At 46.4% G+C, this 70,385-nt stretch overlaps 2 protein-coding genes across 8 annotated transcripts; one reads left to right on the top strand and one right to left on the bottom strand.

The window, feature by feature from the left end:
• Positions 1-3,055: 3,055 nt before the first annotated feature.
• Positions 3,056-16,709, bottom strand: NFE2L1 (NFE2 like bZIP transcription factor 1). 3 transcript variants are annotated; one of them, XM_060203640.1, is made up of 5 exons: positions 16,586-16,709; positions 14,050-15,040; positions 6,326-6,541; positions 5,231-5,389; positions 3,056-4,746 (listed from the first exon to the last, which is right to left on the bottom strand). In XM_060203640.1, the coding sequence occupies exons 2-5, from the start codon at positions 14,557-14,559 to the stop codon at positions 3,409-3,411; spliced, it is 2,223 nt and encodes a 740-aa protein (XP_060059623.1). In that variant the 5' UTR covers positions 14,560-15,040; positions 16,586-16,709; the 3' UTR covers positions 3,056-3,408. The 3 variants fall into 3 exon arrangements, with proteins under 3 accessions (XP_060059623.1, XP_060059622.1, XP_060059624.1); XM_060203639.1 differs by lacking the exon at positions 16,586-16,709 and adding an exon at positions 16,191-16,323; XM_060203641.1 differs by lacking the exon at positions 16,586-16,709 and adding an exon at positions 16,096-16,245.
• A 23,335-nt stretch (positions 16,710-40,044) lies between these two features.
• COPZ2 (COPI coat complex subunit zeta 2) lies at positions 40,045-58,108 on the top strand. 5 transcript variants are annotated; one of them, XR_009553056.1, is made up of 10 exons: positions 40,049-40,209; positions 40,961-41,035; positions 43,866-43,947; positions 45,921-46,012; positions 46,435-46,490; positions 48,432-48,509; positions 49,527-49,575; positions 55,078-55,129; positions 55,764-55,802; positions 57,768-58,108. XR_009553056.1 is itself a non-coding variant. In XM_060203636.1 (10 exons), exons 1-9 carry the CDS (start codon positions 40,099-40,101, stop codon positions 55,987-55,989), a joined length of 627 nt encoding a protein of 208 aa, XP_060059619.1. In that variant the 5' UTR covers positions 40,049-40,098; the 3' UTR covers positions 55,990-56,037; positions 57,768-58,108. The 5 variants fall into 5 exon arrangements, 4 of the variants coding, with proteins under 4 accessions (XP_060059621.1, XP_060059619.1, XP_016046736.1 ...); XM_060203636.1 differs by lacking the exon at positions 49,527-49,575 and adding an exon at positions 55,948-56,037; XM_060203638.1 differs by lacking the exons at positions 48,432-48,509; positions 49,527-49,575 and adding an exon at positions 55,948-56,037 and having other exon boundaries at positions 40,045-40,209.
• The last annotated feature ends 12,277 nt before the right edge of the window (positions 58,109-70,385 follow it).

The raw sequence follows: 70,385 nt of genomic DNA, 5'->3' as shown, positions 1-70,385 counted from the left end.
CATAACCATTATGCTATCTACCCCCGCCCAAGACACACTTTCAATCCAATCCCCAGCACCACCATAAGCCAAAGCTGAGCAGTGCTCTGGTGTCTCTCTCTCTCTCGTGTGTGTGTGTGTATATCTCTCATTAAATTAAAAATAAAAACTTTAAAAAGCATTATTAAGCTGCAAGATAACTTACAACCTACTTGCACACCAAACAAAAATTATGCAAATAGACTCATGCCAAAGGCTCCCAGGTCCCAAGTAGTCCAGTTCAATCCCCAGCACCACCATATGCCAGAGCTGAGCAGTGTCCTGGTAACAAACATTAACTCTGGATTTTACTTGTCAGCTTACTCTTCTATAGCTCCCCCCCCACCCAACCCCATCCCCATGATTGATTTCTGGGTGAAGGCGAGACAGATAAACAGAGCATCACCCTGGCACAGCATGCTATATATTGGAGATTGAACTCAGGACCTCATGCTTGAGTTCAATCCTTTGTCTACTGCCCCACTTCCCAGGTAGCTATAGTTCACAAATTTATCAACAGAAATTAAACAGGATTTTTTAAGCTTTTTTTTTTTTTTTTTGGCCACCAGTTTTTCACTGCTCACAGCCAACTCTTTCCGACAGAAAGGGAGTGGGACACACACGACAAAGCAGGTGCACCAACCAGGTGCCCATTCTTGCCCCCCCAGCCCCCAGGAATCTTAAATTATCTGGCTTAGAGACATAAGTGTATTCCTAATTACGAAGAGCTCGTTTGAAATGACGCACCCTTTCCAACTTGAGATGGGAGGGAAAAGACCATTGTAAATTGAAAAATGAATTATATTTCACACCACAGGACAATTCTAGTAGCACAGCAAAGGAGAGAATTGTGCTCAGTAGTTCAAAATTTAGGTTCTTTATCACAGCTTCTGGTCCTAAACTTGCCCGATGATCTCAGAACCTGCCAAGTAAACTTTCTCTCGCATTTGCCAAACGCCTACCCTGAATAACTAAGCTGCAGTCCTAGCAACAACCCGGACATACCCTGAAGTGTGCAGCTCTTCATAGGATTAGTATCAGCAGGTGTTTTGTTTTTGTTAAGAGAAATTCTAGTCACTTCAGCTAGAGGTCTTCCAGTGTCTAAAGACCTGGGGGTCTACCTTCCTGAGCTTCCCTCTATGGCCCGGCTGTTAGCACTTCAGTGTTAGTGGGCTGTTAGCACTTCATGCATTACTGGGTCCAGTCACTTTCCGGGTTTTCATCATCAGGGTCACTGATGACCACACCCCAGTACATTACACTCCGTTTTGACAGGTGGGATCAGAGAAATAGTATATTCAAAACTGAAAACGCAGCTTGTCATAAGGCAGCTAGAGTTAAGCTGGGTGACACCACCTCGACCCATTCTGTCCCAGAGACAAGGAAGACAGAAGGATGCGAACTCTTTTCTCTGAGAGGATGCAGCTGGGAAGCCCTGAGGAGGTATGTAATATGTGCTTAGAAGGTTCTGTGTAAGTTTTTTCAAAGTCTTATGTTAAATCTTCCCTCACAGTCAACCCTCCCCTGCTCACGCCCACCTTCCCTGAATCTCTGGCACATCGTGGCCATCATTCCACTCACTGGCATGTGCCCCCTTTACTATAAATTTACACTCAAAGTCAAAATGGGGAAAAATTGCACTTGAGAATGTATCATCCATTTTATTTTATTTTGTCATGTGCTCACAGCGTGCCTCTCTTTCTTTCTCTCTCTCTCTCCCCCCACTCCTCTCTCTTCTCTCCTCTCCCTGGCAGGTCACAGAGATAAATTAAAAATAAAATCTACAAGGAAAATAATTTATAATAGCACTTTCCCAGGCTCATGCCTTCTATCCCTACCACTCAGTTAGAAACTCCTCCCTGTTGGAGAGCTCCCTGTCTCCAACACACAACTGCTAGTCTGGGGTACACTGCTTCAGAGCTGGGCAGGGTGGGGGCGGCAGTGGCAGTTAGAACTAGACACCTGGAACCATCTGGCCACCTAGGTGTGCCCCTAGGAGCCCTCGCTAAGCTGGGGCTGTGAGAATCTGGGGCTGGGGTGCTCTCAGTTCCCATTACATGCACTTCTCATTCTCCTAGAAAGCAATCAGAAAAAGAAAGCAGACGGAGACCTCGGGACAGAGGAGAAAATCCCAAGTGTTCACACAGTTACACGGAGTCTTTATGGCAAAGAGAACATTTAGCAGCTTTGAATATTGGGGTATCTCCTGTTTACTCAACACAAGCATTCTACACCCTATAAGTGAAACAGGGCTCAAGCCCTAAAAATCAAAGCGAAAGAAACTCTAAGAGGACTAGAATTTTGTTGGTGCTGCGTTTTGTAGTTTCTGTTTTCCCTCCCCCAAATGACAAGCCTGGTTGTTGGGAGGGGAGGTCTTTCTGAGGGGTCTTTCCCCAGGTTGTGCTGAATACTGCCTGTCTTCTCCACATCATCCCCCTGCCTCAGAGCAACCCTCAAAATGTAAGGCTGCAGGTCCAGCACTGTGGGCACTATCAGCACCCCAGCTGCAGAAGAGCTCCAGGCAGTGGTGGGGGTGGGAGTGAGGGGAGGGAAGCGAACAGCATTCGCATGCAGGCTCTGATGGAGACACGGGAGCCTCAGCTTTGGGGTGACAGGGCATAAAGGGAGATGAAGTGGCAAGGGCAGTGAATGACATGCTTGGCATTGGGGCGGGGCAACACAGGGCCTCATGACCCTTTCCTGTTCACCCTACCCTTGACTCTAACCCTCCAAGTCAGCCTTGGATCCCACTGGCTCTCCTACAGTGGAAATAGCACAGGAGATCTCCAAGAACTCCTTTAGGGATGCCACAGTGCAGGGAGCAGAAAGAGTTCACAAAGCCCCTCCTGGAAGCCACTCAAGTCTGTGTACCACCCCTCCCCTGGGGTGAAGTGGGGTTTACTCACACTAATAACCAAGTCCCACCTAAAACCTATTGCCTGGAATCCTGGCCAAAGTCAACCTTAACCTGCCCTTTGGTTTTCTTCCCGCTTTGATTTTTTTTTTTCCTTCCTTCCTTCCTTCCTTCCTTCCTTCCTTCCTTCCTTCCAGAAACATGACTTTCTGCTACTTTCCTCTCCTTCAGTAAATCCCTTCCTTGCCCTTTTCCAGCCTCCAACAATGCCTGCACCACCCCTTCTTACAAAGAAAAGGGGTAGGGATAAGGACCCTGTCCACGCAAGGGGTCTGGTCACTTTCACCACCCCCCAGTGGGGGAAGCTGAGCCAGACAGCGTCTATGCCTGCCTCTTCCTCTCCACTGACCAGTCATTCTCTCTGAGAAGATCTATTGGATAAGAAGGCATTAAAGTCCCTGCTGTAGGTCCAGGTCCAGGCCCAGCCCTTCTCCAGTTTCCATCTTGGTGAGCAACAACCCCCTTCCTCCCCAGGCTCACTTTCTCCTGTCCTTTGGCTTCCTCTCTTGTCGCCGGGCCTGCTGGTCTGCCAAAGTGCGGGGAATAAGGAGGACACTGCCATCCCCAGCATACTGGAGCGCATACTGACTAGGTGAGTAGGGTCTCCCATTCTCATCCCGCAATCGCCCAAACACCTCCTGGTACAGGCTCTGGACCTTCTGTTTCATCTGCCGCAGGGAACGGAGGAACTCCACCTTCTCCCGAAGCAGCCGGGCTTTGTCACGCTGCAGGTCTTCCACATCCCGCTCCAGATTTAGAATGGTATCCAGCTTCCGCTTGCGGCAGTTCTGTGCCGCCATCTTGTTTTTGCCCCGACGTCGGATGTCACGGATGAGGCTCAGCTGGGCTTCGCTCAGCTGGTATTTGGACAGCAGCTCATTGAACTCCTCCACAGGCAAGTTGATGATTTTGTCATTGGTAAAGGGAATCTTCATGGCTCGTGCTCGATGCTCATCCCGACTCATCTGCTTGTCCAGGAAATCGGCCTGCTTCTCCTTGCTGCCTTTCTTGACGGTGCTAGGTGGTGGCAGGTCAGCAGAGTCCAGGGCACTGGGAGCCATATTGTACGTATGGTTATGGCCCACGTGCTCCAAGTAGGGCAGGCAGGAAAGCTGGGATGGATCCTGGTAGCTCATGCGGCAGAACTTGGAATACTCGGGTTGGTAGCCCACAGCACCCTCAGCCTCTTCCAGATCCAGGGTCTCAGAGTCAGAGCTGTAGCCAACAGCACCTTCCTCAGAAAAGGAGGAAGAGGCTGAGGAAGAAGCAGAGGAAGAAGAGGAAGAGGAGGAAGAAGAGCTGCCTTCTGAGCTGCTCAGGGAGGAAGGACTATGGCTAGAGTCCAAGGAGAGGCCTGAGTCAGAGTCAAATTCCTCTTCAAGCTGAGAGGCTTGCACAGGATTGAAACCTTCCTCAATGGCCAGGTCCATCAGGCTGATTTCATCCAGCATCGCTTCATCTAACAGACCCCCCAGGGGGTCAGGAAGCTCAGGGCCTGCTGTGTCATTGGTTGAGCCATTGAGCTGGGGTGGAAAGAAGAGTCCTGCTAGGTTGGTGGAGCCAAAAGTGGAATTGAGGCTGGTGGAATTGCTGGGGACCAGCGGGAGCAGCATGGAGCTACTGGCCACAGGCAGGCTCTCCACCTCAGGGCTGAAGAGTGAGAAGTCCTGGCTGCAGCCTCCTAGGGAGGCCTGATGCAGGCTGACATTCTGGTTGATAGGAGTGTTGGGGGCAAGGCTGTAGTTGGTGCTCAAAGGGTCTCCTGGAGGGGCATTGTACAGGATCTCACTTGTGGATGTGTTCACTTCCATGGCCTGAGAGAAGAAAAGAGCACCATGGTTCAGTCAGAGAAGACATCCACCCCTAGCCGAGACGGGGGGATCACAGGAACAAGTGCACAGTGGTTAAGACAGACACAAAACCAGAAGCCACGGCATCAGCATATGGTCCTGCTTGATCTAGCAGGCTTGGCAAAGATTGTGTCCTTCCTGTGGACTCTATCTATCATAGTGCAGGCCTGACCAGCTCCTGGTCATGTTTGGCTAAGATCCCTTTGGAGGGAGAGGTCTTCCTAACACCTAACACTGACTATCTGTCCACTGCAAAATCAGCACAGTGAAAATAACACCCCACCATGGAGTGAGAAAACCTAAGCATGGCAACTGCTGTGAAAGCATATCACTTAATGTCTGATTGCTTTAATTTCCTCACCTTGAAAATAACTGGAGAACAAGGTCAAGCTAAGACACCATATACAAAGAAGTCTAGTGGCTTTGTGCACAGTTCTGATACTCCTACCTGCATTTCCATGATGGACATTAGATCTTGCCACTGTTGCTCCAAATCGAATGGCGACTCTGTCCCAGTCAGGAGAGGAGATAACAGGTTGTTTTGAAGACCTGGAGGCTCACTCTCACTCGGCACTGCTTCTGCTATACTGGAAATGTCTGCTGGAAACTAGGGTAAAACAGAGATTTTAACTGGTGAAGGAAAGACCACTGTTTTCCTCCCAGAGATGAACACCTGAGGTCCTGTTCCTTTGAATTCACCCTCAGTCATGACCTGAGGAATACGCCATCTTATAGACTGCTTCCCTAGCTTGGTGGGCTCTCCCTGGGTGCTGCTCACGTCAGCATTCTCCCCAACAGGGCGGGTAGCCTCCGGCAGCCTGAGGTACTCTTCCAGGAACAGGGCTATGCGGCCCTCCCCACCAGGCTCCTGTGGCAATAGTGACTCTTTAAGTCTGATGGACATAGGCTTTGGCTGCCCAGAGGCTAAAACTTCTTTCCGAGCCTTTCCAAGGGGAAACTGAAGAAGAAACTCACTGCTTGAAGGCCTGCATTCTCTCTCTGTTCCCAAGCTAATGGCTGGTCCTGAGTCCCAAACTTTTTTTTTTTTTAAATATTTATTTATTCCCTTTTGTTGCCCTTGTTGTTTTATTGTTGTAGTTATTATTATTGTTATTGATGTCGTTGTTGGATAGGACAGAGAGAATTGGAGAGAGGAGGGGAAGACAGAGAGGGAGAGAGAAAGATAGATACCTGCAGACTTGCTTCACCGCTTGTGCAGCGACTCCCATGCAGGTCCCCGGGGGCTCGAACCGGGATCCTTATGCTGGTCCTTGTGCTTTGTGCCACCTGCACTTAACCCACTGTGCTACTGCCTGACTCCCAAGTCCCAAACTTCTAACAGAGGAAGAGTGAAAGAGTTCTAGCTTGAGGAAGCTAGCTGCTTTGCCTCTTCTTCTGTTTGGTATCAAGGCATGGCCCCTTATCCAATTCTCCTTTAGCCCACTGACTTAGAGACTTCTACCCAAGATACACATTTAGTCACATCCTACAGATATATCCTGCCTCTTTAAGAATCTTCCAGAAGCAGGCAGAGGTGGGGTACCTGTGCAGGGAAGCTTTCTCCAGTTTCTCCATCCACTAGCAAGTTATGTGCCAGAGCTTCTGCGCCCTCGCCTGGCCAGGTGCTCTCCTGCTCCGCTCCATCTCGCAGTTCTTTATCCACATCTTGCTCCTTCTGGCGATGACTATAATCAAAAATCTCACGCCCAGCCCCCAGGTCAATATCCTGTCGCCAGAGGATGTCAATCAGATCTATGTCCTGAAAGACAGATCACCATGACTTTAGCTTTGGAGTCACGAGGCCCCACCTGTCCTAGCCCCACTATGTAGTCCTAGGTGAGGGCCCTCCTAGCCTCACACCTGCCAATCTCTACCCCTTGGCTTCCTCTCTGTACTGGAAACACTTCCTGCATCCACAAAATCTTACAGACTGCAGCCTGGGAGGTGGCACAGCGGGAAGAGCATCTCACTGGAAGAGTGATTTAGATTTTGAGCCTAAGTTTGATTCTCAGTATTACAGGAGGCAGAATGATGTTCTAGTTTTCTCTTCTATTATCTTTTTAAACCATGAGCTAGGGAAAATATAAACAAGTAAGAAAAGCACTAGCATGTTCCTCACCATACAGGTCTGTGGGTTTAGAACTGGACTGGATACACCCAAACCAAAAGACAGCATCAGCTCACCCTACAGAAGGAAAGGGGAGAGCGGAAGACATTGCTGGTTTCACAGTGGGCTTCCCTTAAAACTCAGTTTGAAGAGAACTGGAGAGCTAGGGAGATCTGTGGTGGAGCATTGCTTTGAGGTGGCCTGGCTTGCATCAGCCTATGGTGTTATTTCATTTGCATAACGGGGTGGGATGGGCTGGAGAGGAAAATCCCTGCATGTAACCACCTGATGCAACCAATGACAATGACAATGACAGGCTGTCTCCAGCAGTCCTCCCCACAGTCCCTGCCCTCCCCACCCCCCTTGCTGGCAGGAGTAAGGCTGAACACCTACAGTTCTTCAAGCCCAGGCTCACCTCCATATCCATCCCTTCCAGCCTCCCAACTCACAGCTGATCCTAGCAAGCCGCCTCAATTCCAGGAGAACTGCAGGCAGTCAGATGATCCTCACCCAAAACCCCACCCCTGCACAGCCAGCCCCACCCAGTGTCCCCTCACTCCAGTGCTTTCACTCTCTTTATCACATGCCAGGGCTCACTGGCTGTCATCAGCCAACCCATTCAAGGGCATAGCTCTCATCATAGCTCAGTCACAACTGTCACCTCTAGCAGCAAAATGCTTTCTTCCCATTCTACCCTGGTGGCTCCTGATCAGTTCCTGTGCCAACTGCCACCCCATCACCAGCACTGGACCCCAGTGAGTAACAGCCCTTCCGGTTCCTGCACACACCACCATCTTCTGTGGCTGAAGAAACCTTAAACTGTTACCCTCAACTCAAGGATTAAAGAGCAGACACTTTCCAAAAAGCATTCTCCTTGGATTTGACCCAGCTCCCTAGTCCTGTCCAGGTACCCCTTCCTTCCCCACCGACTGTTAGAACCTCTCCGGGTCTAACACCTCCCAGGTGTACGTCTCCCTTTAATAGCCCCAGACACCAACCTGAACAGAAGCCCTGGACCCAGGAGCAGAGGGGGGCTGGGCCACCTGGTGACCAGCCAGCAAAGAGTTAAGGGGCCAGCTCCCTTTGGCAGGGCCCCCACCACTGTGAGAGCTGCGGTCCAGGCGGGTCATGGTCTGTGAGAAGAGCTCCAGGGCAGCCGGCTCCGGGTAACCGGACAGGGGGCTGCAAGGTGCTCTTGGCTTGCAGGGTGCACACCAGGCTGGAAAGGTGGCCCCTTGCTAGCTCCAGGGGCCTGAAGAGGGTGCCCCGCCCGTGCTGCTGCCTGGGCGGCCCAGCCCAGCTCCCCTTCTCCATTCTTGAGCAGCCCCCTCCACAACCCCTCAACCCCAGTTCCACTCAGGCACCCAGCAGCCCCCACCCGGAGCTCACCGCAGAGGCTGCAGTGAGATGGGACTCCCACCCCATGCTCCGTGCTCAAGCTGCAGAGGAAAGCAAGCTCACTCCTGGACCTATCCTCCCGCTCTTCCCTATTTCCCCCTCCCCACGCCCCCCAAACTTGTTACCTAGGCTGCAGCAGTGAGCCAATCCCCTCCCCCTGCTACCCCGCAGGTCACTGCTGAGGCTGCAGAGAGCCAATCCCCCTCCCCCAGGTCAGCAGCTGGGCTGCGGAAAGAGCCAATCCCCTCCCACTGTCGTTACCTAGGCTGCGATGAGAGCCAATCTCCTCCCCCAAAGCCTCCGCTGGAGATGCGGAAGGAGCCAATCCCCTCCCACCGGCTGTTACCTAGCTGCAGCCCGGAGCCAATCTCTGCACCAGGGCCGCTGGAGAAGCTGCCGCAAGGAACCGGCCCATCCCAGGGCCGCCTCCGTCTCCTCAAGGAGACGCACCCAGGGGCGGGCAGCCCCACCCAGCCCAGTCAGCAAGCTGGGGTGGCGCAGTGAGAGCCCTGGGGGAAGGGGTGCCACTCTCCCTCCTGTCGCATCCTGCTTACCCAGCCCACTCAGGAATGAGCAGACACTCCTCCCAGAATCTAAGTTTTCCCTGGAAGGGAAAGGAGTTTTCCAGTTCTTCCGCAGGGGATGTGGTCAGTCCTCAAGCCTAAGGATCACAAGCCAAGCTGGACAGAAAGCCAGTCCCTCCAGGTGCAATGTAAGCCAGCTTTGTCACCCTCCCTCAACTCAACAGACCAGACCAGACCAGAGAAGAGGGAAAGCACCTAGCACACATGCAGTGACAGAAAGGCCCAGCTTCAGGCCAAAAAAAAAAAAAAAGACCAAGTTTGAAGGCCAGCACTGACAGGTGTTCTGCAAAGTTCTGGCCAAACATGCCTCCCCACCCTCCCTTTACCCTAGGTTTGTTCAAGGCTCTCTCTCTGCTTGACCCCTCACTCACATCTCAGAGTATAAAAGAAGTTTCTGAGGGAATTAGGATGCAATTCAGATTCCCTCCTCACTGCTGCTCCCCTTGAACCTAAAGTCATGTCAGGGACACTATGTTCTCCTGGACTGGACTAGACTGTGCTTCACCTAGAAAGAGCTGTAACAGAGGCCACCCCCTGGTCTGGGCAGAGTGCCAACCCCAAGGGAATCCTATCCCTGACAAGGGGCTGGGCAATGGGCTGTCCATTGAACAGGCCTGGCCGGGGAGGGGGGGGGGGTAGTGCTGCCACCCCAGGGATAATATCAGCTCCAGCAGTGCCTGTCACATGCTCTGGACCTGGGTATTTTTATCCCGGAGTTGCTGAGGAAATGTTGTTCTAGACACATAATAATCCTCCCTCCCTCTCTTCCCCCCACACTCAGCCAGTGTCCCTAATGCTGACCTGTGCCCCCTACCCACAGGCCCCAAAGAAAGCAGTGAAGGCCTGCTGAGGAAAAGCACAACCCAACGTGACATACTAAGACACGGAGGAGGGGGTCTGGGAGGTGGCGCAGTGGGGGAAGAGTTGGAATTGCAAGTATGAGGTCCCGAGTCTATTCGTTTTTGAATTTTTATTTGTTGAAAGAGGGAAGAATCAGAGCATCACTCTGGTACATATGCTGCCAGGGACTGCGAGGTCCAGAGTTTGACCCCTGATATCTGACACTCCAGAGTGGTGTTTGGTTCTCCCTCTCTGTGGCATGTTAACAGATCTTGAAAGAAAAGAGCAGAGCTGGGCAGCAGCGCACCAGGTTAAGCGCACACTGCACTATGTGCAAGGTCCTGGGTTTGAGCCCCTGCTCCACACCTGCAGTGGATGGTAAAGCAGGTCTGCTGGTGTCTATCTTCCTCTCTCTCTCTCTCCCTCCCTCCCTCTCTCTCTCTCTCTCTCTCTCCCTCTCTCTCTTTATTGCCACCAGGCTTATTGCTGAGGCTTGCTGCTATGAATCTATCACTTCTGGTGGCCATTTTTTCCTTTTCCTCCCTTATTATTAGATAGGACAGAGAAAAACTGAAAGAAGATGGGAAGACAGAGGGAAAAAAAAAAGACATATATGTAGACCTGCTTCATCACTTGCAAAGTGGACCCCCTGCAGGTGGGAGCAAGGGCTTGAACCCGCATCCTTATGCTTGGTAATATGTGCACTGAACTCAGTGTGCCAATGTCCAGCCTGCTATCTCTCCCTCTCTATCTCCCTCTCCCCTCTCAATTTCTCTGTCCTATCAAATAAAATAATGGGGGAAAATGGCCGTCCGGATCTATGGATTCACAGTGCTAGCCCTGAGCCCCAGCAATAACCCTGGATGCAAGAAAAAAAAGAAAAGACAGAAGGGTAAGGTCAAGGTTTTATCCTATACCCCCCCCCCCATTTTATCCCAAACATCCTCAGAAAGCTCCCACAGAAAAAACAGCCAAAACTACCCCAACAGGGTTCCCAGGAGCACTGCCCAATCACACTCACCACTTTGGGAGCTACACTTAGGCAGCAGGATAGAAAAGCAGGCTGGAAGCATACTTCTTCAGACCACAGGCCAAGCCAAGAGGGAAAACCATTTGAAGCCAAAGAACAGGCAAGAGTCAGGTAAAGAGACAGACACCAGGGCCAGGCGGTGGCGCACCTGGTTAAGCGCACACGTTATAGTGCGCAAGGATCTGGGTTCAAGTCCCTGGTCCCCACCTGCAGGGGGAAAGCTTCATGAGTGGTGAAGCAGCGCTGCAGGTGTCTCCCTGTCTCTCTTCTGCACTATTCCCCTTCCCCCTCACAATTTCTCTGTCTCTATTCAAAAATCAATAAATATTTTAAAAAATTAAAAAGAGAGACTGACACTGAAAAGTAAAATACACTCAGGTAATTAATTCCAGTCTCTCTCAAAGCAGACTCAATGTAAGCTAACTGAACAGTCAGCTGGCACTACTGACATCTGGGGGACATCAAGCTATCATTCAGGAGTTATCCTCTAGTTTTGTGGTTGCTTAGCGGCCCTGGCCACTCCCAGAGAGGATGTCAACAGCAACCATTATTCAGTGGTGACAACTGAAACTGTGGCAAAATCATCCCCCACTTAAGAACCACTGGTCCAGAGAAAGCAACACCCATCTTTTGCAAAACCATTATGCTGTCTCCCCATCCCCAGGTGTGTCTGTTTCTCCCTCCCTCTCAATCCCCACTTTCCTCCCTCAACTTCTGTCTTTATCAAGTAAATATTAAAACAGGGGCCGGGAGTTGGGCAGTAGTGCAGTGGGTTAAGCGCACGTGGCGTGAAGCATGAGGATCGGCGCAAGGATCCCAGTTCAATCCCCCAGCTCCTCACCTTCAGGGGAGTTGCTTCACAAGTGGTGAAGCAGGTCTGCAGGTGTCTGTCTTTCTCTCCCCCTCTCTGTCTTCCCCTCCTCTCTCCATTTCTCTTTGTCCTATCTAAGAACAACATCAGTAATAATAATAACTACAATAAAAAAAAAAGGACAACAAAAGAGGGGAAAAAAAAACAGGGGCCGGGCAGTGGGTAGTGCACCGGGTTAATTGCACATAGTATAAAAAAAAAAAAAAAACAGGGGCCAGGTGGTGGTGCAGCTGGTTGAGTGCCCATATTACAATGTGCAAAGACCTGGGTTCAAGCCCTCAGTCACCACCTGCAGGCGGAAAGCTTTGCAAATGGTGAAGCAGGGTTGCAGGTATGTCTCTGTCTCTCTATCACCCCCTTCCCTCTCGATTTCTGGCTGTCTCTATCCAATAAATAAAAATTAAAAAAAAAAAAAGGGGGCGGAGGGTAGATAGCATAATGGTTATGCAAAGAGACTCTCATGTCTGAGGCTCCAAAGTCCCAGGTTCAATCTCCCACACCACCATAAGCCAGAGCTGAGCAGTGCTCTGGTAGAAAAGAAAAGCATATTGCACCAAAATCAAAGACTCTGGGGTGGGTTGGGGAGAGAACACAGGTCCAAGAAGGATGACAGAGGTCCTGGTGGAGGTTGTATTATTATATGGAAAACTGAGAAATGGTATGCATGTACAAACTATTGTATTTACTACTGAATGTAAAACATTAATTCCCCAATAAAGAAATTAAAAGAAAAAAAAACAAAAACCTGGGGAATTGGGCGGTAGCGCAGCAGGTTAAGCACACGTGGCGCAAATATCAAGGACAGGCATAAGGATCTAAGGATACCAGTTCGAGCCCCCAGCTCCCCACCTGCAGAGGAGTCACTTCACAAGCCGTGAAGCAGGTCTGCAGGTGTCTATCTTTCTCTCCCCCTCTCTGCCTTCCCCTCCTCTCTCCATTTCTCTCTGTCCTATCTAACAACAACGACATCAATAACAACAATAAAACAAGGGCAACAAAAGGGAATAAATAAGTATTAAAAAAAAAAAAAAACCCTGCTTTGGCTAGTGGGCTAAGAGCCAAGATCTGGAGCATGTGTGAAACATTTTGCATATCTCAACACCCCCCCACTCCAAATCACTAAATTGTAAAGCCCAGTCCCAGTGCAAGACAGCCTTCTTTCTCCCAAATGGTCTGGAAAGAAAAATGAACTCAAAACAAACCCATCTGAATGAGGCAGGTTCAAGCCTGGACCCCACTGCATCAAAGGAAGCTTTGGTACTGCAGTCTTTTTCACTCTCTTTTTCTTTTTTCCTTTTTTTAATTTTGTTTACCAGAGCACTGCTCAGCTCTGGTTTAGGGTGGTGTGTGAGATTGAACCTGGGTCTCTGGAGCCTTAGACATGAGAGTCTCTTTGGATAACCATTATGCTCTCTACCCACCCCCTTCTTTCACTCAATCTCCATCTAAAAATTTAAAAATAAACACAACACAACCCTCCTTAAGGTTAAGTGGCAGAGCTCAGAGTTGTCTTATCAAGTTGGTGGGCAGCAGATGTCATTTATACCATCAGAGGCAACTATCATACTCTACCCCAAACAGTATGCCAGCCTCATAGCAGAAGCTTAAGATCTCTGACAGCTAAAGTCAAGCTGGCAGGCAGGGGTAGATAGCATAATGGTTATGCAAACAGACTCTCATGCCTGAGGCTCCAAAGTCCCAGGTTCAACCCCCTGCACCACCATAAGCAAGAGCTGAGCAGTGCTCTGGTAAAAAATAAATAAATAAATAAATAAAATTATATTAAATTTTAAAAAGCTGGCTTGGGCAGCAGAATGCCGTTTCTCTTTCAGCTCAGTCCTCTCTTCCCTGTACCGGGCCTTTAAGAAAGAATGGGAGCCATGGCCTTCTTCTGGCCAAGAAAAACTACTTAAATCTACCTACCCCTTTGGCTGAAGCCCAGGAGAACCAACTTATCAGGCTTTTACAAAAACAATAGGCCTAACCACAAGGAGAACTTTCAGGATATGTGTGTGTTTTTGATCTGGGGGAACTTTAAGGCAAGAGTTCACAAAAGTATTTGTGTCTTAGCAACTGATATACACTGCATCAAAGCCCATCACAACATGACTCCCTCCCCCACCACAGGCCTCCAGAAGTCATGTTGAAATCCAAGCAGTAAACACAGTGGCATGTGCTAAGAACCTCCCACTGCACAACAGTACATTTAGAGGTGGGTCAATGGCTCAACACAAGGAAATGCTCCTCGCCTCCAATGCCAGTAAACAATTCAGTCCATTTCTACCTAATGACAATGCCTGAGGCAACCCACTCACACACCCCAATCTATTTGGTTCTTTATAAGGGGTAGTGCTAAAGCCACAATTCGGGATTCATTGCCCTCCATGTCCTCCCCAACCACTGGTCTTGAGACCCACCCCTCCATGTGGTCACTAACCTCTTTCGTTAAGTCTCCACTGACTGGAGGGGCTACGGCTCCCAAATCCTCCAAATCTTCACCGTATCCCTGCTCCGTTTCGCTTTCTCGAACCCCGCTGTCCGGGCCTGTCACATCTTGGAGACCACTGGAACTCTCGAGGGCCAGGCCTGAGCTGGGCTGGCTGCCAGAGACAGACCCTTCTGGATCCCGGTGGACCAGCCAGGCATTCACCTCGGTGGTTGGCACCTGGAATCTGTCCAGGGCCCTCACCTGACTGAGGAGCCGCCGGGCAGTGAAGTAATTGTCCAGGTCTATGCTCTTAGGGTGGATACCATAGCCATCCAAGGTATTCCTCAGGTTGTGGAACTGGGTCTGAGTATAGGCAGAACTGGGCCCCAGGATGATCTCCCGGAGTGGGGGAAGCTGTGAGGTGAGGTAAGTATCCACGTCCACCCGCACCCCAATCAAACTCAGCAGAATGGTGAACTGGAGGAGTCCTTCCGTTAAGTATTTCTTCAGAGAAAGCATTGCTGAAGGACCAGAATGTCTATGCTGTTTGGTTTTTAAATCTTCCAAGAAGTAAATCCAGGCCACTGCTCTGCTGCTCCAGTCAGTAAGTTACCCTTCTCAGTGCCAAACCCTGTACCCCACCCTGGCAGAACACAGAGGCTGAGCGTTTTGATGGCCTTGGAGGAAAGCACACCCAGCTGAGCCAAGGCCACTCTATAGACCACATTCACTCTCCCCTTCTTGACACCTCACCTCTGAAAAAAACAACTGCTCCTAACCAAGTCCAGGCCCTCAGTCCACATACAGTCACTTCCTCACTCACATTAGTTGTCTTTCAGTAGATTCCACAGCAGGCTGTTCTCAGGAACAGCTGGCTTTTTTTTTTTTTTTTCCTTCTCCCTCCTAAGGTTTATTTTCTTTGGCTGGAGCTACAAGCCTTTTGTCTTGGGTCAGAGTGTCCCGCCTCCTCCACACTTACCAGGGGGGTTTCCAGAGAAACCTGAAATAGGAATCACAAAAGCAACAGGATAAGATACCATAATTTTCACAATATAATGAAAGCATAAGGCAGAAAATAGACTCAAAGGCCACTTTTAGTTCCAGGGTGAGAGAATCAGCCTGCATATCTGAGGCCCCAGATGCCACAGGTTTGATTCCTGACACCATCTCACGTGACAACTCTGGTCCTCTCTTCCTCTCTCATAATAAATGATTAAAAAATGTAAAAAGGTCAGTTGCAGGAGGAAAAAAAATTATACGACAAAGCAAAAAGACCTGTTATATAGATAGAACAACAATAAAAACAAGCTCAAAAAAGACCCCACTTACTGGGTAATAAACTGACAATTCCCTAAAGTGTAATTTGTTTTGAATAGGTGGGCAATGCCCAGGACAGTCAAAATATTTTCAAGTTGTCTGATTTACCAACCCTCCCCCACCCCACACACAGACTACCCAGCTTCTATTTTTAGCGTGAGAAGCACATTTCCCATCTTAAAAGAAAGTTGGCTTCCCATCTTTCAGAAGTCTATAATCTTTGTCCCTTCCAGTTCTAAAGGGGAGGGAGAGATTATTAATGGGTGAGAGTTTAAAAGGACAACAATCAGTTATGACTTCATAGGCAAAACTCAAGTCTTTTCATTTCCCAACTTTGAAATCTTATTTCTCTTTCCTATCATTTTCACATGGGGTGGGGGGGGCGCTACTGAGAGGTAGGGTGGAAGCCAGAGGCAAGATCCTTCAGTCCAGAATTTGCATAGGCAGGTTTTATTTTTATTCATATGACCTTCTGAACCAAAGCAGAAGGATATGGCCAAGTCCTCAACTTAGCCAAATGGGGAGGTAGGGTGTAAAACCTGCCTTTCGGTTTCTGGTCTCCACTTTCGAGCTTCCATTAACCTCAAAAACCCTCTCTTCTTCATTGCTCTGACCCATCTACCAACTTCGTCTGAAGAAAAAGGAGAATTCATATTCTCTCTCTGGTTAAACTGCAACCCACAATTCCTACTTTCAGCTTCCCACTTGCACGTAACTTAATAGTAAAACCTTTCAGACCCCAATCAAGCTCTAGAAACCGAACAAGATCCCGTCAAGATCTCGGTAAGGTGAGCGGCCTCTGGCTCTGCCTCGGGCCCACCCTGCCCAGATACCCGAGTCCGGCTGAGCCCAGCTCGCCATGCCCGCTCGCGCCGTCCCGGCTCCCGGCCTCCTGGGGCCACAGCGAACAACTCCGACTTTCTCGGCCTTGACCCACCCTAAAGCCAAGCCCTACCCCGCCCTCCGCGCCCCAGGCCCCACCCCACGGCCAGGCTCGGCCTAACACCACGCCTTCTCCGGGCCCTCAGCCCTCCCCCGTCCAACCCTCCCGGGAGCCCGCGAGCCCGCCGCCGCGCAGCTCCTCCCCGCCAGGCCCAGGGTCCGGCCCCGCCGCGAGTCCCGCACCGTCGTCGCTCCCGCCCCCTGCCCTCCTGCCCTTCTGCCCCTCTGCCCCTCGGCCTCGGCCTCGCGGCGCCGCTCCCGTCCGGAATAGGAATGTGCCCGATACCCGCCGCTGCCGCCACAGCAAACCCTCCGCACGAGTCCCGGCCTCGCCGCCGCCGCCACCGGCCGGCCTACAGCTCCCCCAACCTCCGCTTCCCTCCCCGCCCCCTCCTCCCACCTCACGCGGAAGCCCGCCCTCCGCGGCCACCAGGAACACCTTTCTCCAATCAACGAGCCGCATCTCCGGACGCCGCCGGATGTTGCTTTGACTGGCGGCGGAAAGTGCCCAATAGCTGAGTGTGCCTCCTCTCCCTCTCCCGATTTCCCAAAACTGGCACCGATCGCAGCCCAATGGGTGTGTGGCCCCGCCCCACGGCGTGAACCCACCAATGAGTGGGGAGAAGGCCCAGTCGCCCCGACCCCTTCCCGGTTCGCTGCTGTAGGAGGAATTACAGTCTGGACTTAGGACGTTTCCAGGCCATTCATTCTTGGGGTCTCAGGACAAAGGGTAGGAAGCGATAAGGCCATTGGACCGTGCAACCCCCTTCTTGAGGGTTCCCACGGTGATTTGCAAAAGTCCAGTTAGACCTTAGGGCCGAGGCGGGGCACCGAACAAGTCTAAGTTGGTGGCGACGCTCGTGCGGCCATCCTGGATACTGGCAGCGGAAGCCCGTCCCCCGACTTCCGCTTCCTGTGAGCCTGCCGCAAACCCCTGACCAGTCTGGAGCGGTTTCGCATTTGTCCCTGCTAGGGGTCACAGCGCGGGAGCCGCCACCCCTCCCTCACGCACACACGCCTTACCGTGACGTGTGTGGGAGGTTGATAGTGTGAGGGAAGGGTTGTAATTTCCAGTTTTTGTCCAGAAACACCCAGAAGAGGAGCCTGGCAGTGGCGCACCTGTTAACCACACGTTACAGTGTAGGAGGATCCGGGTTCAAACTCCTGGCTCCCACCTGCGGGCGGGAGGAGGGACGCTTCATGAACAGTGAAGTAGTACTGCAGAGGTGTCTCTGTCTCCTTTTTCCCTCTCAATTTCTCTCTGTCCTATTAAACAGAAGAAAGAAAGCCCCTGGGAGGCAGGTGGTGGCGCACCTGTTTGAGCGCACATGTTAGGATAGTTAAGGACTCGGGTTCGAGCCCCTGGTCCCCACCTGCAGTAGGAAAGCTTTGCAAGTGGTGAAGCAGTGCTGCAGGTGTCTCTCTGCCTCTCCCTCTCTACCTTCCCCTTCCCTCTCGATTTCTAATAGTCTCTATCAAATAAAAATAATTAAAAAAAGCACGGAAGCTCTCTGGTCTCCCCTGCCCAACCCTAAGCTCCCCTGTGGCATCTCGCCAACACCTTTGTGATTTTCAGATATTACCCTCAGCATCACTTGGTGAGCCTTGTTAAACTTGCAAATTCAAGTCCTCCCTCTCCAGATCTGACTGGTCACCATGGCCTTTTAACCTGCGTGCTTGTTAAACTGGCTTGGGTAATGTTAGTGGATTGAAGACCACATAGAGGCGATCCTAAGTTGGAGTATTTTGTTCTCAACTATGAGGCAAAGGTGTCAACTCTTTTTTTTTTTTCTTTTACATTTGAAAGTGTCACATGAGACAACAGAAGCAGCTGGGGAGTAGGGAGGAAAAGCACACTTACCTATGCACAAGAACTTAGGCAGGAGCATCATGCAAAGGGAAAGCCTCATTAGTTGTAGAGGGGTGCTATGGTGTCTCTCCTGCTCTTTCTCATTGTCTCTCATCTATGATAGAGGAGGGGGAAAAAAGTTCTTCCAGGAAAGGTGGAAGCCAGCAGGTGCTATAAACACTTTCTCTTAGCAACATACTCTTCGTGGAAAATCCTCCAGTGATTGAGTTAAGTAATTTATTGGTCCTTGTACAGCTCACAACAAGACGAACAAGTGCATCACATGTTGGAGAGGTGGGAGGCCCAATTAGGGTGACTCATAGGCTATGAGACATTTTCGCCATATAGAAATGGACACCATCTCTGGCTCACTGAATATAAGACAACTGAGCTAGTTAGCACCTGCAAAGATTACTTCAGAAAACATAACTTTACATATTATTTTACTTTTTGTCTCTCAGTAAATACTAGGATAAACCATGAAGACTGGGGAGTCGGGCTGTAGCGCAGCGGGTTAAGCGCAGGTGGCGCAAAGCACAAGGACCGGCATGAGGATCCCGGTTGGAACCCCGGCTCCCCACCCGCAGGGGAATCGCTTCACAGGCGGTGAAGCAGGTCTGCAGGTGTCTGTCTTTCTCTCCTCCTCTCTGTCTTCCCCTCCTCTCTCCATTTCTCTCTGTCCTATCCAACAACAACGACAACAACAATAATAACTACAACAATAAAACAACAAGGGCAACAAAAGGGAATAAATAAATAAATAAATAAAACCATGAAGACTGGAGTTTTGGGTACTAATATTTGAATTTTCCAAACCTAGCACAATACCTGAAACTTACTAGAGTCTGAAAAGCTGTTTTTTTTTTTGAGATGTTATTCTTTTTTTTTTTTTAATTATCTTTACTTATTGGATAAAGACAGCCAGAAATTGAGAGAGAAGGAGGCAATATAGAGTGAGAGAGACAGCGAGACACCTGCAACACTGCTTCATTACTCACAAAGCTTTCCCCCTGCAGGTGGGAACTAGGGGTTCAAATGGGGTCCTTGCACATTATAACCTGTGCTCAAGCAGGTGTGCCACCACCCAGCCCCCAAGGTGTTATTCTGAAAATATTATCTAAAGGGATAGTTTTTTTTAAAGTTTTATTTATTTTATTTTTGAGAGAGATGCAGAGAGAGACACAGAGAAACTGCACAGCTCTGGCTTGTGGTGGTGTAGGGGATTGAACCTGGGACTTGGACGCCTCAAGCATGAGAGTCTTTGCATAACCATTATGTTATCTACCCCCACCCTTCTGAAAATATTTAGAATAGCCAATTAGTTGAGTTTACTCAGGCAGACCTGTACTTTTAGAAGCTTCTGTTAAAAACAAATTAATGTGAGATAAGGTGTGGCAGGATACAGCATGTTACCAAGGAAATAGGACACCAGTATTCAATCCATGAATTAATAAGACTATGGAATATCAATAATACTGTTGTATAAGACAAGAGGGGAAAAGGATGGGGCAGTGGCGTACCTGGTGCAAGGGCCAGGGTTCAAGCCCCAGGTCCCCACCTGCAGGGGGGGAATTCCACAAGTGGTGAAGCAGTGCTGTAGGTGTTTTTCCCTTTCTATCCTCCCCCACCCCTCAATCTCTCGTGTTTTTTTTTTTTCTATAAAAAGAGGGAAATTGAAGTATGATTACTAACTAAAAGTAAACCAGGGGAATCAAGAAGAAAATACCTAAGTGCCATGGAACTGAAAGTTAACAAACCTAGAGTAAAGTTACAGGCTTTAAATACAAGACTATTTTGAGAAGGAGAGATTACGTGCTTAGAGTGGTCATTTGTTTGACACAGCGACAACAACAATTTTAAACCTTGACACAGTTTCTAAAAATACGAGCTAGGCAATCCTTTATTCATGGGGAGTCAGAACACTTTAGCATCAATAAAATTAAGGGTTTTAGATGAATTCATTCATATTTTCCATGGTTCTCTTGAACAGGGTGCCAAGTGACAGAGATGTGAAATAAAGTCACAGGGTATATATAAGAATGACTAACATAAAATCAAATAAAACTCCTGGGGCTGTGGAGAGAGCATAATGGTTATGCAAAAGACTTTCATGCCTGAGGCTCTGCAGTCCCAGATTCAATCTCCAGTACCACGATAAGCCAAACCTGAGCAGTGTTCTGATCTTTCACTCTGTGTCTTTCTCATTACAACGAAATATTTTAGTTTAAAAACATCAAATAAGGGGGCCGGGTAGTGGCACACCTGGTTTAGCGCACATATTGCAGTGCACAAAGACCCAGATTCAAGCCCCTTGTCTCCACCTGCAGGGGGAAAACTTCATGAATGGTGAAGCAGAGCTGAAGGTGTCTCTCTGTCTCTCTCCCTCTCTATCTCCCCCTCTCCTCTGACTTCTCTCTGTCTCTGTCCAACAACAAAGAAATAAAAAACTAAAAATCAAATAATATTCGCTGGAGTGTAATAGTGGTTGTGTGTAGGAAAGCCACACTAGGGAGATCAGTATGAGGCTGGCACTTTATTATAGCATTCATTTTTTTTTTTTTAACATCACTTTGAAAACCCGAATTCCTTTTGTCACTACTTAAAGATTTATTAGTAGTTGAGAGAGCACACTTACAGCCCTGTCTTCTTTCCATTCTTTCCTTTCTGGAGTTCTGCTGTGGATGGCACGGCAAGCACTGTGAATAGGAGGGGCTCCATGTTTTAGTCCTTGGAGAGGTTGCGGGAAAGATATGGAGAAATATTCTGGTTTTGTCCATACTCTAATTACTTTATTTATTTATTTTGGTCATCTTTTAAAAAAATTGTATTTAGTTATTTTTCCTTTTTTGTTGCCCTTGTTATTTTTTTATTGTTGTTGTAGTTATTATTGTTGTTAGGACAGAGAGAAATGGAGAGAGGAGGGGAAGACAAAGCGGGGAGAGAAAGATAGACACCTGCAGACCTGCTTCACCGCCTGTGAAGTGACTCCCTTGCAGGTGGGGAGCCGGGGCCGTGTAAGGATCGAACCCGGATCCTTACACGGATCCTTGCGCTTTGCGCCACAAGCGCTTAACCCGCTGTGCTACCGCCTGACTCCCTACTTTTATTTTTAAAAGTATTTACATGTTTTGAGAAAGAGAAGAGGAAGGAGATATGTCATGCTGGGGGTCAAACTTGAGACCTAAAGCTTGAGAGTCCAATGCTCTACTGTACCATTTCCCAGGTCACTCACCTTCATTTATTTCCTTCTTTTCTCTCCTTCCTTCCATCCTCCTTTCCTACTTTCCTCCCTTCTAATAGAGAAGAGAGAGAAACCGAGACCACAGCACAGAAGCTTCCTCAAATGGACAGGGTCTGGGCCCAAACCTAGGTTTATGCACATGGTAAATCAATGCACTACCCAAATGAGCTATTTCGCCAGTTGTCTTCCCTTCTCATCTCTTCCTTTCCTTCTCTCTCTCTGCCTTTCTTCCTGCTATGAGGGTTATTGCTGTGACTAGGCACCTGCATGATTCCTCCACTCCTAGGGGATTCTTTGTTTGCTTAGACAGAAAGTGAGGGATGGGCCAGGTGGTAGCACATCTGGGAGAGCATATGTGTTACAGTGTGCAAGGACCCCAGTTCACGCCCTTGGTCTCCACCTGCAGGAGGAAAGTTTTACAAGTGATGAAGCAGGTCTGCAGTATTTCTCTCTCCCCTACCTCTATATCTCCCCCTTTTCTCTTGGTTTCTTTGTCTCTATCCAGTAAAAAAAAAAAAAAAAAAAAAAAAAAAGGAGAAGAAGAAGAAGAAGAAATAAATAAATAAAAAGATAGAAGGTGAGAGATAGAGGGGAAAGGAAAGATGCACTGCTGGATTCTCCCTCTCCAACCCCCACTCCTTGTGCAGGTGCTCCCATGTGGTGGCTGGGGGCCTCATAGATGGTAAAGTGTATATGCTCCACTGGGTGAGCCATTTCCTGGCCCCACATTTCTTCTCCTTTTCCTCCTCCTTCTCCATCTCCTCTTTCTTCTCCTTATTAATATATTTATTTTTACCAGAGCACTGCTCAGCACATGGTGGTACGGGGGATTGAACCTGGGTCTTTGGAGCCTCAGGCATAAGAGTCTGCATAACCATTATGCTGCCTACCCCCATCCAATGTATTTATTTTTACTCTTATTCATTTTCTTATTTTATTTTTTAAATTTTTAAATATTTATTTTTTTATTTTCTCTTTTGCTGCCCTTGTTTAACATTGTTGTGGTTACTGATGTTGTTGTTGTTGGATAGGACAGAGAGAAATGGAGAGAGGAGGGGAAGACAGAGAGGGGGAGAGAAAGACAGACACCTGCAGATCTACTTCACTGCTTGTGAAGCGACTACCCTGCAGGTGTGCAGCCAGGGGCTTGAACCTGGATCCTTCCACTGGTCCTTGCGCTTTGCGCCACGTGCGCTTAATGGTGTGCCACCGCCTGACGCCCATTTTATTTAATTTTTACCTAAGCACTGTTCAGCTCTGGCATATGGTGGTGTGGAGGATTGAACCTGGAACTTTGAAGTCTTAGGCATGAAAGAATCTTTGCTTAACCATTATGCTATCTCCTCCACTCTCTTGTTCATCCCCTCCTCCCTTTCCTGAGTCAGGGATTTACCCATTTGCACTTCCTCTACTTGTGAGCTACCTTTTTGTTGTTCCCCAGGTAGAAACAACTAGAGGACAGGGCTAGACAGCATCCTTCACACCATCATAACCCAGAGCTGAGCAGTGCTCTAGCAAAAAGAGAGAGGGAGAGAGAAAGAGAGAGAGAGAGAGAGCGCACCTGAAGCTTTCCCCAGTGCCATGACACTCCCATGTATTGGTGCTCAAACCTGAGTTGCCCACCTGGCAAGATAAGCACCTCACCCAGTGATATTTCCCACAAGATCTACCCTATTCATGTTCTTTGCTTCCCAAATGTAAGTGTCATGTCTAAAGGTATATTATAATTATTTAATTATGTCATGGGGAAGAGATGGCTCAAGAACTGTATTATTAGTTTAAAGAATGACATGGGAGTGGTCTGGGAGGTGGCACAGTAGATAAGGCACTGGACTTCCAAGCGTGAGGTCCTAAGTTCAATTCCCGGCAGCTCATGTACCAGAATGATGTCTGGTTCTTTCTTTCTCTCCTTTTCTTTCTCATGAAAAAAAAAAAAATCTGGGAGTCAGGAGGTAGCACAGCAGATTAAGCCCACGTGGCATGAAGTGCAAGGACCAGCAGAAGGAACCAGTTCCAGCCCCCGGCTCCCCACCTGCAGGGGAGTCGCTTCACAAGCAGTGAAGCAGGTCTGTAGGTGTCTATCTTTCTCTCCCCCTCTCTGTCTTCCCCTCCTCTCTCCATTTCTCTCTGTCCTATCCAACAACAACGACACCAATAACAACAACAACAACAACAACTATAACAATAAAACAACAAGGGCAACAAAAGGAAATAAATAATTTTTTTTTTTTTGCCTCCAGAATTACTGCTGGGGCTCAGTGCCTGCACCATGAATCCACTGCTCCTGGAGGCCATTTTTTTCCCCTTTTGTTGCCCTTGTTGTTGTAGCCTTGTTGTGGTTATTATTGTTGTTGGTGGTGGTGATGTCCTTTGTTATTGGATAGGACAGAGTGATGGAGAGAGGAGGGGAAGATAGAGGGGGAGAGAAAGATAGACACCTGCAGACCTGCTTCACTACCTGTGAAGCAACTAACTCCCCTGCAGGTGGGGAGCCAGGGGCTCAAACCGGGATCCTTCCTCTAGTCCTTGCACTTTGTGCCATGTGTGGCAAACCCATTGAACTATCACCCGACCCCCCATAAATAAATATTTTTTTAAATCTAAAAAAAAAAAAAGACATGGGATAGTTTGGAAAAAAGTTTCCTGCTTAGCAGTTACATAAAGATGGAGAGAAAAAAAAAAAAGGAAAAGACAGAATCATTCACCTGTTGCAAGAGCTGAGGAGAATATAAATATAAAGACAGTCTCGATGAGCACAAGGCAGCTGGGCCTGGCAGGGTGTGCGCCCCAAGGACATCTGTTACTCCATGGCAGGAAGTGGAGATTGAAAGACTGCCTTCCACTCTGCCTAAAGTTCCAGATCAAGTCTGAGCAGGTGCATAGGTCCTCAGAAACTGCTGATTAACCTAGTTAAATTCAGGGTGTGTCCACCCAGGAAGCTACCCTCCCTGCCTCCCCAACACATATCCATGTCTTTGCCTGAGTCGACTGGTGCCCAAGAAACAAGAGAAAGATCCCATGTGCATGTGTCATCAGTCCTGGTAGAGCTATTGCATTAGACAGAGAATAGCACCAGGAAAGTGAGCACATGTGCTAGCTCCCTAAGGGAGAGGCTACAAACTATCAGTACAAACAGACCTTGCTCATGTAACTCCAGGCTCCTCGGGGGAGAAGAGACGGCCACAGGGAAACCAGGATAGGGTTATTCTAATGCACAGAGATCTGTGGTCATCAGAAAAGTCTGTTAGGGGAGTCAGGCAGTAGCACAGCGGGTTAAGCGCAGGTGGTACAAAGCACAGGGACCGGCAGAAGGATCCCGGTTCGAGCCCCCGGCTCCCCACCTGCAAGGGAGTCACTTCACAAGTGGTGAGGCAGGTCTGCAGGTGTCTATCTTTCTCTCCCCTTCTCTGTCTTCCCCTCCTTTCTCCATTTCTCTCTGTGCTATCCGACAACAACAATAATAACTACAACAAGAGTAACAAAAGGAAATGAATAAATAAATTTTTTTAAGAAAAGTCTGTTAAATACACACTGAAATCCTGAAACACCTGCTCTCCCTTGCAATATGTGTGTTGTTCCAGGCTCCTCTATAGGAAAAGCTGTTGCTGCTACTAACAGTCATGTTCATGTTCCAGTAATTCTATGATTACGGCACCTTCCAAGAATCTTCAGAGAAGGGACGTGGGAAGGCTGAATTACTGAGGCTAATAGTTCCTCTGGAATAATGGGAATTGCCTTTTCCTCAACAGGGAAACACAGCCTTTTAGCTATTCTGGTTGACCATTATTTTTCCTTCTCTCTCTCTCTTTTTTTTTTCTTCTTGTTGTCATCACTGGGGTTTCACTACTGTGGTCCAGCTTTTTCAGATAGAAAGCAAGACAGAGACTGCGGAGGGAAGGGAAAGCCAGCACAGCACTGAAGCTTCCTCCAGTGTGGTGGGGATCAAGCTCAGACCAGGATGGTGCACATGACAAAGCAGGTACTCTCCCAGGTGAGCGATCTTGTTTTTCCATTTATTTATTTTTATTATTGAATGTGTTTGAATGTTGCAAATCTATATGATATTTCTCACTCTCCAGTTTGCAGTTTATCCTGAGGAGTGGATTAGATGACTGACTGAGATTTTCTTACAAACCTTCTGAGAGAGGCCAGGATTATATCCTATGAGGACTAAATGTTAGCGTGTTTTGCAGGGAAATCAACCAGATTTTGCCAGCTAATCCAGACATCTGAAAGATTTTATTTATTTATCAATGAAAAAGATAGGAGAGAGAGAAAGAAAGAACCAGACATCACTCTGGTACATGTGCTGCCGGGGATTGAACTCAGGACCTCATGCTTGAGAGTCTAGTGCCTTACCCACTAGCCTCCCAGACCACTGGTCCCTTTTCTTAACAAGGTAAAAATGCTATCAAACTTGTTACCATGAAACTATCAAAGGAAGTAAAGCTTTTCTGTAAGCCAGACTCTTTTCTGCACGTCCTTAGTATGACTGACTTAGAAGACTGATTCTCTTGCTTTTTTAAATATTATTTATTTGATAAAGGCCAAGAAAAGCCGAGAAGGAAGGTAGATAGATAGATAGAGACTGAGCTGCAGCACTGCTTCACTGATCACAAAGCCTTCTCCCTGCAGGTGGGGACCAGCAGCTTGAACCCCGGTCCACGTACATGTGAGTGTAGGTGCATTCAACCAGGTTCACCATTGCCCTGGCCTTTTTGGAAGACCATTTCTCAACCCTGTCTGCACATCAGAATCACTTGGGGAACTTGGGGGGCAGGAAGAAAGAAAGAAGGAAGGAAGGGAAGTTGGGAGGGGAGAGAAGGGGAGAAGAGTGGGAGAGGAGGGGAGAAAAATGGAAGAGAGGGAGTAGGGGAGAGAGGGAGGGAAGGAGAGGGGAGGAGAAAAATTATTTCACTGCCAGGTCCCACACCTGACTACTTAAATGTTTAAATACTTAAATAGTTAAATCAGGGTGTCCCAGAGTAGTACTGGGCATCAGGATTTTATAAAAATTCCTCAGAGGATTCTTATGTATAGCTAGAATAGAGTGTAACTAGCTTGGTGGTTCAGGAGGTGGCACAGTGGATAAAGCACTGGACTCTCAAGCATGAGGTCCTGAGTTCAATCCCCAGCAGCACATGTACCAGATGATAACTGATTCTCTCTCTGTCTCTCTCCTATACATTTGATTAATAAATAAATAAGATGTAATTTAAAAAAGAGAATAACTAGTTTGAACAAGAATTCATGTGGGCAAATGAAACAAAAAACAGTGATAATACACAAACACAGACTAGAATCACCACCTGATTTTAGAGTGTACTCATTCTTAATCCTAAAACACTCTCTCCTTTGACCCAGCCAATGAAAATGTGTCATTGTTGCAGATAAAGTCACCTGCCTTACCTTGCTAGTCTGCCAAGTTCATGTCCTTGCACCTCATGGGAATGGGACAACAATGGGGGCAGCTGTGAGGCTGTGATGTTTCCCTCTCCCCCTCTGTGTATCTGTATGTATGAAAACAGGGCTTGGGAACAGTGGACTTGCTTACGGGCAAGGCCCTGACAAGAAAAGATAGAAAGACAAGTAAAAAGGAAGGGAGAGAGGAAGGGAGAGAGGAAGGGATGGGAATGGGGGTGGGGGTGGGGAAAGAGACAGCCTATTGTTAATTCATGCATTAGTGTAACATTTACTTATTTTTTATTTTTATTTTATTTAATATTTATTCCCTTTTGTTGCCCTTTGTTGTTTTATTGTTGTTGTCATTGTTAGATAGGACAGAGAGAAATGGAGAGAGAAGGGGAAGATAGAGAGGGGGAGAGAAAGATAGACACCTGCAGACCTGCTTCACTGCTTGTGAAGTGACTCCTCTGCAGGTGGGAAGCCGGGGGCTCAAACTGGGATCCTCACGCTGATCCTTCTGCTTTGCACCACATGTGCTTAATCCGCTTCACTGCCCAACTCCCTTTTTTTTTTTTAAAGGTTTTGTTTATTTATGAGAAAGATAGGAGGAGAGAGAAAGAACCAGACATCACCCTGCGTATGTGCTGCCAGGGATCGAACTCACAACCTCATGCTTGAGAGTCCAAAGCTTTACCACTGTGCCACCTCCCGGACCACACTTTTTTTCTTTTTAAATTTTTTTTTTAATTTCTTTATGGGGGAATTAATGTTTTACATTCAACAGTAAATACAATAGTTTGTACATGCATAACATTCCCCAGTTTCCCATATAACAATACAACCCCCACTAGGTCCTCTGTCATCCTTCTTGGACCTGTATTCTCTCCACCCACCCACCCCAGAGTCTTTTACTTTGGTGCGATATGCCAATTCCATTTCAGGTTCTACTTGTGTTTTCTTTTCTGATCTTGTTTTTCAACTTCGGCCTGAGAGTGAGATCATCCCATATTCATCCTTCTGTTTCTGACTTATTTCACTCAACATGATTTTTTCAAGGTCCATCCAAGATCGGCTGAAAACAGTAAAGTCACCATTTTTTACAGCTGAGTAGTATTCCATTGTGTATATATACCACAACTTGCTCAGCCACTCATCTGTTGTTGGACACCTGGATTGCTTCCAGGTTTTGGCTATTACAAATTGTGCTTCTAAGATCATATGTGTACACAGATCTTTTTGGATGGATGTGTTGGGTTCCTTAGGATATATCCCCAGGAGAGGAATTGCAGGATCATAGGGTAGGTCCATTTCTAGCCTTCTGAGAGTTCTCCAGACTGCTCTCCACAGAGGCTGGACTAATTTACATTCCCACTAGCAGTGTAGGAGGGTTCCTTTGACCCCACATCCTCTCCAGCATTTGCTGCTGTTACCTTTTCTGATGTATGACATTCTTACAGGAGTGAAGTGGTATCTCATTGTTGTCTTTATTTGCATTTCTCTGACAATCAGAGACTTGGAGCATTTTTTCATGTGTTTCTCAGACTTTTGGATCTCTTCTGTGGTGAATATTCTGTCCATGTCCTCCCCCCATTTTTTGGATGGGATTATTTGTTTTCTTGTTGTTGAGTTTGGCAAGCTCTTTATATATGTTGGTTATTAAACTCTTGTCTGATGTATGGCATGTAAAGATCTTCTCCCACTCTGTGAGGGGTCTCTTGGTTTGGGTAGTGGTTTCTTTTGCTGTGCAGAAGCTTTTTAATTTGATGTAGTCCCTTAGGTTTATACTTGCCTTAGTCTTCTTTGTAATTGGATTCGTTTTATTGAAGAGCTCTTTAAAATTTATGCGGAAAAGAGTTCTATCAATATTTACCTCTAAGTATCTGATAGTTTGTGGTCTAACATCCAAGTCCTTGATTCACTTGGAATTTACTTATGTATTTGGTGAAATAAAGTGGCTCAGTTTCATTCTTCTGCATGTTTCAACCCATTGTTTCCAACACCATTTGTTGAAGAGACTCTGCTTTCCCCATTTGATAGTCTGGGCCCCTTTATCAAAGATTAGATGTCCATAGGTGTGAAAATTTTTTATATTTATTTATTTTCCCTTTTTGTTGCACTTGTTGGCTTTTATTGTTGTTGTAGTTATTATTGTTGTTGTACTTGATATCGTCGTTGTTAGATAGGACAGAGAGAAAAGGAGAGAGGAGGGGAAGACAGAAAGAGGGAGAGAAAGACACCTGCAGACCTGCTTCACAGCTTGTAAATCAACTCCCCTGCAGGTGGGGAGCTGGAGGCTCAAACCAGGATCCTTACGTCAGTCCTTGTGCTTTGCGCCACCTGCGCTTAACCTGCTGCACTACCACAGGTGGTGAAGCAGGTCTGCAGGTGTCTATCTTTCTCTTCCCCTCTCTGTCTTCCCCTCCTCTCTCCATTTCTCTGTCCTATCTAACAACAACAACGTCAATAACAATAATAACTACAACAACAGGACAACAAAAGAGAAAATAAATAAATAAAATATTTTAAAAATTAAAAAAAAATCTTTGCAGGGACCAGGCAGTGGCACACCTGGTTAAGCACACAAAGCACTAAGTGAAAAGGACCTGTGCAAGGAACCGAGTTTGAGCCTCTGCTCCCTCCCCCTCTGCAATGGGGACACATCACAAGTAGTGAAGCCGGTCTGCAGGTATCTACCCTTCTCTCTTCCTCTCTATCTCTCCCTCCTCTCTCAATTTCTCTCTGTCCTGTCAAATAAAAATAGAAAGGAAAAAAAGAAAAGAATAGAATAGAAAAGAAAAAAATGGCTGAAGGGAGATGTGGATTCATAGTGCCAACACTGAGCCCTAGCAATAACCCTGGAGGCAAAACAAAACACCAACCAAAAAAATGTCTTCTCTTATTCTGTAAACAGTCTCTTTGTTTGGGTGGTAGTTTCTTTGCTGTGTATATTTTTTTAAATATTTGTTTATTCCCTTTTGTTGCCCTTGTTGCTTTATTGTTGTAGTTATTATTGTTATTGATGTCATTGTTGTTGGATAGGACAGAGAGAAATGGAGAGAGGAGGGTAAGACAGAGAGGGAGAGAAAGATAGACACCTGTAGACCTGCTTCACTGCTTGTGAAGTGACTCCCCTGCAGGTGGGGAGCCGGTGGCTCGAACCGGGATCCTTTGCCCCACGTGTGCTTAACTCGCTACGCTATTGCCTGTGACTCCCTGGAAAGATCTTTATATGCCATACATCAGGGCAACAACAACAAAAAAAGGTTAACCAAAATATATAAAGAGGCCACCAAACTCAGCAACAAAGAAACAAATGACCTCATTTACAAGTGGGGAAAAATATTAACAGAAGAGAGATCCAAAAGGCCAACAGATATATAAAACATGCTCCAAATCATTGATTGTCAGAGAAATGAAAATAAAGACAACAATGAGATGCCACTTCACTTCTGTGACAAATAGTAACAGATAGTAACAGATAGCTAGAGAGGCTGTGGGGGTAAAAAAATAGAATGCATGGTGTACTGCAAATAAAAGACTCTGGGGTGGGTGGGTGGGTGGGGAGAAAACAGGTCCAAAAAGGATGACAGAGGACCTAGTGGGGGTTGTCTTGTTATATGGAAAACTGGGAAATGTTATGCATGTACAAACTATTGTACTTATTGTTGAATGTAAAACATTAATTCCCCAATAAAGAAATTTAAAAAAATAACACAATGCTAGTGGGGGTGTATATTAGTCCAAACCCTGTGGAGAGCAGTCTGGAGAACTCTCAGAAGGCTAGAAATGGAACTACTAGGAGTCAGGCAGTAGCACAGCGGTTTAAGAACAGGTGACACAAAGCGCAAGGACCGGAGTAAGGATCCCAGTTCGAGCTGGTTTGGCCTTATAAGTGTCTAAAATACAAAGAGGTTCAGATACCACTAAAAGGTTTCAAAGCATAGTGAAGTCAAGTATATTAATATAGATATTAACCATTGGATTATCATAGAAAACACCCTGACTAACCTAGTTATAATAATAATTAATTATTGATATTCTAAACTCTTCCTAAGACTATAAGAAAACCCTTGCATTCTCTTTAAGACCCTTATTTCTCCTAGTCCTTGTACCTCTAGGATATGCCCATACTTCTTGATATTCCTTCTCTATGATTCCTTACCACCAACCGCCTCTGTCGCCTTCAGCCAAACCACTACTGGTGCTGCCACGCCGCATTATGCTGCTACTGAAATCCTACTGTGGACTATAACCAGAGATACCGAGCCAGAGAAGTCAGCCTTGAAACACTTCAAATCTGATGAGGCCTTTCCTGACAGGAGACTACCTACATCCACGTTAGATGGCACGCCATTTAACTAAGTAACAGATACCAGATTAGGCTCGAGTTTAGGGTCTGGATATAGGTGTACACGTATTCATAAACAAAGGACAATTATATAACGCAAAGTCAAAGGGCTCAGTAATGGTTCAAGTGCCTAAATAAGGCATCATAAATTCTGTAATCGATTGGACTTAGACCAAATTATCTGGGCAGCCTAGCAGAAAGGCCCAAAGAAAACATATCCCAAAAACGTAACTCTGACTAGGCTCAACAAATGATACTCAATGCCTAAACAACTGAGAGAAAATCTAAGATCATCAGATAAAGAGAAGACTACAAAAATTGGATAAGGACAACAGACTGGCCCACTTAATACTGGCCCTTTTGGTCATTATCACACCACCTCATCATCTGGGGCCCTAGTTAGGGAATCATTTGATTCCCATACACATATGATGGGCCTAGACCTCTAAAGGGACCCTCTCCACCACCACTGGTCATTTCTATAAGAAATGGCATCTTGTGGGACCTCCCAGGAAATTGTCCTCACTATAAAGCAATGACAGTAGCCTGAGTCTCTGAAGGGAGGCTGGGCATATCTTGCCCTGCCACTCAAAAAAGACTGGTCCTGAAATAAGTGCAGCCTGCAATGTTCCCAGTTATGACCATGAGCTATAGGCTCAGACCAGTAGTGATTTAGAGGCTACAGAAGCTCTGATAATATATATATATATATATATATATATATATATATATATATATATATATATATAGGCCCTGGAGCAGGTGGGTGGAATTGAATAGTTAATTTTAGCCACAGAATTTTTTTTTTCAAGATCGGCATCTACTCTCTGCCCTAATCCAACTTTCAAGCCCTTTTTCTCTGCTCTGACACCATTCCCTCAGAAAATATTCTTTTTTCTTCCAGACAGTATTCTTATCCAATTTCAGGATAGCTACCAAACTCAAGCAAAACTGCCATAATTGTGTGCCCCCAGGAACATGCCTAAAATGGATGTTCTACTTTTCTTCTACCCTAAAATCCCTAATCTCATCTGCTCTAATCCTAATTTTTGGTTCCTGTTCATTAACCATTTTTGTCTCAACTTAAGTCATGCTGCCTTCCAGACACCAAGTTACAGATGCTACCATGATTCCATCCCGACTTCTCTGGACAGATGACCTCACCAATGTGTCCTGCACCCTCACACCTCCAGATCTCTGCCCCACTAAGGAAAGATAGAAACAGGCTGGGGTATAGATCTACCTGCCAATGCCCATGTTCAGTGAAGAAGCAATTACTGAAGCCAGAACCCCTACCTTCTGCTCCCCCAAAACAACCTTGACCCATACTCCCAGCAGGGGAGAAGTGATAGGATGAAGATAAGAGAGCTCTAAACTCCAGCTCCATCAGCACCCAGAGAGAGAGAAGGAAAAGGAGAGGGACATATGGAGGTAGTAATGGTGTCATGAGTGACTTGGAGGGGAAGAGAGGATTGAACCAGAAAAAGGGGTGGATTATGTATAAATGTAGACAGATAGTTGTAGAGATAATGGTTGGCCCATGTCTACAACCTTAAGGGAACTGTGGTGGATTGCAGAGCGGAGACTGCAACTCTGGTGATGGGAATGGTGTAGGTTCAAACCCCTGTTGAATGTAATTATGTAATATAAAAATTAAAAAAAGAAAGAAAAGAGAGACTTGTGCTATATATACACAGTGAAATACTACTCAACTATTACCTTCTTCACCTCATTTTGTATGGAGCTTGAAGGAATCATGTTAAGTGAGATAAACCAGAAAGAGAACAATGAATATGGGATGATCCCACTCAGAAGTTTAAAAATAAGAACAGAAAGGGGAAATCCAATGAATTTAGACTGGATTTGGTATATTGCACCAAATTAAAGGACTAGGGGGGGGCAGGGGAGCTTTCAAGTCTTGGTGCATGAAGGTAGAGGATGAACTAAGCTGATAAATTTTACACGTCTTTTTGTTCATTAATCCTTTCTTAAATAAAAAATTAAAAAAAATTTTTACACGTCTTGGGAGTCAGGCGGTAGTGCAGTGGGTTAAGTGCAAGTGGCACAAAGTGCAAGGACAAGCACTGAAGCAGGTCTGCAGGTGTCTATCTTTCTCTCCCCCATCTTCCCTCCTCTCTCCATTTCTTTCTGTCCTATCCAACAACAGTGACATCAATAACAACAACAATAATAGCTACAACAATAAAAAACAAGGGCAACGAAAAGGGAATAATAAATAAATAGATATTTTTAAAAAATTACACATATCAAAAACTGTATTTACTGTTAAACTATGTTAAATCCATTAATCCCCTCAATAAAAAAGGGAAATAGTTTAAATATGTATGTGTATAACCACTTTTGCATTGGTGGAGCCGAATGTGAAGTTCATTTCATCTCTGTCTCTCTCTCCTCCCTATAATCTTATCCCAGAGAAGTCAGATACTGTGAAGAAATAAGAGCTGTTCATTAAAATAGGATTTTATTTTGGTGTACTGTACCAAAGTAAAAGGCTGGGGTGGGGAGGAAGGCTCAGGTCCTGGAACATGACAGCAGAGGAGGACCTAGTGGGGGTTGAATTATTATGTAGAGAACTGAGAAATCTTACAATGTACAAACTACTGTATTTAAATGCCAACTATAAACCATTAATCCCCCAATAAAGAAATTTTAAAAAATAGAAATGTATTTATTGAGAGAATGAGAGAGAGAGAGAGAGAGAGAATGAGTGAGTGTTAGTTTTACATGAAACACCACTCTGGTACATGTGGCATCAGGGATTGAACTGGGTACCTCAAATGTGCGAGCCTAGTGTTCTACCAGCTGAACTATTTCCTTGGCTGAGAATGATTCTTAGGCAAATCAACTGACAGTCCACCCTACAGACCGAGCACAGAAGCTTGAACTTTCTTTCTGGAGGATGACACAAGTACACAATCCTTGCCTGACATTTTCCACACACCTCCCCCTCTTGACATTATAGCAGGAAAGATAAAGAGAGGCTGTTTGCCGAGGGAGTGCTGCATCTGTCACACAAGAACAGATGCCGAAATCCTAGGACAGACAGCTCAGAACTGTGGCAGCAGGAGGGTGAGTCAGAGGAAACAGAATGGTCTTATCTCCAAGATATACCAAGATACACCTCCTGGAGACACCAAAGGTATGTGTGTGTGTGTGTGTGTGTGTGTGTGTGTGTGTGTGTGTGTGTGTGTGTGTGTGTGTGTTGGCAAGATCGATCTAAATCCAGCTAGTCCACAAACTCCAGCTGGTTTGACATGTATGCAGTCTTCAGTCCCTCAGCCCCACCAAGGGAACAGAGAGCAGGGAAATAATCAGGTGACATTCTTTCTGAGTCCAGCTTTGACTTCATCCCCAGGAGTCTCTACAGTGAACTCTCTTTGGTTGAATTTATAGGCTCCCCAAGTACCACCAGGCTCCACTGTGAAATCCTCTTAAAAAAAAAAAGATTTAGGGAGTTGGGCGGTAGCGCAGCAGGTTAAGCGCATGTGGCACAAAGCGCAAGGACTGGCTAAGGATCCCAGTTCGAGCCCCGGCTCCCCACCTGCAGGGGAGTCACTTCACAGGTGGTGAAACAGGTCTGCAGGTGTCTATAATTCTCTTCCCCTCTTCTCTACATTTCTCTCTGTCCTAACAACAACGACATCAATAACAACAATAATAACTACAACAACAAAAAACAAGGGCAACACAAGGGAAAATAAATAAATAAATATAAAAAAGTTTTTTAAAGATTTAATTAATTAATTAATTTCACCACTCCCCAAAAATATTTATTTATTTGTTTGTTTATGAGAAAGGGTGAGAGGTAGACAGAGCCAGAGCATCACTCTGGCACAAGCCATGCATGCCCAGAGTCAGGCTGAGGACCTCATATTTGAGAGTTTCATACTTTATCCACTCTGCCATCTCCAGGACCACAGGAGCTGGGGCCGAGCAGTAGTGCACCCAGTTAAGTGCACATAGTATGAAGTGCAAGAACCCACGCAAGGATCCCTGTTCAAGCTGCCAGCTCTCCCTCTGCTTCATGTGGTGAAGCAGGTCTGCAGGTGTCTATCTTTCTCTCCCCCTCTCTGCCTTCCCCTTCTCTTTCAGTTTCTCTCTCTGTCCTATCCAACAATAACAACAGACAACAACAAAATGGAAAAAATGGTCACCAAGAGCAGTGGATTCATAGTGAAGGCACCAAGCCCCAGTGATAACCTTGGAGGCAAAAAACCAAACCAAAACAAACAAACAAAAAACCCACTGTCCCAATCCTGTGTACACTGACCTTATTTGTTGCATAGATCCCCATTAAAAAGGACACTAGATGGTGCTTGAAGGGATTATGTTAAATGATATAAGCCTAAAAGCGAAGAATGAAAAGGCCTTTTGGTGGCAGACCTGGTTAAGTACACACATCACAGTGTGAAAGGACCCAGGTTCAAGCCACTGGTTCCACCTGCAGGGGGAAAGCTTCACAAGTGGTGAAGCAGGATTGAGGGTATCTCTCTGTCTCTCTCCCTCTCTATCTCCCCCCTCCCTCTCAATTTCTCTCTGTCTCTATCCAATAATAAATAAAGAGCTTTGGGTCCAGGATTGCTCAACAATTTGTTTGGCTTTGTATGTTAACTCTCTTTTCAGTCACCAGGTTCCAGATGCCATCAGGATGCCGGCCAGACTTCCCTGGATTGAAGACCCCACCAATGTGTCCTGGAGCTCAGCTTCCCCAGAGCCCCACCCTACTAGGGAAAGAGAGAGGCAGACTGGGAGTATGGACCGACCAGTCAACGCCCATGTTCAGCGGGGAAGCAATTACAGAAGCCAGACCTTCCACCTTCTGCAACCCTCAATGACCCTGGGTCCATGCTCCCAGAGGGATAGAGAATAGGAAAACTATCAGGGGAGGGGGTGGGATATGGAGATTGGGCGGTGGGAATTGTGTGGAGTTGTACCCCTCCTACCCTATGGTTTTGTTAATTAATCCTTTCTTAAATAAAAAAATAAAAAAAATAAAAATAAAAAAAATAATAATAAAATTACCAATATGCTTTATTGATTCTGCTGTGAGCTTAAACAAAAACCAAGATATTCAGACAATTGAGAGTTAAAAAAAATTAAAAATAAATAAATAAAGAGAAATATTTAAATAAATAAAATTGTTTAAAAAGAGAGAAGGATGAATACCAAGTTATTTCACTCATAGGTGAAACTTAACAAACAAGGACATGGATGGGGAAATAGCATAATGGTCATGCAAAGAGACTTTCATACCTGAGGCTTCAGCCCCCTGCACCACCATAAACCAGAGCTGAGCGGTGCTCTGGGGAGAAAAAAAAAAAAGTAAGAAACAAGGACAGAAAAGCAGAAAGGGAAAATGCAAAGCAAAACTTGGACTGGATTTGGTTTATTGTAGCAAAGCAAAGGACTCTGAGAAAGGAGGCCAGGAAAGGGGTTTTAAGTGTTTTAAGGTCCTGGTGCATGATGGTGGAAAAGGCCTTAACTTGAGGGTAAGAATATCTTGCAGACACCTATTATAGGAAGATGAGAAATTTAGACCCATGTCTCAACAACTATACTGTAAACTACTAACCTCCCAACAAAATAATTAAAAAATAAAAAAGGAAGGAAAGAAGGAAGGAAGGAAGGAAGGAAGGAAGGAAGGAAGGAAGGGGAAAGTGAAAGGCAAAAAGAGGGCATCCCAAGGTGTCTCCTGAGCACTCTGGAGGAGTCATGGTTGGAAAAATGTTTTTCCTTTGTTCATTTATTTATTGAATAGTTACAGAAACTGAGAGGGAAGGAGGGGATAAGGAGAGAGAGACCTGAAGCACAGCTTCACCACTCTTGAAGATTCCCCCCCTTGTATGTAGAGACCCATGTGCACTCAACCACGCCAGGCACCTTGTGAAGATTTATACGCGATCTCTCTGATCTTGAATGCTTGTATTTACCTACTCAGTGAATACTGAGCACCTAGCACCCCTTTTCAGACCCTGCTCAGAGCGCCAAGTATTTCAAGTATAGAAGACTGGTGCATTGGCACATTATCTCTGACTTTGTAGGACTCAATATAATGGCGGAGGGAGGGGGGAGGACCACACACATTTGTTAACAATTTATCAAAAATAGCCATTTAGAGAATGAGAAAGGGGTGGGGGTAGATAGCATAATGGTTATGCAAAGAGACTCTCATGCCTGAGGCTCCAAAATCCCAGGTTCTAGCCCCCAACCCCCCATCATCATAAACCAGAGCTGATCAGTGCCCTGATAAAATAATAATGATAATAATAAGGCTGGGGGAATAAAAGTAAGTAAATAAAATACTAATATTTTTTTAAAAGAAAGATTGAGAAATAAATAGGTGCTGAGATAGTGAAATGTGACAGAAAAGTTTTTTCAATATTGATTCAGTGGTTGTCAGAGAGGGCCTGTTGGTGATGATATTGAAGTTGAGACTTGAAAAATGAAAAGGCCTGATACTTTTTCAGGAGGAAAACTCCATTCCACAGCCACTGGGGAGTGTGAGTGTGGCACACAACATAAGAGGCCTTGATGAGAAGAGCAGAGAAGGAATGCCTCTGAAACCTGGGTTCCAGCTCTGTTGACTATTTAGAGTTGCCCCATCTTTGAAAGATCACACAAACATTGAGTGTGCCTTTCCTTAGCATAGGGAAGGTGATTCTTCCACCCAGTAGTGGCTTTTATTGATAAGGGGTTGGGTTGTAGCGCAGTGGGTTAAGTGCACATGGCACCAAATGCAAGGACCAGCCCAGTTCGATCCCCCGGCTCCCCACCTGCAGGGGAGTTGCTTCACAGGTGGTGAAGCAGGTCTGCAGGTGTCTGTCTTTCTCTCCCCATCTCTGTCTTCCCCTCCTTTCTCCATTTCTCTCTGTCCTACTCAACAATGACGACATCAATAATAACTACACTAACAATAAAACAACAAGAGCAACAAAAGGGAAAAATTATATATAAAAAAAGAAAATGTAGATAAGGGGGGAGCTGGGTGATAGTGCAGCTGGATAAGTGCACATGACAGAAAGCGCAAGGACCTAAGGACCGGCATAAGGATCCCAGATCGAGCCCCTGGCTGCAGATGGGGAGCCACTTCACAAGCAGTGAAGCAGGTCTGCAGGTGTCTTTCTCTCCCCTCTCTGTTTCCCCTCCTCTCTTGATTTCTCTCTGTCCTATTCAACAACAATGACAGCTATGACAACAATAACAATAACAACTACAATAAGCGCAACAACGAAAAAAAAGGGGTGGGGGATGGCCTCCAGGAGCAGTGGATTTGTGGTGCAGGCACCAAGCCCCAGCGATAACCCCGAAGGCCAAAAAAAAGGAAAAGAAAAGAAAAAAAAAGAAAGAAAGAAAGAAAATGTAGATAAGGGGCCGGGCAGTAGTGTGGTGGCATAAGTGCAGATGGCACAAAGTGCAAAGACCAGCATAAAGACCCCAGTTCGAGCCCCCGGCTCCCCACCCGCAGGGGGTTGCTTCACAAAGTGGTAAAGCAGGTCTGCAGGTATCTATCTTTCTCTCCTCCCTCTCGTCTCTCCATATCTCTCTGTACTATCCAGCAACAAGAACATCGATAACAACAATTATAATAACCACAGCAATGATAAAACAACAAGGGCAACAAAAGGGAAAAAAATAAAAAGAAGAAGCCTCCAAAAGCAGTAGATTCGTGGTGCAGGCACTGAACCCCATCAATAATCCTGGAGGAAAAAAAATGTAGATTAAAAAAGGCAAAAAAGGGCAGGGGTAGATAGCATAATGATTATGCAAAGAGTCTCTCATGCCTGAGGCTCCAAAGTCCCAGGTTCAATCTCCTGCACCATCATAAACCAGAGCTGAGCAGTGCTCTGGTAAAAAGAAAAAGAAAGAAGAAAATGTAAAGGACTAGCAAGAGAGCATAGTGGTTATGCAAAAGCCTTTCACACCTGAGGCTCTGATATTCCTAAACTCAATCCTTAATACCATCATTAGCCAGAACTGAACAGTACTTTGGTCTTACTCTTTGTATCTTTCTCTCTCCTAAAATAAAACAAAATATCTTGAGAAAAGAAAATGTATGTGAGCATGTTTAAATGTCAAATACGATGTTGTTATAGGTACATCAGTGCTTATTATTAACTCTGTATCTTTAAAGTGTGAATTTCCTACTGGCCTGAATGCCCTGAAGTGAAAGCCTGTCCTCTGGCACTTAGGTAAAAACAGCCAAAGTATGGCCAAAGTCTAGTACCTCTAGAGCGTCTGTGCTGCTATGAACCTGTCTTCTTGCTTTAGATTGTATATCTGAGTCTTCTCCATTTCTAGGAAGGTGTGTGTGTGTGTGTGTGTGTGTGTGTATGTGTGTGTATGTGTGTGTGTGTGTGTGTGTGTGTGTGTGTGTGTGTGTGTGTGTATCTCCTTCTTCCAAGTAGTGAGTGGACAGAGTGTGTGTATGGGGGGGGGGGAAGGGAGAGGTGCTCTTACAGCAGATCTCCCCAGAGCGGTACACATTTGCGCTCTTGACTAGAACCAGAACCAGAAGCAGAACCCAATGGATGATGTGATCCATTTAAATCAATGATGCCTACCGGAAGTTAACACAAAACTGGGTTTTCTTTTCAACGGGTATAAGACAACCTATGGTTACCAGAGCAAATCAAACCCACTGTCCAAGGAGCGAGGAGGCAGAGGAAGAGGGGCTAGCCAGTTTGCGGGTGCGGATTGCTCAGGGATTTAAGGAGCAAGAGAGAACCAAGGGAGAGAGGGAGATGAGAGATCTGGGAGGAGCGGGGGCGGGGGGGGGAGCAGGAAAGGAGAAAGGAGGCGCGAGGAAGAGGAAAGGGCCCGGGAATGGAAAAATCATGCGGGTGGGGGTGTGGGGGGGGCTTCCCGGGGCGGCGGGGCAGCGCGGGGCGGGGCGGGCGGCACTGGCGGCACTGTCAGCACTAGGCGGCGAGCGGAATGCAGCGGCCGGAGGCCTGGCCACGTCCACACCCGGGGGAGGGGGCCTCAGCGGCCCAGGCCGGGGGTCCAGCGCCGCGCGCTGGAGCCGGGGAGCCCGCGGGGCTGCGGGTACGGAGCGAGCCACTGCGGGGCTCCTGGAGCAGCGGGAACTGGGAAGTTGGGGGTTCAGGGCTGGAGTGGGGGCGGGGGTTGCCAACTCAACAACTCGCGCATCTGGCGTCCGGGAACTTGGTGCCAAGGTTGGCCAGCCCCAGGGAGGGGGTCCGGCCCAGGCAGGCAAAGGAATGCTCCCCGGGAGCACTTACGAGGAGGCCTGTCCTGAGTGTGCGTGGGGGCCCAAGTTCTGGGGCAGTAGTGGGGACTGCTCGGGGTGGAGGTGGGTCGAGATCCTGCCGGAGGGGTAAGGAGTGGCTGTGCGCCCCGGACTCGAGTTCTCAAGGAACGTGGCCAATGTGGGTGCTTCTGGAGCCCCCCACCCCCACCCCGACAAACGGGCTGGGGCTCCGCAGAGAGCCCAGGTCCAGCCTCCGCTTGGGTCAGCTGGAAGGAGGAGGCGCGGAGTTGCTGTCGTCCTGGCGGCCCAGGTTCTGTGATACACTCCGACTCGGGCTCTAGAGCAGTCAGTGCATGACAGAACTTGGGCCCGGACGGACCTTCTGCACCCAAGGGGCAAAGCGCCCACCCCGGGCCTGCAGTGGAGCATCTGAGTGGAGCAGGCACCGCGGTTGGCTCCGGTGGCTCATGGTTGAGTGGGAACCAACTGTGGATAACTGGTGTTGGAACCTGAGGTGATTCCACAGGTCTAATGGGATGGTGTCTGCCTAGAGTCAGGGACCAACTGAGTTCTCCCCCATGTCAGTTGCAGGAACCTTCCCTCTATACCGTCAAGGCTGTTTTCATCCTAGATAATGACGGACACCGTCTGCTGGCCAAGGTAAACTTCCCACTCTCACTAAAGGGTCTCTCATGAGGCCGTACTACAGCCCCAAGAACAAGATTTCCCACCCAACTGTCTCTCATAGTTCAGTAGAGGCTCCACTGTGGGCTCTGTGGCTCAAAGTAGTTGAAATTAGATTCTTGCAAAAGCCATTCCCACATCCTCACACTCCCAACCTTGTCAGGCTGCTGGCCCCTCACAGGGGGAGGGTATGAGCCCTCTATTTCTCTCCACTTTCCCTTAGCTTCATTCAATTTTTTTTTTTGCCTCCAGGGTTATTGTTGGGACTCAGTGCCTGCACTATGAATCCACTGCTCCTGGAGGCCATTTTTCCCATTTTGTTGCCCTTGTTGTTACCCTTGTTGTTGTCGTCACTATTATTATTGTTGTCATTGCTGTTGTTGTTGTTGGATAGAACAGAGAGAAATCGAGAAAGGAGGGGAGACAAAGAGGGGGAGAGAAAAATAGACACCTGCAGGCAGACCTGCTTCACCACCAGTGAAGCGACCCCCCTGCAGGTGGGGAGCCGGGAGCTCGAACCTGGATCCTTACGCTGGTCCTTGTACTTTGTGCCATGTGTGCTTAACCCACTCCAATAATGCCCGACATCCCCTTCCCCCTTTTTTTTTTTACCAGAGCACTGGTCACCTCTGGCTTATGGTGGTGTGGGGAATTGAACCTGGGACTTCGAAGCCTCAGGCATGAGAGTAACCATTATGCTATCTAAATCTTTTCTCCTGGACTCTGGCTATGGGAGGGGCTCCTGAGGGGCCAGTGGAGTCCTGAGCCTGGGACACAGGAGTTCTTGTCCCCAAACTCTGAAAAAACAACCTCTACTTCTAATTTGATAAGCAGTCTAAGAATATAGAACAGACAGGATTTTACAGAACTTATCATTCAATTCTTTCATTTCACAGATAAAGTTGTCTAGAGACCCAAAAGTTGTTGCCTGAAGGCACAAGTATTAACATGAAAAGGAAGATCTAAATTAGATATTCTGACTTGAAGCTTGGATGGATTTTCACTGCACCAATAGATTTCTTACTATCTAGGGAAAACAGTCTAGATAATTCAAACAACAGTAATTTTAAATAAGTTTCTATCACTGACACAATTAGCTATAGAAAGCTGTAGCTTCTAAACTGGCCACGAAATGCATGATCAGTTTTTGGTTTGGATTCAGAAAATTGAAAGCTGATGATGAACATTGAAATATGAAAATTGACTATGACTTGCCCCAACTGGTAGATGATCAGAAATAGACCAGAAGTGCCAAAGTTTAATGTTTCCTCCCAGCAGGGGCCCTCCACGTTCATATTGAGAAACTGAGTCAGTGGTCCAGGAGGTAGCACAGTGGATAAAGCATCGGACTCTCAAGCATGGGTTCCTGAGTTCAATCCCCAGTAGCACATGTACCAGAGTGATGTCTGGTTCTTTCTCTCTCTCCTCTTATCTTTCTCATTAATAAATAAATAAAATATTAAAAGAAAAAGAAACTGAGTCAGACAGAGGAAGGCTCACCAAACTCAAATAGAAAAGCAGTAATTTAATTATGCAATTTGTGCCAGGAAATTTTCCTTAGATACCAATTTTTAAAAGATTTGTTTGTTTTTCTTTTAAAAAATTTTAAAAAAATATTTATTTATTAGGGCCAGGTGGTGGCATACCTGGTTAAGCACTCACATTGCAATATGCAAGGACCCAGGTTCAAACCTCTGGTCCCCACCTGCAAGAGGAAAGCTTCATGAGTGGTGAAGTAGGGCTGCACGTGTGTGTGTGTCTCTCTCTCCTTCTCTATCTTCCTCTCCCTTCTCAATTTCTCTCTGTCTCTATGTAATAATAAATAAAGATAACAATTAAAAATATATTTATTTATTCACTCCCTTTTGTTGCCCTTGTTGTTGTTATTGATGTCATCATTGTTGGATAGGACAGAGAGAAATGGAGAGAGGAGGGGAAGACGGAGAGGGGGAGAGAAAGACAGACACCTGCAGACCTGCTTCACTTCCTGTGAAGCGACTCCCCTGCAGGTGGGGAGCCGGGGCTCGAACCAGGATCCTTACACTGGTCCTTGTGGTCCTTGTGCTTTACACCACCTGCACTTAACCCACTGCACTACTGCCCAACTCCCGATTTGTTTGTTTTTCATGGGAAAGGACACACACACACCAGAATACTGCTTAGCTCTGGCATAAGTGTATAGTGGGGACAATAAAGTTTCTATGTTTATTTTTAATTTTTATTTATTTATTTTTTAAAACTCTTTTTTAAAAAAGAATTTATTTATTCATGAGAAGGATAGGAGGAGAGAAAGAACCAGACATTACTCTGGTACATGTGCTGCCAGCGATCGAACTCGGGACCTCATGGCTGAGATCCAAAGCTTTATCCACTGCGCCACCTCCCGGACCACTATTTTTATTATTTTTTTAACACTAGGTGGTGCAAAGCTTATTATTGTAGTGATGAAGGACTTTTGGCTCTAGGATCTTTCCTGTAGATTTGGTAAAGGTGGTCAGAAAGACTCAGGAAAAGGCAGCGTCTCTAGTTCTAGTGGAAAAACAGTGTAACCTAGTGGTAACCCCCCTTAGCACAGACTCCAAGAAATCAAGACTCCAAAAACAAGCCTAAAAATTCCTCTGCTTCTGATAATTTTTGTTTGTTTGTTTGTTTGTTTATGGGGAAATAGTAAGCAGGCCCAGGGGGTGATAAAGAGGAAATGGGTTGGGGTTGGCTTGGCCAACCCCCACCATTCCCTACTACCTATTAAGGGAGGAGTCAGACTCTGCAGAATGGCTAGCATTTCTTACCGTTCTCTTTCTCATAGTATTATGATGACACATTCCCCTCTATGAAGGAGCAGATGGTCTTTGAGAAAAATGTCTTCAATAAGACCAGCCGGACTGACAGTAAGTGTCCATCTCTTCCTCTCCAGCACTCTTGGATGCACACTGTCATCTTCCCCATCTGGACACATCTGTCCCCACTGGCCTTATATACCCATGAGCAGTCCCTTTTCAATAAGAAGTTCTTCCTCTCCTTCCAAGCTGTTCTCCTGTCTCTTCCTCTAGGGAACCATCATGCCCTGTTCCTTTTAACCCCATCTCCACACCTTAACACATCTAGATTTTTCTCAGCTGAAGAGATTAACCATGTTGCAGGTCTCCCACCAACCTGGCATATAATAGGATGGTGGAGAGAGGATAGACCGTTAACTACGTTTGTCAGATTGAGGCAGTTTCTAAAAATAGAGAAGGGGGGCTGGGGAGAAGACCACAGAGTAACTTACAAAAAAAAAAAAAAAAAGAGGGCCGGGTGTTGGCGCACCTGGTTGAGCACATGTGTTACAATGCCCAAGGACCAGGAGTGCAAGCCTCTGGTCCCCATCTGCAGGGGGAAGCTTCATGAGTGGCGAAGCAGTACTGCAGGTACCTTTCTGTCTCTCTGACTCTTTCTCTACTTCTCATTTACCCTCAATTTCTGGCTGTCTCTATCAAATAAATAAAGATAATAAAAATTTTTAATAAAGGATTACTTAGGGGAGGCTAAAGAGAAAGCATAATGCAAAAGGACTGTCATGCCTGAGGTCCCAGGTTCAGTCCCCAACACCACCATAAGCCAGAGCTGAGCAGTGCTCTGATCTTTCTTTGTACTTTCTCCCTGTATCTCTCTATTAAAATAAAACAAATAGGGAGTTGGGCGGTAGCGCAGCGGGTTAAGGACCTTACCCCAGTCCTTGCACGTGGCGCAAGGCGCAAAGCGCAGGGACCGGCATAAGGATCCCGGTTCGAGCCCCCGGCTTCCCACCTGCAGGGGAGTTGCTTCACAGGTGGTGAAGCAGATCTTCAGGTGTCTATCTTTCTCTCCCTCTCTCTGTCTTCTCCTCCTCTCTCATTTCTCTCTGTCCTGTCCAACAACAAATGACATCAACAACTACAATAATAACCACAACAAGGCTACAACAACAAGGGCAACAAAAGGGGAAAAAATGGCCTCCAGGAGCAGTGCAGGCACTGAGACCCAGCAATAACCCTGGAGGCTAAATAAATAAATAAATAAATAAAACAAATAAAATATTTTTAAAATTGTTTTTGTTTCCCACTGGGGTTGTCACTGGAGCTCGGTGCCTACTCTATGAATCCACAGCTCCCAGTGACTTTTTTTTTCTGTTATAGTTGACAGGACAGGACAGAGCAAAATTGAGAGAGAAGGGGGAGCTATAGAGGAAGAGAGAAAGGTTAATATCTGCAGTGGTCCAGGATAGTGAATAAGACATTGAACTCTCGGGCATGAGGTACCGAGTTCAACCCCCAGCATCACATGTACCAGAGTGATGTCTGGTTCTTTGGTTCTTTCTCTCTCTCCTTTCTCATTAGTAAATAAATACAAATCTAAAAAAAAGAAGACTCCTGCGGACCTGCTTTACCAATCGTGAAGCACCCTGTACTCACTGCAGAAGGGGAGCAGAAATTCAAACCCAGGTCTTTCCACGTGGCAAAATGTGTGCTTAACTGGTGCATCACTGCCCAGTCCCCAAAAAGATTATTTTTAATTTTTTTCCTCTAGGATTATCACTGGGGTTCAGTGCCTGTACTATGAATTTACTGCTCCTGGTGGCCATTTTTTTCCCTTTTGTTGCCCTTGTTGATTATTGTTGTTGTTATTATTATTGTTATTGCTGACATTGTTGTTGAATAGGGCAGACAGAAATTGAGAGAGGAGGGGAAAACAGAGAGGGGGAGAGAAAGACAGACACATGCAGACCTGTTTCACTGCTTGAAGCGTTGGATTCATAGTCCTGACACCAAGCCCCAGGAATAACCCTTGTGGCAATAATAAAATTAAGTAAAATAAAAAACAAACTGAAAACCTCCACTTCTAGGTGAGATTGCATTTTTCGGAGGCATGACCATCGTCTACAAGAGCAGCATTGACCTCTTCCTGTATGTGGTGGGCTCATCCCATGAAAATGAGGTGAGTTTAGAAATTGGGGTAAGAAGGAACTTGGGGGCAAAGGATTGGTAGACATTGGAATCTGAAGGCTCACTATTGGTAGCCCTCCTTCTGGGCTCTGTGGGAGTGAAGCAGCCACATGGTTCCGTCTGGGACAGTGTGTATCCACGATGGCTCTTAGGTGCCTTGGGAGCGGAGCCCTCCTCTGCAGCGAGCCATTGTTTCTTAAACATCACTAGAGAAGGATACATTAAGTTCCCACAATAGATCACTCTATGGCTTCCCAATCCATACAAAGGAGGTGTTCTCTGATGCCATTCTACATTCTCTGAACAGGGAGGACTATCCACCACTACCCATACAGGTTGGCTTTGAGATCACCTTTTGGCCTTTTCAACCTCAAGATATTTTGTTTTCCTCCTCCCTTATGTGTTCACCCCCAGCTGATGCTCATGGCTGTTCTCACCTGCCTGTATGAGTCCCTGAACACCATGTCAAGGTGAGTGAAGCTCTCCGCCCTCCATGTCCCTAGCCCCCCAGTCCTTGATACATCACAGGGACCATGTCCTTCCTCTCCGCTTTTCTCCTGAATCTCCACCAGAGTCAGACTGAAGCAGAGGCATCGTCCACCAAGCCCACTACTGTAGTGTCACCCTGAACAAAGTCATAGAGAGGAGATGGCCAGCAAATGAGATCTAGACCTGAAGCGTCTGTCTGGAAAACACCAGAGGAAGTTAGGCACTGTTTCTCTTATCTAAGAGAGAGAAGACAAAAAAAGGAAGGACACTTAGAAGTAGTAGTAGGCGTAGAAAGGAAGTGAAGGCAGGACGAGAGAAAAACAATGGGCAGAAAGGGAGTCGGGCGGTAGCGCAGCAAGTTAAGAGCATGTGGCGCAAAGCGCAGGGACCGGCATAAAGATCCCAGTTTGAGACCCCAGCTCCCCACCTGCAGGGGAGTCGCTTCACAGGCAGTGAAGCAGGTCTGCAGGTGTCTGTCTTTCTCTCCCCCTCTCTATCTTCCCCTCCTCTCTCCATTTCTCTGTCCTATCCAACAACAACATCAATAACAACAATAATAACTACAACAATAAAACAAGGGCAACAAAAGGGAATAAATAAATATTAAAAAAAGAAAAGTTAAAAAAATGGGCAGAAAAAGTAGACAAGTACATAGATATAGACAGTGATAGATATACAGTCAACCCATATCTGTGACCTTGGGAGAACTACTGAAGTTTCCAGTGGAGGGAATAGGGATTCAGAACTCTGGTGGTGGGAATGACGTGGAATTATACCCCTACTAGCTTATAATTTGTAAATCTATATTAAGTCACTAATAAATAAATATTACTCAGATTTTAAAAAATGAGGTCTAGAGAAGCTAGGTGATTTGCTGAGGTTACAAACTGTTTATTTTTGTTTAAAATTTTAAATTATTTATTTATTTTTTATTAGATATAGGCAGCCAGAAATTGAGAGGGAAGGGGTGAGAGGGAGAAGGGGGGAGAGAGAGAGAGAGAGAGAGAGAGAGAGAGACCTGCAGCACTACTTTATCACTAGAAAAACTTTCCCCCTGCAGGTAGGGAGGGACTGGAGGCTCGAACCTGGGTCCTTGCACACTGTAGCATGTGCACTCAACCAGGTGCACCACCACCCAGCCCCAAAACTGTTTAAATGAGAACAGAGATTCAAATTTAGAATTTCTGACTTGAGTCTGTGGTGAATGGGGCACAGTTTCACTGCTGTCCCACTCAATCTCAGTTATCTGGTGTCTTGGCCTGGGTAAGCCAAACTAGGAAAATCCAAAAATGAATGTCCACAACCAACGTAATAGCTAAAGTAGAGCTATGCTATGGCATATAAACTAGTTGGGAGGAAGCGCAGTGGGTTAAGCGCACCTGGCGCAAAGCGCAAGGACCGGCATAAGAATCCTGGTTCGAGCCCCGACTCCCCACCTGCAGGATAGTCGCTTCACAGGCAGTGAAGCAGGTCTGCAAGTGTCTGTCTTTCTCTCCCCCTCTCTGTCTTCCCCTCCTCTCCCCATTTCTCTCTGTCCTATCCAACAACAACGACATCAATAATAACTACAACAGCAATAAAAACAACATGGGCAACAAAAGGTAATAAATAAATATTTTTAAAAAACAATAAAAATAAACTAGCTATGAAGTACACTTGAGGCCCCCATGGTGGGTGAGGTGTCAGTCCAATGTTTAGGAGATTGGGAAGGGGGTGCTTTAGGAAGCTATCCTATCCTTTGCGCAGCAATCTCTTGTGCAGGCTGTATCCTCACTGCCTTGGTGTCTTTGGCATTCTCCTTTCCGGTGCTGGTATGTGGGTGGGGAATGAGGCAGTCTTTGGAGAGTGAGGGTCTACCTTGCCGAAGCAAGGCCTGGGTCTTTTTGGCCATGGGGAGGCTCAGGAGCTGTACCTGCCTTCAGGAAGAACGTGGAGAAGCGCTGGTTGCTGGAGAACATGGATGGAGCCTTCTTGGTGCTGGACGAAATCGTGGATGGAGGGTAAGGCGGGGCAGAAAGGAGAAGGACTAGTTAGTTACACTTGCAGAAGGGGCCCCACAAAGCCATTATCTAAGTGGCACCCAACACATTGTTGGTTTTCTGGCCAACATCTTCTTCCCTTCACCCAGGATACTCTAATGATTTCACTCAGCCCTGCTGCACTTAGGAGGATGGAAGCTGGTTTCACTGTTAGAACTGTTCAGGCAAACCAGAAAGTAGCCTCATGTCAAACTATGACTTGTGATCACATAGGTAGGTTTGGGGAATTTTGTTTTCTTTCCACAGCAACTACTTAGCTCTGGCTCATGGTGGTACTGCAGATTGAATCTGGGGCCTCAGAGCCTCAGGCATGAAAGTCTTCTTGCATAAATATTATGCTCTCTCTTCACCCCTTTCTCCAGCTCTTTTTTTTTTTTTTTCGCCTCCAGGATTATTGCTGGGGCTTGGTGACTGCACCACTAATCCACTGCTCCTGGAGCCATTTTCTGCATTTTATTACCCTGGTTGTTTTTATCGTTGTTGTGGTTGTTATTCTCGTTGCTTTTGATGTCGTTGTTTTTTTTGGATAGGACAGAGAGAAATGGAGAGAGGAGGGGAAGGCAGAGAGGGGGAGAGAAAGACAGACACCTGTAGACCTGCTTCACCGCCTGTGAAGCGACTCCCCTGCAGGTGGGGAGTCGGGGGCTCGAACTGGGATCCTTACGCCGGTCCACTGCGCTACCACCCAACCCCGTCCTGCTCCTTTTTTTTATAACTAAAAACAGAGAGGCAGAGAAAGAGAGATAATGAAAGAGACCACAGCTCCGAAGCTTCCTTCAATGTGGTGAAGGCCGGGCTTGAACCTGGGTTGTGTTCATGGCAAAGCAGCACATTATCCAAGTGAACTATTTTGCTGGCCTGGACATGGTTTAAGCTGCTCATGAGAAACTGGCAGTACAGACACAAACCTCCCTGGAAGGGCTTAGAAGTCAGAGCCCCACTACTTCCACATCTCCCACTTTCTTTTTGTGCCTCCAGGGTTATCGCTGGGGCTCATGCCTGTACTACGAATCCACTACTTCTGGAAGTCATTTTTCCATTTTGTTGTTGTTGCTGCTATTATTGTTATTTGCTGTTGTTGTTGGATAGGACAGAGAGAGATTGAGAAAGGAGGGGGAAACAGAAGAGGAGAGAAAGAAACCTGTAGATCTGCTTCACCGCTTGTGAAGCAGTCCCCCCCCCCAACCCCTGGACAGGTGGGGAGCCGGGGCCTTGAACCAAGATCTTTATGCAGGTCTTTGCGCTTCGTGCCATATGTGCTTAACCCGCTGCGCTGCACCGTGCCCCCCCCCCCACTCCTACAGCCTCATCTAGATCTGTGGTTTGAGCCATTTATTTCTTCATCCTGAGCCTTGGTTCAATGGAGGTTCTTCGGGAACTACCCCATAGGGTGATGCGGGCTGAGTGAGGTGATGCAGCTGAAGCTTGGAGTTGTATTCAATAAAGGTGATCATCTGAGGGTCCGGTGGTGGCGTAGCGGGGTAAGCGCACACGGCGCAAAGTGCAAGGACCAGCATAAAAATCCCGGTTCGAGCCCCCGGCTCCCCACCTACAGGGGAGTCGCTTCAACAAGCGGTGAAGCAGGTCTGCAGGTGTCTTAACTTTCTCTCCCCTCTCTGTTCCCCACCTCTCTCGATTTCTCTCTGTCCTATCCAACAACAATGACAGCAATAACAATAACCACAACAATAACAAACAACAAGGGCAACAAAAGGGAAAATAGTCTCCAGGAGCAGTGGATTCATAGTGCAGGCCCCGAGTTCCAGCAATAACCCTGGAGGCAAAATAATAATAATAATGTGTCCATCTATTAGTATTTTGTTATATTCTTAGGAAGCTTAGAGCCTTATGAGAAGGGTTGAAATTCCATGGGAGGCAATATTCCTAGAGGAAAAGATAAAAACACATGTAAAGAGGCCATGAGGTAGCTCACCTGAAAGAATACATGAGGCCAGGAGCTGGGTGGTAGCGCAGCGGGCTAAGCGCATAAGGCTTAAAGCCCAAGGACCAGTGTAAAGATCCCAGTTTGAGACCCCAGCTCCCCACCTCCAGGGGAGCCACTTTGCAAGCGGTGAAGCAGGTCTGCAGGTGTCTGTCTTTCTCTCCCTCTGTCTTCCCCTCCTCTTTCCATTTCTCTCTGTCCTATCCAACAACAGCTATGACAACAATAACAACTACAAGGGCTAAACTAAAAGGGGAAAATGGCCTCCAGGAGAAATTAATTCATAGTGCAGACACCGAGCCCCAGCGATCACCCCAGAGACAAAAAAAAAAAAAAAAAGAATGCACAAGACCTTGGGTCTAAGCTTTAGCACCATGGGAGAGCTCCATGGATGGAGGAGTGATGTTATTGTGCCTCTCACTCACCTTTCTCTTTCCCTCCATCTCTCCCTCTCACTCTCTAAAACAAAAAATGAAAAAAAAAATGGCCTAGGGAGGTGTCTTAGACATGGCATCATATCAGTCCCTTGTGCTTCAAAAGAAGATATATATACACACACATACAGCATATACTAATACATATTAGGTTGTTGGAAAAGCCATGATGCATTTTTTCCCATAGAAAAACATAGGAAAAAGAAAAGAAAAATATGTCATAACTTTTTTTTTCTTCAAGATTTTATTTATTTACTAATGAGAAAGTAGGAGGAGAGAAAGAAAGAACCAGACATCACTCTGGCACATGTGCTGCCCAGATTGAAGTCAGGACCTCATGCTTGAGAGTTCAACTCTTTATCCACTGCGCCACCTCCCAGACCACTGTCATAACTTTTCCAACAACCATATATATATATATATATATATATATATATATATATATATATAATTTATTTATATATTATTTATTTATTTTGCCACCAAGGCTATTGCTGGAGCTCATTGTCTGCACAGGCTAGTCTCTGTCTCCTGAGGAGCTCAGTTTCTCTTTTAGGGAAGGCTGGGAGGTGTCAGCCAGGAGGCCCTGCACTGGGCTGCTTGTGTCTTTGTGGATGAAAGCATCTCTGAGAAAGGCTGGGTGGCCTCAGTGGTGGAGCCTGAGGGAGGCTCTTGAGGAATTGCTCTTTCCTGGGATTGGTACAAACAAAAGCTGGATGTCTGCCCTGGAGGGTCCTCCCTGAGAAAGAGGTACATTCAGTCACTCCCATGGTCTTTATTGTACCCATAGTGACACACTGATGCCTCTGCACACAGAGTGTCCCCAGGGCATAGTGGGATTGCCAGTAGCTAAGAAAAGCCGCCATATTTGGATCTATCAAGAGAAATAAAGGAGGCTGATTCTGAAATTCCATCTTTTTCATGAGTGGCATAAACCAATAGTGAAACAAGATACGAACCCCAGGGAAACTCCCTTCTCTGCATCTGAATCCACCTCTAGACGTTGAAGGCAGTGGACTTGCAAGAGCTCAGTTTTGTTTTGTTTTGAATCCCCAGTTTTTGACACCCTGATCATTCTAGACTCTTTGCTTTTCAGATTTTCACCCACTGGTGATAAGGCCTGAGACCAGATCATTGTTGCTTTCCGTCATCTCTGGGACTTCACGGCATCACGCTGACTTATTTATTTATTTGTTTATTTACTCTTTCTTTCTTTCTTTCTTTCTTTCTTTTTTGCCTCTAGGGTTCAGTGCCTGTACTGCTCACGGGGGCCATGTTTTCCCATTCTGTTGCCCATTGTTATTATTATTGTTGCCACTGCTGTTGTCATTGTTGTTGGATAGGACAGAGACAAATCAAGAGAGGAGGGGAAAACGGGAGCGGGAGGAGGTGGGGAGAGAAAGATAAACACCTATAAACCTGCTTCACCACTTGTGACACAGTCCCCCTGCAGGTGGGGAGCCAGGGGCTCAAACCAGGTTCCTTACGCCAGTCTGTGTGCTTCACGCCATGTGCGGCACTTAACCTGCTGTGCTTCCGCCTGGCCCCCTATTTATTTATTTTTAACCAGATCACTGCTCAGCTCTGGCTTATGGTGGTATAGGGGATTGAACCTGAGACTTTGGAGCCTCAGGCAGGAGAGTCTCTGCATAACCATTATGCTATCTACTCCCACCTCAGGCTGATTTTTTTAAGACAGAGATAGATAGATAGATAGGCAGGCAGACAGACAGTAGACAGGTGATGATAGATAGACAGAACACAGTACCAGGGCCAAGTGGTGGCACACCTGGTTGAGCACATGTATGCGCAAGGACATGGGTTCGAGCCCCCAGTCCCCACCTGCAGGGGGAAAGCTTTGCAAGTGGTGAAGCAGGTGTCTCTATATCTCTGTCTCTCTCCCTTCTCCTCTACCACCCTCTTCCCTCTTAATTTCTGGCTGTCTCTATCCAATAAATAAAGATAATAAAAAATATTAAAAACAAACAAACAGAAAATCCACAGTACCAAACTTGCTTCAGTTCAGTGGGGACCAGGCTTGGACTGGGACTGTACACATGGCAAAGCAGCATGCTATCCGAGTGAGCTAGTTTGCCGCTTATTTTGTTTGTTTGTTTGTTTTTCTCAGAATGCTGCTTAGCTCTGGTTTATGGTGGTGCAGGGGATTGAACTAGGGATTTTGGAGCCTCAGGCATGAGAGCCTTTTTGCTTAACCACTTATGCTATTCCCCCAGTCTTTATTGTTTTTGTTGTTGTTTTGTTGTTGTTGTTTTTCGTGTTTTATTTGTTGGATAAAGACAGAAATCAAAAGGGAAGAGGGAGAGAGTGAAAGAGAGAGAGACACCTGTAGCATTGCTTCACCACTTGTGAAGGTTTCCAAACCCTGCAGGTGGGGGCTGGGGGCTGCACCACCACTCAGCGCCTTCAGTGGGTTTTAAATGTAGAGAGGTTGGGGATAGGCAGTGGCACAACTGGTTAAGCATGCAGGTTACCAAGATCAAGTACCCAGGTTCGAGCCCCTGGTCTCCACCTGCAGTGGGCAGACTTCACAAGTGGTAAAGCAAGTACTGCAGGTGTCTCTCTCTGCCTCCCCTCTTAACTTCCCTCTGCCCTGTATAATTAATGAGTTTTTATTATTTTATTTTGTTATTATCTTTATTTGCTTATTGGATAGAGACGGCCCGAAATTGAGAAGGGGGGAGATAGAGAGGGAGGGAGACAGAGAGACACTTGCAGCCTTGCCTCACCACTCATGAAGCTTCTCCCCTGCAGATGGGGGCCAGGGGCTCAAATCCAGTTCTTTGTGCATTGTAGCATGTGCACTCAGCCAGTGCGCCAACACCCAGCCCTGCCCTATATGGTTAAAAGGCAAAAAGGAAAGGGAAAAATGGTCACCAGGAGCAGTGGATTTGTCATGCAGGCAATAAGCTCCAGTGATAACCCTGGCAGCAATAAAAATGATAAACAAGTAAATAAGGTAAGGACAGATCTTTTGTCTTTATTTACTTATTAATTTTCCCTCCAGGGTTATTGCTGGGATCAGTGCCTGCACCATGAATCCACCGCTCCTGGAGACCATTTCTTCCCCCTCTTGTTGCCCTTGTTGTTGTAGCCTCGTTGTGGTATTATTATTACCAGTGTTGATGTTGTTCGTTGTTGCACAGGACAGAGAGAAATGGAGAGAGGGGGGGAAGACAGAGAGGAGGAGAGAAAGACAGACACCTGCAGACCTGCTTCATAGCCTGTGAAGCAACCCTGCACCTCCCCCCCACCACACACCGCAGGTGGGGAGCTGGGGGCTCGAAGTAGGATCCTTATGCCAGTCCTTGTGCTTCATGCCATGTACACTTAACCTGCTGGGCTACCACCCGGCTCCCTTTATATTTATTTATTTATTTATTTATTCCCTCCAGGCTTATGGCTGGGGCTCGGTGCCTGCACTACAAATCCACTGCTCCTGGAGGCCATTTTTTTTTTTTTTTTCCCATTTTGTTGCCCTTGTTGTTTTATTGTTGCCATTGATGTTGCTGTTGTTGGATAGGACAGAGAGAAATCGAGAGAGGAGGGGAGATAGAGAGGGGGAGAGAAAGACAGACACCTGCAGACCTGCTTCACCGCCTGTGAAGCGACTCCCCTGCAGGTGGGGACCCCGGGGGTTCAAACCAGGATCCTTAGCCTGTCCTTGTGCCATGTGAGCTTAACCAGCTGCACTACTTTCCAGTCCCCTATTTATTTATTTTTACTGAGCAAGGTAGAGATAGCGCAAGACCAGAGCAGTGCTCAGCTCTGGTTTATGGTGGTATGGAAGTCTTTTGCGTAACTGTTATACTGTCTCCCCAGCCCTTCTTTTTACTTAAAAAAAATCTATTTATTATCAAAGGAGAGAGAGAGAAGAAAAGAATTAGAGCATCACTCTAGTCCATTCAATGTGAGGGGTCAACCTCAAGGACTCATGCTTGTGAGTCCAGGGTTTTATCTATTTTACCTCCTGGTCTGTGGTGAGGACAGTTCTGTTTTGGGAATCACAGTGGGAAGCAGTCCTGGAGGGGCCAGTGTGAGGGTGAGGTGAAGGGAGGGAGTGGTTTAGCAGGGAGAGGAGCACAAGGGAGATTTACAGCTCTGTTCTCCTCCTTGTTTTCCCTTCACCTTGTAGAGTGATTCTGGAGAGTGACCCCCAGCAAGTGGTCCAGAAAGTGAATTTTAGGGTAAGTTGTCTTTCTGGGTCCTCCTTCACCCAACCTCCTCCTGGTGTTCTTTCAATCCTCATCACTTCTGTCCTTCGTGTGTGTGTGTGTGTGTGTGTGTGTGTGTGTGTGTGTGCGCACGCAGGTGTGTGTGTGTGGGGGGTGTTGCCAGGCCAGGATGGTGGGAACCCCAGCTCCTTTAGCAGAAGCTGCCACTGGTTCAACGCACTTCTGAGGAAAGTGGCAGTTTGGGGTATCAGTAAAATAGATCTCTTGTCTTCTTCTTCTTCTGTAGAGTTCCCATCCTTCTAGTGGGAAGTACAGTCTGAGCAATAAATCCTCAGAGAGCCCTTAAAGTCCTTTGGTTGGGGGCAGGCAGTTGAGGGTATAAGTAGAATCTTCCTGCCTAATTTGGTTTCTCCTGTCTGGAAGAAACCTTTGCTTCATTCCTGTCGCCCTTTAATCTCTCACCCTTCTTATTCCATGGACTGACCTCTAGGGTCCTGGCTTCCAAAGGACAGTTGCATTCTGGGCCCTGAAACCACTGCATTGCTATGCACACACACCCCCAAACCCAGGTCCCTCTCTTTTACCTCTCTTTCTACACGTGATGCCCTTGCCTTAACCTGACCACCCTCTGACTGCTTCCCCACAGGCAGATGATGGTGGCTTGACAGAACAGAGTGTGGCCCAGGTAGGTCCCCTGCATCTGCCTTGGCAAGAAATGGGAGAGGGGAAGGGGGACAGGGTGTTCCAGGGGTCCCTGTGGGGGGCAGTCAAGGCTGAAAAGTCAGGAGACAAGGGGAAGGGATGAGATAGTGGCAGGCCATCTCTTGAAGACTTTCAGGGTCTCCAAGGTGATGTGGAGCTGGTATCATTAACTAATCACAACTTGCCAGCAGCTCACCTCATCCGATTTGAAAGCTGAGGTGAGCTCCCCACCCTGGGTCACTTCTCCCCCAAAGCAGTGGTGATGATGGAGGCCTCAGGCCCCTGGTGTTCCCTGCAAGCAAGAAAGGATACCAAATAGGAGTCTTCCTTGGACCCCCTCACCCCTTGCTGTTTAGGGCACTCACTGGAATTGTTCATGCGTTGTTAAAACCAAGATAAGATCTAACTTGTTCACTACTTGCCACATTTCCCCAAATGAACTGCTGTGCACAAGCCATTCCCACCTGCCTCCAGCATGGTCCTATCCTGGATGCATGTGAACCAATAGAAGGATGTGACCTCTACCTGTGACCCGACTGGTTTTCCAGCTGCACAAACATCCTGCTTATCAGGCTGAGAGCCTGACCTCTCTTCTGTCTGCACACAGGTCTCTCTGCCCAGACTAATCCTGCTTTTCTGGAGCTTCCTGTCCTGGCACTAACTACTTCCTGCTGTGGCAGCCCAGGCTAAGGTGGGCTGGTACCCTCCCGAGTGGAGCTCCTGGTGTGGTACCCACTTCCCTGTGGCCGTCCTTGGTGCTCATGCTGCCTCTCCCTCCTCCAGGGTATAGGTATTGAGTGAAGAGGAGATAGACATGAATAGAAAGTTAGGATCTGGGAGTCGGGCAGTAGCACAGTGGGTTAAGTGCAGGTAGCGCAAAGCATAAGGATCCGCATAAGAATCCTGGTTCCAGCCCCCAGCTCCCCACCTGCAGGGGAGTCACTTCATAAGCAGTGAAGCAGGTCTGCAGGTGTCTATCTTTCTCTCCCCTTCTCTGTCTTCCCCTCCTCTCTCCATTTCTCTCTGTCCTATCCAACAATGATGACATCAATAACAACAACAATAACTACAACAATAAAAACAAGGGCAACAAAAGGGAATAAATAAATAATTTTTTAAAAAAGAAAGTTAGATTCTGGCTGGAAATTGGAGAGCCTCCGGTGAGACAATACTGGAGGAAGGTGGTCCAGGAGTTGGCGCAGTGATAAAGCCTTGGGCTTTCAAGCATGAGGTCCCGAGTTTGATTCCTGGTAGCACATGTGCCAGAGTGATGTCTGGTTCTTTCTCTCTCCTCCTATTTTTCTCATAAATAAATAAAATCTAAAAAAAAAAAAATACTGGAGGAAGGGACATACTCCACAGGATGGGCCTTTTTTGGAGGGGAATGAGACTGCATGGTTGGAGGTGAGGTGGGGGATCTGAGAGGCCTACCTGGCGTCCCCACCATGCAGATAATGTTTGTGCACAGCTGCATGGGTTTGTGTAAATGCTGTTTCCTCCCTGGGATTGAGAGTGAACACATCTGGGTGCAGATGTTTAGTGACAGTGTCTGGCTGATCACCTCTGCCATCACTACAAGAGCTCAGAGTTAGCTGAGATGTCTGGGCACAGGAAGTTTCTAGTCGAGGCCCAGTGTCTGCCTGGAGGTGTTACCTGGCGTGCACCTAAGCTCTGGGGTGGCGGGCTGGTGGCCACAACCAGGTCTGCAGAGGCAGAAGGGCGGTGCCTGCACTATAGACTGGGAGCTGGCTGCAGCCAGTTTGCATTGCTCCCTCTGGGTTGCTTAATCCCCTTGAAGTCAGACAAAGAGGAGCTGCTGCCATCTAGTGACCAGGGAGTATAGGGACTCTTAGAGATGGTGGATTGTGGATCACTCCACCACTACTGCAGACCCAAGGCACATGACACACGCGCCCCTGTTCTTTCTCTCAACCTCACCCCACCCCAGGTTCTCCAGTCTGCCAAGGAACAGATTAAATGGTCCTTACTGAAATAAAGGTTCTGCATTCAAGACTCCCTGTCCCCAGGCCTCTTCCCTAATCCTAGCAAAAACTTCAAGACCCCAAGGGACATGAGAGATCCTTGTCTATCAGCAAGCCCATGGGAGTTGACTCCCAAATCTTCAGTCGTGGACTCTGAGATGCAAACGTTTGGCTTCAGCACTGAGTCTCTCCTTTCAAATTGTCCTACCTGATCCTTGGGTCATGAGAACCAGCTGAGCTGCCTTAACTTACAAGTTAGGCATTTTTGGCCCCAAAGCCCTAATAAACCCACATTTGTTTCCTGCCAGTGGTCTCTCCTGATTTGGGAAGTGTGTGTGTGTGTGTGTGTGTGTGTGTGTGTGTGTGTGTGTGTGTATTCTAATTAAATACTCCTGCATTTTCTGTGTCTTAATTCCCAGTGCCCAGTACCAGAATTTATCCTGAGGTCCTGTCATTAAGGACAATGAGAGTCAAACAAAAAGAAATATTTAACATTGTTAAATCTTGACCCAAGGAGGGCTGGGTATGCTTGTGTGTACAGCACACACAAAAGAAACAAAGGGAGAAATTACAGGTTTTTTTAGAGGGGTGGGGAAGGGAATGACACAAAGTGGTACAAATGGTGAAATTTTGGGAAAAGGGAGAGCAAACGATGGTACACACATGGAGGCCCCACTGGGGACTCATTGAGTCACCCTTTCCATTCGCAGTTGCCAGAAGGAAAAGGCGTACAGCTTCCTCTGTACAAACTGAGAAACAGCTTGCCTGTTTTTCTTGGCAATTACTGGACGACAGAATTCCTATACTGGCACATCCCCTGGGATGTCCTGCGAGCTTATCACAGCTGGGTGCGGCGGATACTGGAAGACAGTAACTGTCTCCGGTCCCCACCAGGCGAATGAGCCAGAACCCAGTGCACTCTAGAGGGTGCTAAGAATTTCAGGTTTGGAGACAGGATGGCAGAGAAATTTTCTGGGGTCAACAGGAATGATTGATGGGCATGGACGATCTTTCCGGTGGACTGTCCTTGTTCCAGAACTCCCTGTTTCTTTTCTTTATTTTTTTTCCTTTCTTAAAGTCTTTATTCATTTTTTTAAAAATATTTTGTTTATTTATTAATGATAAAGATAGGAGGAGAGAGAGAAAGAACCAGACATTACTCTGGTACGTGTGCTTCCCGGGATTGAACTCAGGACCTCATGCTTGAAGAGTCCAGTGTTTTATCTACTGCTCCACCTCCCGGACTACGAACTCCCTGTTTCTCCCTTTCTCTGACGAGTACATGTTCAGCGTTCAAATTAAGTTCAACTGTTGGATCCAGTTAGGTCCTTTTTCTCTAACCTTTGCTGATTGTAACCGCACATTCCCGCCAGGTCCATACCTGACCCCGCCCCCAACTAGGGCTTACTACTGTAGGGAGCCCCGCCCCAGAACCGCATCCGCGATCCTATACCGCCACCTGGTGGAAAACTCGGGAAACCAACACTCTCTAGGTCCCAAATTAGCTCCACCTCCTCAGCTCCCGCTGGTTCCACACCCGCCTCCAGCAAAGACGACAGGGCGTCTCCTTAGCAACCAGCACTCTGGACCCGCCTAGTGAGTTTCGCTCCAGCTCTGGCTCACGAATTTCCGCCAGCCGCAGCAGTGCGGATAGCCACTTGCTTCCCCCGGATTTTTAATAAAGGCTATCCCTGCGGGATCTCACTTCTCACATTATAAAATTCCCTAAGATTGAATATTATAATGGGAACGACTACTTCTGTAATTAGAGAAAGCGATATCGTTATGTAAATATATACTTTGGAAATGCTGTGTACATAACCCATTCCAGGAAAAAATACAAAAGGCTTACTCTGAAAGGGAAAAAATAAAGCATATATTAAAAATATAAAGTGGTCCGGGAGGTGGGGCAGTGGTAGAACTTTGGACTCCCAAGCATGAGGTCTCGAGTTCGATCCCTGGCAGCACATGTGCCAGAGTGATGTCTGGTTCTTTCTCTCTCCTGTCTTTCTCATAAATAAATAAAAAATTTAAAATATATATATATTATAATACAGTCTGTTACTCATTGGTGTAGAGCTTGGGAGCCAGTGAGAAATACAATGAGAAATACTTGGGCAAAAAATTTGTCCTACTCTGGTGCCCGCTTCCACCCACCACTCCTAACTAACTGACCACGAGGACTCGAAAGGCAAATTCGCATTTTTAACAACTGAATGCACCGCTCCCCTCCACCCCACCCACCCCCACTCCCGGGCTCCAGGAGGGGGGAATGGGCTGCAATTTCACAAACTGAATCACTGAATCCTGTGGGCTATGCGATGCTATCCCCATTTTACGGAGGGCCACACTGAGACTCTGAAAAGTTAAGTGTTTGCAGTGGACCGGGGAGACAGCATAATGGTTAAGCAAAAAGACTTTCATGCCCGAGGCTTCAAAGTCCCAGGTTCAATCCCTAGCACTACCATAAACCAGAGTAGTGTTTTAGACTTAAAAAAGTCCGATTGAGGACTTTAAAAAATCAGATTGAGGATGAGGTGGGAGGGAATGATTGACAGGTAACTTTCCCACGCCCCCCCCCCCCCCCGCCGTCGGAACCTCTAAATTCACTAGGTTAAAAGTCACTAGGTTATGAATACTATATCAAGGGAGCGATGGCGCATCTGGTTGAGCGCACATTTTCCAGTGCGCAAGTACCGGGTTCAAACTCGGTCCCCACCTGCAGAGGGAAAGTTTCAGGAGTGGTGAAGTGGTGTTGTTGCAAGTGTCTGTCTCTATCCTCCCCTTTCCTATCTCTATCCAACAAGTAAATAAAATTACTTTAAAAAAGAAAGAGAGAGAGTAATGAGCTGCTTGCTGCCACTTGAAAAGTGTCCTTGGTCGCTAGGGCTAAAAGGAGATGGGGTGTGGGGTTTACAGCTACCCTGCCGACCCCCACACGCGGAAAGCACAGAACGGAGCTGGGGGCGCAGCTCTTCCCTCAGAAGTCAGGTGTTGCAGGCCCAGCGCTCCGGGAACTGCGGAACCCCGCCCGGCGCCCGCAGCCCGACTGAGCCGCCAGCACGGCGGCCTGGCAGTCTGCCTAGAGCTCTGCCCGCTGGCACCGGGGCGACTGGATTTCGGGAAGGGCAGTCGGTGGTTCCCGGCGGGAGCGGCCGCCCGGGCGGGTCTTCCAGTCTGTTCTAAACCCCCAGGGCCTTTCTCATCTTCTGCATCCTCCTCCCTCTTGCCTTCGAGGGCGGCACTAGAGGATAAGGGGCGGGATTTACTGGCGCCAGGCCACGAGAGAAGCCTGGTTGGGCCCAGCTAGTGGCCGCGCAGAGGGATTGACCACCGAGCTCGCGCTCCGGTGCAGAACAGCCCTCGACATCCCTCCATCGCGCTGGGCGCACTGAGCCGGGCTAGGCACCCCCGCAGCCCTTTTATACCCCCTGAGCAGGGCGCTCTCTCCGTTGCCCCACGCGCCCCGGCTTCCCGGCCATTGGCTGGCAGGAGGGCAAAGCTGGTCCGATTGGCGAGCGTCCAGACAGTGACGGATGACCCCACACACACTGGACTGGGGCGGGAGGGCGTCTCTGCAACGCAGCTGGGTCTGGCGAGGAGCGGCCAGTCAAATTTGAGAACCGGCTAGGGGGATTTCTGTGTCCCTTTGAAATTGTGAAGAGACGGAAACCTTGCCTTGGAATTCCCAGAAGGTCCTGTTAAGACTCTGAAACCTGTTGTAGTCCAAGTTGAATAGTTTACCCAAGGTGGCCCGGGCACAGCTCTACAAGCCTCTCCCTCCTGAACTCCAGCATTCAGTGATCATTTCCCTGTGTGCATGAGTTTGTTTATCCATTCATTCAGTCGAGTGTTTGCCATGAAACCCGACACGAGGGAAACAGGCTGATTAGCAAATGGTGGGGAGCAAATGTGGCAATGGAGTGAAGGTTTGGAACCAGAGAGGGGGTACTTAAAATCAAATGATGTGCTACAGCTTGAATATGCTAGTGGTAAAAATTCATAGAGCTTACATAGAAAATGTGTGTTTTTTCCTGTAGTTAAGTCATACTTCAATTGGAAAAGAAAAGACTGTCGAATTTCACTCTGTCGTTTATATCTTCTTCATTTGTTTCTTTATCTCTTCTTCCATTCTACTAATTAAAAGTGAAAAATATTACGACCCTCGAGGTGGTGCAGCCAGAGACATGGAACACTTGGAAGCATGAGATCCCGGGTTCAATCCCCAGCACTGCATATGCATATGCCAGAGTGATAATACGGTTCTGTCTCCCCCACCTCTCTCACTCTCTTCTCTCTCTCTTAATATATATATTGAGTGGTGGTGAAAATCATGCATACTTCATATGTACACGTACCATCCCTCAAAATGGACTGTTAAGTAAGAAAAATAATGTTGACTCATATATGGAATTTTAGAAACAAAAGAAGGGTGGTCCAGGAGGTGGCACAGTGGATAAAGCACTGACTCTTAAGCATGAGGTCCTGAGTTCAATCCCTGGCAGCACATGTACCAGAGTGATGTCTGGTTCCTTCTCTCTTTCTATCTTTCTCGTGAATAAATAAATTAAAAAAAGAAAAAAGAAACAGGGAGTCGGGCTGTAGTGCAGCGGGCTAAGCGCAGGTGGCTCAAAGCACAAGGACCGGCTCCCCACCTGCAGGGGAGTCGCTTCACAGGCGGTGAAGCAGGTCTGCAGGTGTCTATCTTTCTCTTCTCCTCTCTGTCTTCCCCTCCCTCTCTCCATTTCTCTCTGTCCTATCCAACAACGACAACAACAATAATAACTACAACAATAAAACAACAAGGGCAACAAAAGGGAATAAATAAATAAAATAAATATTAAAAATTTAAAAAAAGAAACAAAAGAAGGGAACAGACACAGTGAAACATTATAAACCTTTGACTTCTGTCTGCAGACTTGGCATTACAAAGGGGGAGGGGATCTAATTGCCTGTACTGGAGGGGAAGGGCACACAGCTGGTGGGCAAGCTGGCACATATTGTGGGGAGATGTGAAATTGTACCCTTGAGAAAACAAGAGTCTTGTAGAGAAATAGTTTCTTAATAATCTTCAATTTAATAATGTTTTCAAGTGCCTTGTTTAAAATCTGTGAATTTGTGGCACAATGGATAAAGCACTGAACTCTCAAGCATGAGGTCCCAAGTTCAACCCCCAGCAGCACATGTACCAGTGTGATGTCTGGTTCTTTCTCTCTCTCCTTCTATCTTTCTCATTAATAAATAAATGAAATATTTTTTTAAAAATCTGTGAATTCGGGGGCCAGGCAGTGATACACCCAGCTGAGTGCTCACATTAAATGTGCAAGGACCCAGGTCCAAGTCCTTAGTCCCCACCTGCAGGTGTCTCTCTCTCCTTCTTTATCTTCTCCTCTCCTCTCAATTTCTCTCTGTCCTATCAAATAAGTAAATCTCTGAATTCAAAGTTTTTTTTTTTTTTGGAGGGGTAAGGTAGGTTTACCTCACATTCTTATGTTTTGATTAGTAGTAATATTATAGGTAACTCACAAAAAAGTTTTTTTATTTTTTTAAATATTTATTTATTACCTTTTGTTGCCCATGTTTTATTGTTGTTGGATAGAACAGAGAGAAATGAAGAGAGGAGAGGAAGACAGAGAGGTGGAGAGAAAGACACCTGAAGACCTGTTTCACTGCTTGTGAAGCAACTCCCCTGCAGGTGTGTGGGGGGGGGTTAAACCGGGATCCTTACACCAGTCCTTGCACTTTGTGCTACCTGCGCTTAACCCACTGCGCTACTGCCCAACTCCCAAAAAGATGATTTTTAAAAAGCCTGCATGGAAAAAAAAAGGAAAAGAAAAATAGAAAGAACAGTTTAAGCTAACAATGTGAGTTATACACACTGAAAGATAAATACAATACTATATGTGCAAATTACTTCTTTTTTTTTTTTTAACTAGAGCACTGATCAGCTTAGGTTTACAGTAGTGTGGAGGACTGAACTAGAATTTCAGAGCCTCAGGCATGAGAGACTCTTTGCATAACCATTATGCTGTCTACCCTTGCCCCTATGTGGTAAATTACATTATTGAATGTGGTTACTATTTGTTATGGTTTTGTAAATTGGAATAGTTTGTGCTATATAATTTTTTTAAAAAGCAGTGGTTAAAAAGTAATATATTCAGCCACCAAGCTGCAGATGCTACTATGATGCCAACCTGACTTCTCTAGGCAGACCCCACCAATATATCCTGGAGCCCCACCTCTCCAGAGCCCTGCCCCACTAGGGGAAGATAGGGACAGGCTGGGAGTATGGATCGACCTGCCAATGCCCATGTTCAGCAGAGAAGCAATTACAGAAGCCACATCTTCCACCTTCTGCACCCCATAATGACCCTGGGTCCATACTCCCAGAGGGATAAAGAATAGGAAAGCTTTCAAGGCAGAGGATGGGATATAGAATGCTGGTAATGGGAATTGTGTGTAATTGTACCCCTCTTATCCTATGGTCCTCTCAATATCTTTTATTTTATTATTAAATTAAAAAATAATAATATAGATTGGTGAAATAATTTACCTGGAAGGGCTCCTGCTTTGCCCTGCTCATGACTTAGGCTTGAGCCCTCAGCATGCCTCCTAGGAGTAAGTGTCTTGCCCTCTCCATTCTCTCTGTTTATGCTTTTTTTAAAATCTACATATGAAAAAAGTCAGCCAGGAGAAAGAAAGCCCAGGCAATAACAAAAACAGAAAAGAGGGGAGTTGGGCTTTAGCTCAGCGGGTTAAGCTCAGGTGGCAAAGCACAAGGACTCATGTAAGGATCCTGGTCCAGAGAGAAATTGAGAGGAGGGGAAGACAGAAAGGGGGAGAGAAAGATAGACACCTGCAGACCTGCTTTACCGCCTGTGAAGCGACCCCCCCCCCCCGAGGTGGGGAGCCGGGGGCTGGAACCGGGATTCTTACACCAAGTCCTTGTGCTTTGCGTCACGTGCACTTAACCCACTGTGCTACTGCCCAACTCCCTAGTTGGTACTTTTGAATTAATGCAGATAATTTCAGACATTTATTTCAAAAGAGAACTTTACATTTTTTATTTATCATTAGTGGCTTGTTTTTTGAAGACTTATTTATTTTTTAAAATATTTTATTTTATTATTATTTTTTTTAATGAAGGAGAGGTAGTGAGAGACATGAGCACTGCTTGGGGTTGAATATGAGACCTTTCATTTCTCAGGCATGAAAGTCTTTTTGCATAATCATTATGTTAGTTATCCAGACTTTTTTTTTTAAAGCAACTAATCTATTTTTTTCTTATTTGATAGAAAGACAGTAACTGAGAAGGGAGAGGGTGAGAGTGAGAAAGAGAAACACCTACAACACTGCTTCACCTCTTGTGAAACTTCCCTTCCTGCAAGTGGGGACTGGAAGATTGAACCCAAGCCCTTATACATGATAATGTGTATGCTCAACTGAAGCGCACGACTTCTTGGCCCCGTGAATCTGCTTTATAGTTTGATGCCCTCTTAACATCCTCACCTTCCTCCACTCAGACTTACATACACACACCAAAACAACCAAAGCAAAGGAAAAAAAAAAGTAACAAGACAGAAATGATTCCACTTGTTCAGACCTACAATTTCTCTTTATTCAAACATTTTGTTGTTAAATTTTTAAAAACATATTTTATTATTATGAGAGAGAAAATAAGAAGGGGAGATAGGGCAGCTCTGGCATAGATTGGTATAGGGGATTGAACCTGAAATTTCTGGGACCTCAGCTATGCTATTATTATCTTTATTTATTTATTGGATAGAGACAGTTAGAAGTGGAGATGGGGGAGACAGAGAGGAAGAAAGACAGAGAGACACCTGCAGTTCTGCTTCACCACTTGCAAAGCTTTCCCCTTGCAAGTGGGGATCAGGGGCTAGAACCTGGGTCCTTGAGCATTGTAGCATGTGCGCTCAACCAGGCGCACCACCACCTGGCCCCAACAGGCTGGTACTCTGAACAGGCTGAGCTATCTCCCTGGTCTCATTTTATTGTGAAAGCACTGAAAATATGTATCTTAACTGGATAACTGCAATAATCAATAATCTTCATCCAGGAAAACTTGAGGGTTGTGGAAAACTGAAAGGTTATACCCATTTCTTTTTTAAAAGACATTATTCATTTACTTATTTATTTATTTATTTATTTATTTATTGTTGGATAGAGACAGAGAGAAATTGGGAGGGGAAGAGGAGATAGAGAGGGAGAGAAACAGAGAGGTATCTGCAGCCCTGCCTCACAGCTTGTGAAGCTTCCACCATGCAGGTGGAGATTAGGGACTTGAACATGTGTCCTTGCACACTGTAATATAAGCAATTAATAGGTGTGCCAACACCTGGCCAGAAGGTTTTATTTATTTTTAATTTTTTATATTTATTTATTTTCCCTTTTGTTGCCCTTTTTATTGTTGCTGTAGTTATTATTGTTGTTATTGATGTCATCATTGTGAGATAGGACAGAGAGAAATGGAGAGAGGAGGGGAAGATAGAGAGGGGAGAGAAAGACAGACACCTGCAGACCTGCTTCACTGCCTGTGAAGTGACTCCCCTACAGGTGGGGAGCTGGGGGCTTGAACCGGGATCCTGAAGCTGGTCCTTGTGCTTTGCACCACCTGCGCTTAACCCGCTGCGCTACTGCCCAACTCCCAAGGCTTTATTTATTTATTAATGAGAAAGATAGGAGGAGATATATAAAGAACCAGACATCACTCTGGTACATGTGCTGCCTGGGATTGAACTTGAGACCTCATGCTTGAGAGTCCAGTATTTTATCCATTGTGCTACCTCCTGGACCACTGCCTCTGTTTCTAGGTAGAAGATTCTTAGTGACTGACAGAAGTTTCTGGGGAATGTGTATTGGGGTCATATGGGTGAATACAGTCATGGGTTCGTTAAGATGGTGACTGGAAGAAATGAGGTTCTGTTACTTCTGCTTGTCAGTGGGCTAGGGACCATCCCTGTCACTCCAGAGAATCCAAACCTGTGCTTGAAAAGTCTTCTAGAACATTCTCTCCTAAAAGACAAGTGGGAAAATCCAGAACATTATTATAGAGAAGCAAGTAAGATAAAGACTTCTGAGATGGGGCCGGGTGGTGGCGCACCTGGTTGAGCACACATGTTGCAATACGCAAGGACCCAGTTTCGAGCCCCCGGTCCCCACCTGCAGGGCAAAAGCTTTGCGAGTGGTGTAGCAGGGTTGCAGGTGTCTTTCTGTCTTTCCCTCTCTGTCTCCCCCTTCCTCTCGATTTCTGACTGTCTCTATCCAATAAATAAATAAAGATAATAAAAAAATTAGAAAAAAAAAACCTTCTGAGATGAAGCTGGGCAGTAGCGTAGCAGATTAAGCAAACATGGTATGAAACGCAAAGACCCACTAAAGGATTCTGATTTGAGCCTCCAGCTCCCAACTACAGGGGGTTGGCTACACAAGCGATGAAGCAGGTCTCCAGGTGTCTATCTTTTTCTCCCCCTCTCTGTCTTCCCTTCCTCTCTCCATTTCTCTCTGTCCTATCCAACAACAACAACAGCAAGGACAACAAAATGGGAAAAATGGCCTCCAGGAGCTATGGATTCATAGTGCAGGCACCAAGCGCCAGCAAGCAATAACCCTGGAACGAACACACACACACACACACACACACACACACCACACCACACACACACACCACACACACACCACACACACCCCCCACACACACACCCCACACACACCCCACACACACACCCCACACACACCCCACACACACACACCCCACACACTCCCCACACACACCCCACACACACCCCACACACACCCCACACACACATACACCCCACACACACACCCCACAAACACACCCCACACACACCCCACACACACCCCACACACACACCACATACACCATAGACACACACACCACCAGCGGACCGGGACCCAAAAGACAAAAACCAAAAACCTGGGCTGGGATGACTCTCACAGCTCTGGCCAGAAGATGGCAGTGTAAGATAGCTCCACTTTTGTCTTTTCTCACCTGGCTAGGCTGTGGAAAGGCTTACAATTATATCACCAGATTTGCTGGGCATCTTTACCACCTTATCCCACAATGCTGAGCACTGGAGTCCTTTCCTAGAAATCCCTAAAATTGTAGAGGAGAACACATGAAAGGTATGAGTGCCTTGGTGGGGAGGAAGTCAGACATCACAGGAACCAGTGGCAGTTATGCTGAGAAAATAGGGTCCCTTGTGAGTACACTGTCAAGAAAATCAGACATCCCTTTCAACACTGGAGATTTGATCTTGCTTTCTAGGGAAATTGGGAGGTTGGGGGGAAGGGGCTGAGGGGATTGGGCACTGGACAAGATTTATACTCTAAAGTAGGAAAAGGAAGTTGAGTGTTTCTAGGAAAGCAATCTTAGAGTCCCTCAGATAAAGAAAAAGAAGACTATGTTCCACCTGAGGAAGATGGGTCCTGAAATTGGGGCAGCTTGGGACGTTACTACTCATGACCACAGAATGTGAGCTCAGATCTACAGGGATCTGAGGTCACATAGGCTCCTAAGCTAAATATGGGCCCCAGATCAGATCAAATCGATAGGGTTTACAATCAATAATATTTATACACCTTTCCCATATTTGGGAGCTACTCTCTTCCCTGATCCAGCTTTCTAGTCCTTTTTCCAGCCATGACATCATCTCCCCAGACAATAACTTAGATCCACCTGCATATCAGATGTCAGGCTCAGGAAAAAAAAAAAAGGGAGTTGGGCAGTAGCACAGCAGCAGGTTAACAGCACACACTTGGTGCAAAGTGCAAGGACCATAGTGAGGATCCCAGTTTGAGCCCCTGGCTCCCCACATGCAGGGGAGTCACTTCACAAGAGGTGAAGTAGGTCTGCAAGTGTCTTTCTCTCTCCCTTTCTGTCTTTCCCTCCTCTCTCCATTTCTCTCTGTCCTAACAACGGTGATATTAATAACAACAACAACAATAAAACAACAAGGGCAACAAAAGGGAAAGTTAAAAAAAAAAACTAGTACACTCATGGGCTCTTTGGAATATAACTAAAATAGGACTACTAAATATCTACCAGAGACCCCCCCACACTCTTTGTATGAACTTTTCCATTCTTTAGTTTCATGATTAGTCAACAATTTGTTTGGCTCTATATGTTAACTCTTTTTTCAGCCACCAGGTTCCAGGTGCTAACATGATGCCAACCGGGCTTCCCTGGGCAGACAACCCCACCAATGTGTCCTGGAGTCCCGCTTCCCCAGAACCCCTCTCCACTAGGGAAAGAGAGAGGCAGGCTGGGAGTGTGGATCAACCTGCCAACACCCATGTTCAGCGGGGAAGCAATTACAGAAGCCAGACCTTCTACCTTCTGCACCCCATAATGATCCTGGGTCCATGCTCCCAGAGGATAAAGAATAGGAAAGCTATCAGGGGAGGGGATGGGATATGGAGTTCTGGTGGTGGGAATTGTGTGGAGTTGTACCCCTTTTATTCTATGGTGTTTGTCAGTGTTTCCTTTTTATAAATAAAATTTTTTTTTAAAAGAAAGAAAAAGAAGACTAAAGGATAGTTTACCCTATGTTACACAGCTAATAAGTAACAGAGCTGGGACAGAGACAGAGTATTCTGAAACCCTGATCACCAACCTCAGTGCCCCATGCTCTCTGGAAACATTTAGTTATTTGGTGCTGGGAATTGAACCCAGGGCCTCGCATATGTAAGGCATGTCCTCAACCACTGAACTATTATTTTCAGCCCCATAATCTAGTAGTTATAGAGTTTCCATGACAAACAGCACCTTTCTGGCAATTATAAAAAACCAGGGCTAGCAAAGTGCACTTGCTTTGTCATGTGCATGATCCAGGTTCTAGCCTGGCCCCCCAGTACTGAAGAAAGCTTTGGTACTGTGGTGTCTCTTCCTCTGTCTCTCTCTGTCTGAAAAGGTCACCCTGGAGCAGTGATGCCCCAGCAACAACAACAACAAAATCATTAACAAGACTCTTGATTCAATACCCCAATTCACATTAAATATATATCCACAAACTATTATATTTACTGTTGAGTGTAAAACATTAATTCCCCAATTAAAAAAAAAAGAAAAAGGAAAAGAAATAAAATAAAATAAAAAATAAAAAAAGAGAAAGATGCCAGAGTACTGCTTGGATATATTTGGTGTTGAGAATCAAATCTATGTTTTACCATTGACCCTCCAGCCCAAGCATCCAAATTACAAGTTTCTTTTTTTTTTTTTAATTTCTTTATTGGGGAATTAATGTTTTACATTCTATAGTAAATGCAATAGTTTGTACATGCATAACATTCCCCAGTTTCCTATGTAACAATACAACCCCCACTAGGTCCTCTGTCATCCTTCTTGGACCTGTATTCTCTCCACCCACCCACTCCAGAGTCTTTTACTTGGGTGCGATATGTCAATTCCATTTCAGGTTCTACTTGTGTTTTCTTTTCTGATCTTGTTTTTCAACTTCTGCCTGAGAGTGAGATCATCCCATATTCATCCTTCTGTTTCTGACTTATTTCACTCAACATGATTTTTTCAAGGTCCATCCAAGATC

This window comes from Erinaceus europaeus, chromosome 12, assembly GCF_950295315.1.
Source record: "Erinaceus europaeus chromosome 12, mEriEur2.1, whole genome shotgun sequence".
Lineage (NCBI taxonomy): Eukaryota > Metazoa > Chordata > Mammalia > Eulipotyphla > Erinaceidae > Erinaceus > Erinaceus europaeus.
Note: the sequence above shows the minus strand (reverse complement) of the source record. Positions and strands in the feature narration are given on the sequence as shown.

What these genes read in the sequence shown, in the direction of transcription:
- NFE2L1 (XM_060203640.1), bottom strand. Translation starts at nt 14,559, where the DNA reads ATGCTTTCTCTGAAGAAATACTTAACGGAAGGACTCCTCCAGTTCACC. An exon ending in GAGAAAGCTTCCCTGCACAG is followed by an intron (nt 5,390 to 6,325) that starts GTACCCCACCTC and finishes GTTTTACCCTAG; the next exon opens with TTTCCAGCAGACATTTCCAG. An exon ending in TGTCCATCATGGAAATGCAG is followed by an intron (nt 4,747 to 5,230) that starts GTAGGAGTATCA and finishes TTCTTCTCTCAG; the next exon opens with GCCATGGAAGTGAACACATC.
- COPZ2 (XM_016191250.2), top strand. Translation starts at nt 40,099, where the DNA reads ATGCAGCGGCCGGAGGCCTGGCCACGTCCACACCCGGGGGAGGGGGCC. An exon ending in TCCAGAAAGTGAATTTTAGG is followed by an intron (nt 55,130 to 55,763) that starts GTAAGTTGTCTT and finishes GCTTCCCCACAG; the next exon opens with GCAGATGATGGTGGCTTGAC. An exon ending in CAGAACAGAGTGTGGCCCAG is followed by an intron (nt 55,803 to 57,767) that starts GTAGGTCCCCTG and finishes ACCCCACCCCAG; the next exon opens with GTTCTCCAGTCTGCCAAGGA.